This window comes from Ceratotherium simum, chromosome 11 (genome assembly GCF_057802395.1).
Source record: "Ceratotherium simum simum isolate JZ-2026a chromosome 11, ASM5780239v1, whole genome shotgun sequence".
NCBI classification, from domain to species: domain Eukaryota; kingdom Metazoa; phylum Chordata; class Mammalia; order Perissodactyla; family Rhinocerotidae; genus Ceratotherium; species Ceratotherium simum.
Window position 1 is genome coordinate 43067019 of NC_141910.1, and position 72089 is coordinate 43139107.

At 38.4% G+C, this 72089-nt stretch overlaps 1 protein-coding gene and 1 pseudogene across 1 annotated transcript; both read left to right on the forward strand.

The window, feature by feature from the left end:
- Window positions 1-8241: 8241 nt before the first annotated feature.
- CDKL4 (cyclin dependent kinase like 4) lies at window positions 8242-41898 on the forward strand. Its single transcript, XM_004436725.3, has 9 exons — window positions 8242-8452; window positions 11474-11595; window positions 22837-22909; window positions 28615-28705; window positions 29633-29830; window positions 31455-31537; window positions 33007-33063; window positions 38125-38259; window positions 40465-41898. Exons 1-9 carry the CDS (start codon window positions 8285-8287, stop codon window positions 40564-40566), a joined length of 1029 nt encoding a protein of 342 aa, XP_004436782.2. The 5' UTR covers window positions 8242-8284; the 3' UTR covers window positions 40567-41898.
- A 14790-nt stretch (window positions 41899-56688) lies between these two features.
- On the forward strand, window positions 56689-59314 carry LOC101389544 (large ribosomal subunit protein eL31 pseudogene; annotated as a pseudogene).
- The last annotated feature ends 12775 nt before the right edge of the window (window positions 59315-72089 follow it).

A 72089-nucleotide genomic window follows, 5' to 3' on the forward strand; every position in this document is an offset into this window, starting at 1 on the left:
TAAAGGACCAGTTTTTTGTTTCATTGATTTTTTGCTGTTGTTTTTCTGATAAAGAGTCAGTCATTAAGCATATTGTTATTCGTTGGTATGTGAATGGTTCTTTTCCATTGTTTTCAAGATATTCTCCTTGTCTTTGGTTTTTAGCAGTTTGGCTATGATGTGTCTAGGTATGGATCTCTTTGTCTTTGTCCTACTTGGGATTTATTAAGTGTCTTGAATCTGTAGATTAATGTTTTCCATTAAATTTGGAAAGTTTTTGGCCATTATTTCCATTATTTTGGCATATATATATATATATATATATTTTTTTTTTTTTCCCTTTCTCTCACTCCTCTCTTTCTGGGAATCTCGTTGCATATATCTTGGTACTATTGATTTTGTCCACAGGTCTCTGAGGCTCTGTTCATCTTCAGTCTTTTTTCTCTCTTTCATATTGGTCATTTTCTATTAGTCTATCTTCAGATTCACTGATTCTTTCTTCTGCCATCTCAAATCTACTATTGAGTCCATCTAGTGAATTTTTCGTTTCAATTGTATTTTTTGACTCTAAAATTTCCATTTTGTTCTTCTTTATACTTTTCATTTTTCTGTTGAGATTTTCTATTTGTTGTCATTGTTGTCATATTTTCCTTTAATTCTTTAAATTATAATTTGCTTTAATTATTTTAACATATTTATAATAGCTGCTTCAAGGTCTTTGTCAGCTTAACCCAACACCTGGATCCACTCAGAATTCATTTTATTGACTTTATTGTTCTTCCTGAGTATCAATCACACTTTCCTTTTTCTTATCATGCCTCATAATTTTTTTATTAAAAACTGGACATTTTAGATAATATAGCAATTCCAGATTCTGATTTTCTCCCATGAGCAGTTTTTTTAATGGGTTGGTTTTTGTTTTTGCAACCTGCCTGTATTCCAGAATCTATCTCCTCCCAAGTGTGTGGCTGATGATATCTGTGTTCAATTTTTAATTTTTTTTAGCCTGGCTTTCTAGAAGTCACCACTTTCTGCATAGCTTAGTGGTCACCGATAATTTGGGCAGTAGTGGTACTCAAACACCTCTAGCTATAAGTCTTTCACCTTCTCCCAGTGAGTCAGTATGTGGGTTGGGGAGTGTGGTCAAAACTTAGTCAGTCCTCAAATCTGCTTCAGCTTTAACTTTCCTCTAGGCCTTCTCAGGCCTTCCTCATGCATGTGCATAGTTTTCCAGTTAGCCAGAGATGCATGGAAAGCTAATCTAGTGCTTTTATGGTTTTTTCATTTCCAAGATCTTCCCATAAATATCTTGCTAGTCTACAGCTCACTCCAACTGGAACCACATCCTCAAAGTAGTAAAGCTGTGGATTTTTTCCCATTTGTTTCCTACTGAATTTGTAAGAATTTTGCTGTGAGTATTGTCACAGGTTTTCACCTCTGAGCCGTATCAGGCACATCCTTCCTGGGAGAAGGCTGCTGGTTCATGGCCAGTCCACATTGGTAATACTACTATACCCAGTGAGCTGGGGTACAGAGGTAGAGGAGGGATGGCAGCAGCCACAGATTCCCACTGTTCTTGAGTGGAGTTCTAGCAGCTTATCATAAATAAATACTTAGTTTGTTTTTTGCCTTTCATTGATTTCCAGAGCCCTAAATTTTTTTTTATTTGTTTTTGTTTTTTTGACAATTTTGCTTAGTCTTATACTTGTGTTTTAGGAAGAGGATTTACCAACCTCTTTACCCTACCGTGGTCGAAGTCTGACCCCTGGTGCTTTTACGTGGGATTTTAAAAAAAATAATAACTATTGCTTATACAGAAATAGTCTAAATTCTCAGTCTCTGATTGGGTGTATTTTGATAAACTCTATTTTTCTGGGAGATTATCCATTTTATCTAAGTTTTCAAATTCATTTTCATAGATGCCTGCAAAGTAGTCTCATGATTTAAAAAGAAATTCTCTGTTTTGATGGTTATTCCCTCTTGTCATTTCTTATTTTGCATGTTTGTTCTTTCTCCTTTTTTCCTTGATTATATGAGTTAATGATTTGTCTATTGTAAATTTTTCAAGGAACCAGAATTTGGGTTTATTAATTAGATCTACTATTTTTTGTATTCTCTACTTTATTAATTTCTGCTTTAATTTTGTTATCTCTCTTGTGCTTTCTTTTGATTTACTTTGTAGTTCTTTTTCTAGATTTTTGAATTTTGAATTTAGTTTGTTAATTTTTACTCTTTTATCTTTTATTCTATATATTTGTTTCAATCTCTGGCTTTTCTTCTCCTTCTGCTTTATGTCAGGATATCTCAACCATGGCATTATTGACATTTTGGATCTTGATAATTCTTTATTGTGGAGATCTGTCCTGTGCCTTGGGGTGTGTTTGGTGGCATCCCTGGCCTCTAGATACTCATAACAATCAAAAATGTCTCCAGACATTGAAAAATTCTCCTGGGGGCCAAAGCAGTTGAGAACCACTGCTTTCACTGTATCTCATAGATTTTTGATATGTAGCGTTTTCATTATCGTTATTTTTTTTTAATTCCATTAGTTTAGTTTGTATCTCCCTCTTTACCCAAGAGGTGTTTAATAGAAGGCTTTTTTAGTTTCTAGGTAGAAGATCTTTTTTATTTTGTTTTTAAATTTTGTTCCAATTTCTAGTTTGATAGTTTGATGTTATTTGTAATATTTCTATTTTTTGAAACTTCCTGATGCTTTCTTTGTGACTTAATATGTAATCAGTTTTTGTGATTTTGAGATTCAGATTTTGAGAATTCCATGTGTGCTTGAGAAGAAGGTAAATTCTAGATTATCAGAGTGTAAAATTCAATATTTATGTCTCCTAAGCATTTACCTACTGGTTACATTATTTAGGTCTTCTACAAAGTTACATATTTTTTGGTCACTTGCCTTGTCTTTTACTGCGAGTGGTGTGTCATTATGAATGTGTTGCGATACATGTCTCCTTGAATGTCCTAAAGTTTCTGCTTTATAACAATAATTGCTGTGTTATTTAGGGTTATTATAGCTTAATTATGAGTTGTGGTGTTAGCATTAAAAACTGCCCCCATTTGTCGTATTTAATACTTTTTGTAGCTTTAATTCTACTTTGTCTGACTCTAGGATCACAAACTCCTTTCTTACTGTTTTCATTTGTTCTGTGTACCTTTGCCTGTCTTTTTTATTTTTAACCTTTCTGAATCACTTTACTTTAGATGTGTCTCTTGCACGTAGCTTATAGTTGGATCTTGCTTTGTGAGTCAAATTGAACATCTTTTTCATTTAATAAATGAATTAAGCCCATTCGTATTTATTGATATAACTGATATTGGTCTCTACTCTGTCATATTGTTTTTTTTGTGTGTGTGTGTGAGGAAGATCAGCCCTGAGCTAACATCCATGCCAATCTTCCTCTTTTTGCTGAGGAAGACCGGCTCTGAGCTAACATCTATTGCCAATCTTCCTCCTTTTTTTCCCTAAAGCCCCAGTAAATAGTTGTATGTCATAGTTGCACATCCTTCTAGTTGCTGTATGTGGGACACCGCCTCAGCATGGCCAGACAAGCAGTGCATCGGTGAGAACCCGGGATCCGAACCCGGGCCGCCAGCAGTGGAGTGCGAGCACTTAGCCGCTAAGCCATGGGGCTGGCCCCTGTCATATTGTTTTATGGTATAATTATTATGTGTATAATGTTAAATTTCCTGTCTCTTCCTCTATGTATCGTGTTTGATTTTTATTTTTTAAATTTCTGTTGGTATTTAGGAAAGTTTGTATTTTTGTTCAACTAGTTACCTTTAGACTTATACTTTTTTAAATGCTCTTAGGCCCTGTTTTCTTATTTAACGTTTTATTCTCTGATTTGTCAGCTTTCCTAATGGTATTTTTTACTCCCACCTATTCAGTTATCAGTGAGCTTGTTCTGCTTTCCTCTTTCTCCATTCTTTTAGCATATTATTAGTTGCATTACTTTCTACATTATCAAAACTTATAGTTTTATGCATTATTTTCTTTATGTATTATTCTTCCAATCCTGTCTCCACCTTTGTTTTAGTCTTTAATTAAATATATTAAATGCTTACCGTAAATCCTTTTGCTGAAGTTTTCCCAGTCAACTCTTGGTTGGCTGAAAGTTATCCTCTTGCAGATTCTTTGAGAAGGGCTCATGAGTGCAATATTCCTGGAGTTCTTGCATGTTTTGAACTGTTTGGCTATAACCTTGATACTTGAAGGACAGCTTGGCTGAGTGTAAAATCCTTGGTTTTCACTTTTTTCCCTTGAATTTTTTCACAGTGCTGCTATGTTTTCCCTTTGCATTGTATGTTGCTGTCAATAAGTTTGATGTCACTCTAATTCTCTTCCGCTTAAGTTAGTGTTTATGCCTAGGGGCTATGAGAGTATTTTCTTTATCTTTGATAGTTTTATTCAAATATATCTCTGAGTTGATTGTTCTGGTCAGTTTTCCCAACTACCTGGTGGGCCCTTTCAATATATATATTCAGATCTTATTTTATTTCCAGAAATTTTTCTTGGATTATAGTTTCTATTGGTTCTGTTCCATTGTTTTGTTGTTTTTTATAAGTTTATTTATTTATTTATTTTTTCCCCAAAGCCCCAGTAGATAGTTGTATGTCATAGTTGCACATGTTCCATTATTTTGTTTTCTTTTTCAGGGACTCTAGTTATACATATGTTGAGTCTTCTTTGCCTGTCTTCCATTTCAACCACTTTCTCTCTAAACTCTGTTCTTTTTTTTCATCTCATTTTTGTTCTCTTAATTGCTCTTCTGCCTTTCTTTAATTCCTCTTACTAAATTTTCATTTGAGTCTATTCTCCCATTTGCATCTTGTTATTTAGTCTTTATTTCTGAGATGATTTTATTTTTCCCTTCTATTTCTTTGCCTGAGTTCAATCAACTGTCATTTTTTCCTACTTTTTCCATCAACTTCTGGTCTTATTATTTGAATTTCTGATTCAAAGTGGCTCTTCCTATCTCCAAATAATTGTTAGAGGATATTTAAATTGGTTTGGAGTATTGTGTTACCTTTCTTCTGCTTCATGGTTAAGTTTTTTTGAAATGATTTTTGTCAGCTGAAATGTTTTAATTCTCATGTCTGTTTTCTTCCAATAATAGCTTTGTATGGAGACTGCTTTCCTCTGTTTTGTTTCTTGGGCAGGTTTTGGCCTGTGGTAATTGACAATCGTCCTAGTTCAAGAGAGCCTTCTCTGTAACTGTACCAAAGTGCAGTTTCTTTAATGAATAGCCCTTTTTTTCCTTAGTGGTGAGGGAAGTGTTTGCATGACCTTCAGTTTGCGGATTTTCTTTTGTCTTGCAGGGTTGCAAATTTATCCCCCTTGCTTCTTTTTCCCTTCACTATTCAGTCTCCAGTAGAGTAGTGCCATACTGACCAATGCCTCCTCAATACCTAGGTACTTTTAAGTCCCTTCCCTGTAATGAATGCTCAGATCTACCAGGACGCTCTTTCAGTATTTTTGCACTTATAATGTATTTTCTCTTCTGAGGGGCAATTTTAAGTCTGTCTTAGGCCCTTCTTTTTCTCTGCTCTCTTCTTTACAGTTTTTCCAGATCCCACCCCACTCCTATCTTTGCTTTCTGCAAAGGCTTATAGTGGGAGCTCAAGAGATATCTCTTCCAGAATTTGGGGTTTAGTTTTCTATTTAAGTTTATAGATTCCTCTGGCTTCTTGTGATGTTGAAGGCATTGGATTTATGTGGTTTTGTTGTTCTGATTTCTATAGCTTTGTGAAGGATATATGAAGAGAGATTAGATTTAGGCATTGTCCTTGGCTACCTCAAAGTTCTCCACCATACGTATCTTGAAAGCCATTTAGGTGTCATGTGGAGCAGGTTTGTGAACTTTGTGTAAGGGTAGAGGATAGAAAGAAGGCATTTGGTTTAGAACATACTGATTTTGAGATGATCCTGTCCATTTGTGCAGAGATGTTCATCAAGCAGTTAAATAGCTGGTCTAGACCTCAGGTAAGAGATTAGGAATTACAGCTTCTACAAACTCTGATAGAGTCCTAGTAAGCTGGAATTAGAGCCGTAAATTCCTTTGTGGAATTCCTGCCATGTCCTAACTCCTGCATACCCAGATTCATCTTCCATGAACATTTAAGGGCTTTAGAAAACAGATAATATTGAGAGGTTACCAGGTAAAGTACTATTTTCTGGTGCTTTGTTTTATTGTATCCAGCAGTTTGGTTGATGTGACTGAGAGATAAGTATTAGTCTGAGGAATCCATCATGATTGAACTTGTTGAAAAAAAGGAAAATTATAGATCAATATATCAAATCACCTACCTAGAGGGAAATAAGAAAATAACAAATATGCCAAAAAATTAAGCTTTTTGGCATATTCATAATTTCCCTCAGTTACCATAGTGCTTATCAAGTAGGTTAAATTCATAAATCTACAAAGTTCTATACCAGTAACTTTCTAAAGAAAATTCCTAGTTTCTTCTCTCCTCTTCCCAGTCACCTGTTACTAGGCTAAAGAACAAACATATGCATGCTTATATCTAAATACCTTTAAGATAGTAATGCTTATGTAAAAATACAGCATAATTAATAGAGTTTTCAGAATATAATCTATGATGAATTTTCCATGTTACTTGAGTGTGTATGCTTAAGTTTTCTCCCTTTAATAAGAAAGAGAATAGAATCTTAAAAAAAAAAAAATAGCATTGTAAAATAGTATGGTAGTAGGCATTTACCAGGTAAACTTTTCCTAGTTGTGTATTTTTATGGTGGGTAGGGAGAATAGATGATTGCTTTCTCCATTGAGAGAATCTGTAGATGAAAAAGACTGAATATTAGTGAAGTAAAAAAAATGTATACTCATTTAAAACATGAGAAATTTTAAGAGTAGTCAATCTTGCACTTGACATTTTGTTAATACTAAGACCTAGATAAAGTGGTTCTTCAAATTGTGCATTCTTTTGAATTAACTGAAAGGCAGTATAGGGTAGTGATTCAAATGGTGGTCTCTGGAACCCAACTGCCTGGATTCTAATTCCATCCTAACGTCACTGTGCGTCAGTTTTCTTATCTGTGTAACTGCATAAAAATAACACCTACTTATTAGGCTATTTATGCAGATTTTATGTAATTTGCATAGAACAGTGTTAGTAAGTGTTAGCTATTATTCTTTTTTTTTCTGGTGAGGAAGATCAGCCCTGAGCCAACATCCATGCCATTCCTCCTCTTTTTGCTGAGGAAGACTGGCCCTGAGCTAATATCCGTGCCCATCTTCCTCCACTTTATGTGGGACACCGCCTCAGTGTGGCCTGACAAGCGGTGCGTCAGTGCAAGCCCGGGATCCCAACCCCGGGCCACCAGCAGCAGAGCGCGCACACTCAACGCTATGCCATGAGGCCAGCCCATTCGCTATTAATCTTACTATTAGAGTATAGTAATAAGATTCTGCTGGATAAAGTGGGGTGGAATTTTTTAAACTAATTAGAATTTTTACATTTTTAATTCCTAGATTGATTTACGTTGGCATTATTTGTTGTTTAACATGTAATCCAGTCACCACGAAAATTCACAAGTGGGTGACACAAGACAGAAAGATTAAACCCAGTATTTCCATAGAAATCACACTATAGATAGGAAAGCATTTGTGAAGAATTAGAGAAATCTGCCTTCTTTTTTGTGCTTTATCATTTTCTTCTGGAGCTAAGAATTTAAGGATCCGTTCCTTCATATGTGTAAAAGCTAGGAGCAATAAATGAGGCTCTAGTTCAACGGCCCACATTTCCTCTTTCTTCTCTCCACCAGGTGGAAGTATAGCACTTTGAGCTCTGTCTTGTTCTCAGCTCTTCCAAGTCTCTGCAGTACTCAAATGGGTTAGGAGGGAAAAGATAAACACCATATTCAAGAGTATGCAGTGTTCCTTCAGCTGGATTTTACAGCATCATATTTTAATCATTTACTTGAGGATAATGAAAACAATAGATTGGATAAGGTTCCTTTCCACAAATTCTTTTAATTCAACTGAAGTAAACACAGGCCCATTATAAGAAATAATATATGGAATCTTTGTAGTCGCCGGAAGAACTGCATAGGACTGAACTAAACTAACAAAATAACATCCAAATATTTTAAGGTGTTTTTAAAATTAATCGATGGAAATCAACCTGTGTCATCCCAGGCAAATTGGTTTTGTATAATAAACTATGAAAACGTTGTCCTTGATAACTTGATTAAGCTGAGTCATCTTATTTTCCAGGTGCAACATTGTACTGCAAGTCAATCAATACAGTAATTTAAGTCACTTCAACTGTAATGGAAAAGTATGAAAAATTAGCTAAGATTGGAGAAGGGTCTTATGGGGTTGTGTTCAAATGCAGAAACAAAACCTCTGGACAAGTGGTAGCTATTAAAAAATTTGTGGAATCTGAAGATGATCCTGTTGTTAAGAAAATAGCACTAAGAGAAATACGTATGTTGAAGGTAGGTTAACTTTCTCTATAGATCTGTAATTTATGGTATTGGGTGAAATATGTGTGCCAAAATTACAAAGAATTTTCCAGTGACATATTTCTTTTCATTGGACTTAAATTCCTTTGTTATCAGCAACTTTGGAAATAAATTGATCATCACTTTGGACTTTGGCCAGTCTGATGTTTAGCTATTATGAGTACAGCTATAGATTATTAAAATATTGAAGTACTTCCAGTCTGGTTGGTAAAGATCCACTGTCCTAAGTCCCCTCATTCCCCTCCCCAGCCCTGGCCTTCCCTCCCCTGCAACCCCACCCCCACCCCCCCAGCAACCAGCAACTAAAAGAGCATTTCCTGGCAGAGGGGCCCCCAGGACTGCGCAGGTGCCCCTGTAGGCATCAATATGGATTGATCCTGCCTGCACTCCACAGGTTCTTAGACCCATTTGAATATCCCCCCCAGGTATGTATACACATTTTGCACAAAGCTTTGGTTATAGTTGTTTTTGCTCTGATAGGATTTGACACGTAAGAATCATAAGTTCTCAATGTAAATTTTTTTCTATCCTAAAAATCTTACAGTTTTAGAGCCATGAGAGACCTTAGAGATGCTTCTCATCCAGCACCCTTATTTTATCAGAGAGGAAACTGAGGTGTGGGGCAGTGCTTCTCAAACATTAATGTGCATTGGAATCCCCTGGGGACCTTGTTGAAATGCAGATTCTGAGTCGGAGGAGTAGAGTGAGGCGAAATTCTGCATTTCTAACGAACTCCCAGATGGCACAGAAGCTGCTGGTTCGTGGACCACATTTTGAGTAGCAAAATTCTGTGATTTCCTCAAGAACTCACAGCTGACCTTTGCTTTTGACATGTGTCATCTGTTTTTAGGACCCCAGCAATCCAGTTTATAAGGGAACATAATAATTATCATATTGTCTGTCCTTTTCAAGTATTGTTTGTAGCAGGTTTCCTCAACTAATAAGTTCTAGTGTTTTGTTTAAACTGTAATATGATATACATGGAGTTTTCAAGAGCACATCCATCATGATAAAAAAGTTTACTGTTACCTCTTAGCCAGCAGAGAGCGCTAGTGAGACAGCCAACCTGTCACAGAGCTGAGCTCCAGGGTGTGTCTGAACCAGGCAATGGTTTGTTTTCTAATAAAAAATGCTTTTTATTCCCCGCTCCCCCCAAGTCTTCAAGTAAAGTTAATACTCAGGTAGTACCTCCTGGGTTACATACAAGTGCCCCAATTTGAGAATGAAGTTGAAGGTAAAAAGTAGCCAGATTCCAGCTCAGCTTGGTCTCTGGTGATGGCTCTCAGAATGTACATCTTTCCTGCTTTTGGTATATTACACCCATGCGTGCCCTGAACAGATTCCTTCCCGGATAAATCTACCTTACTTTCCTCACATCTTCCTATTATTTAAATTTGATATGATTCTCCACCCCGCCAAGCCCTTACTGCCTGTATTACTTTAGACAGTCTCTGTTTTTCTGGCTAAGTTAATTTCATTTGCAAAGGAGATATAAGTTGCTGATCCACCCAGAGACAGATTTGACCAGGTTAAACCTTGACATTGCATCCAGCTATAGCATCTGTGGATCCCTTACTCTCCTGGTAGAGACGCCGTTTTGCTTCCATTCTGCAGTGTTTGCTGCAGCACAGAGCGGCTGGCTCACCTCTGGAACCTGTTTCCTCTGCTGTTTGCCCTCCTGCCATGTTTAGGCAATGGAGCACATGGAAAGCACTTTGATTTGGTGCTCTGGGCACATTTTCAATGTATAATGGATTCCCTTTCCCCAAACTGTTGAGCAGCAGGCACACAGTCATAGGGTGATGTTTCTTGTTCTACTTTTTTGATCAAGCCGTGCTTACAGATACTGAGGTACAGGATGCTATATAAGCCCCTGTTCTTAAGACTCTCACTGGGCCTGCAAAATATTTCTTGAGCTTCCACTATATGCAGACTACTGTGTTCTCTCTCTTTATGTATCTTCCTGAGTAAATGGAATAGGATTTGGAAAGCCGGTTTGTCTACTGTACTGGGAGAACAACGGGGAAGATGAGTTATAAGTGGGAGTGATCAGCTGTCCTCATTTATAGCTCTTGTCCCAGTGTCCCGTCTGGTTAGCATCCTCTTTCAAAAGGGTCCTGGTATGTGTGCAAAATTATGCGGTCTCCTTACCTGTAGTAAGGGTGACCATATGGGCCAGTTTGTTTGGGACAGTCCTGGCTTATACTCACTGCCCTGGTTTGGATGATAAATTATATATTTACTCCAGTGATGGATCATCTTACTTAATCAGGCTTTTTCCTTTGGTTTACAACATTAAACAGAGGCTGTCTTGTGAAGTGCTTCAGTTTGGGAATAGAATTTAACACATAAAACATCCAAGCATAAGAGAGAACAACGGAATCAAAGAACAGAACTGAAAATGTGATAAAAAAATTAAAAACACAGACTCACTGTGGGGACTCCTAGAATAGGCAGTTTTGTCAGAATTGAGGACTGGGATCTAGTGTTTCTGAGCCAACGTGAAAATCCAGGCTGGGTTTAACTCCAGCTGACATTTACATTAAATCCACGGCAATATGTAAGCTAAACGGGTATTGATGATGTTTTATATTAAAAGCCTTTTACTCAATAATTCCATTTCCTCAGTTTTGTGTTCAGGTTATTTTATGACTTGAATATGCAGAATTTCCACGAAATGCATAAAGTATTTTTGGCTGTACTGCTTGTATTTTAAATTGTGTACTTTATTTGCTATCTCCAGAGAGATTCAAGCAGCTCAGTTGCCATCTATTATGGGTACATTAGATGAATTCTTAAATTTTTCTTTCAACTTTAAGATTCTATGATTCTTACTAAGAGTAGTTTCTCTTGTGAGTAACTGTAATAAAATTCTCCACAAAAGGTACATAGAGAATGATAAGCAAGGCCTTCTGTTCTTAAAATTGTAAGGGATCTGGGGAGAAGTTATTATGAGAAACAAATCACCAAACTTTTATTTCAATTCCTTTGCAGCAATTAAAACACCCAAACCTTGTGAATCTCATTGAGGTGTTCAGGAGAAAAAGGAAAATGCACTTAGTTTTTGAATACTGTGATCACACACTTTTAAATGAGCTGGAAAGAAACCCAAATGGGTAAGTAATCTAGAAACTAAAGCCCTGTGTGGCCAGTTCCCAGTTTCATTATATGTGGGATTAACTATGGCAACTTTCTAATCTGAGCCACGGTTCCCCTTTCTACCCAGATGCATCGATTGGCTACCCCTCTCCAATCTCTGTTCTCATATGCTCAAAGGGCAAATGAATATTATCCTAGAGTAATAATAATTAGGAAGACAAATCTACTGCAAATATAATTCACAATTCATTTTGAGGCTAAATTATATATTGGATTGTCTGAATTCAAGGAATGAACCATGGTTCAGTATTAGGAAATCTATTCATATAATTCACTAATAGGTTAAAGGAGAAAAAAATACATATAGTTGATAAAATTTGAAAAGGTGGTTGATAAATTCAACATCCTTTTCTTATATATATATATATATTTGTGTGTGTGTGTGTGAGGAAGATCAGCCCTGAGCTAACATCCATGCCAATCCTCCTCGTTTTGCTGAGGAAGACGGGCCCTGAGCTAACATCCGTGCCCATCTTCCTCTACTTTATACGAGACGCTGCCACAGCATGGCCTGACAAGCGGTGTGTCGGTGCACGCCCGGGATCCGAACCGTCGGTGCACGCCCGGGATCCGAACCGGGGCCACCAGCAGCGGAGTGCGAGCGCTTAACTGCTACGCCACGGGGCCGGCCCCTCAACATCCTTTTCTGATTATTAAAAAGACCTTAGCAGACTAGGATTAAAATACTTTCTTAGCACAGAGACACGAAAAAATCTAAAGGAACCCCCATTAAAGTGAGAAGACAAGGATGTCAGTTGTCACCACCATAATGTAACATTGTTCTGAGAGCTCTAGCCAATGTAATGTAATAAGAAAAACAAGTAGAATATATAACTTTTGGAAACAAGATTAAATTGTCATTATTTGCATTATATTATTCTATAAAATCTAAAAGAATTGCCTAAAGTTATTAAAACTAATGGAATTCATATAATGACTATAGCACTCTGAATTCCACAAACAAAAATTAACAGCTTCTGTATCAGTCAGCACTTTAGAAAATCTAGTGGAGAAGGATCCCAATCAAATATCAACAACAACAAAAAAGTTGAGGAATAAAGATAAAAAGAATTGTTCAGACTCTACATAAAGACAACTACAAAACTTAACTGAGGTACATAAAAGATTTTATTTAAAAAAAGTATATTTCTAGATGGAAATATTCATAATTACAAAGATACTGCCTCCCTGATTTATTTATTTATTACATAAAAATCTAATCAAAATGCCAATGGGATTTTTTTATTAACTTGAAAAAATTAGACTAAATCAATAAATTTTTTAAAAAGAAGAAAGGGAACTTGAACTGCCAAATATTAAATCATTACTAGTTTGAGAGATTCCCTTTGACAAAAAGTACCAAAAACAAAATTTAAAAAGTAGTGGCAAATTGGGTAAATTATTTGCCAGATGAAGAATTAATATAATTTCATATCTACATTTGAAGATTTTGCAAGTCAAATTTTAAAAAAGATTAATACCCAGTTAGAGAATATATTCATTCAAAAAAAATTTAGTGAACTCTTTCTGCTGTGCCAAGCTAGGTGCTGAGGATACAGCAGTGAACAAAACACAAAAAAAGTTGCCTAACCTTCTGGAACTTACATCTAGTGGATGTGAAAAACAAATCATAAAAAAAGGGGGGGGAAAATGACCAATACACCTATGAAAAAATGTTTATCCTCTCTATTAATCAAAGACAATCAAATTTTCAAAATAAGGTAACATTTCCCACCTATCAAATTGGCAAAGATTTTTCAAAAATCAATATATGCAGTATTGTTAAAGTCAGGGAATCAGCTGGAGAGTGTATAATTAGGAGGGCAGTTTGACAGTATGTACAAAAACCTTTTAAACTGTTTTCATCCTTTTGACCAAGAAATTCCATTTAGAGAAATTTGTGTTAAGAAAATAATCAGATAGGTGCAAAAAGTTATGCATAAGAATGTTCAACACATCATTAACAACAAAAAAAAATTGGAACTAATCTAATTTTTCAGTAGTAAAGATTTGGTTAAATGCACTTTGATATATCCATACAGTGGAACACTATGCATCCAGCCCATTAAAAAGCAAGCTGTAGAAGAGAGGTTAATGTCCTGGGGAAATGTTCATGGAATGGTATGTGCAAAAATGAGGTTACAAAGTAGAATGTTCAGTGTAACTGAAAATTTATTTTGAATTTTCCCAATATTCTAGTGAATTCACATATTTTACTTTTAAAATAAAAATTAATTTTTAAAAGTTAAAATAATGAATTAATTCATAGTTCAACTTTATTATGAGCTAAATAGAGTTTTGTGTGTTGGCTTAGAGGATAGATGTGTTCAGCCATCCTATAAATTAGTTTATAAATTAACATACATTTTCATAAAATTAGAAATTTATACTTCATGTATCCTCCAAGACCCTCAAAATAAAAATACATTTTAGGGCCGGCCTGGTGGCGTAGTGGTTAAGTTCATGCACTTTGCTTCAGAGGCCCAGGGTATGCAAGTTCAGATCCTGGATGCGGACCTACACACTGCTTGTCAAGCCATGCTGTGGCAGCGTCCCACATATAAAGTAGAGGAAGATGGGCACAGATGTTAGCCCAGGGCCAATCTTCCTCAGCAGAAAGAGGAGGATTGGCAACAGATGTTGGCTCAGGGCTAATCTTCCTCACCAAAAATTAAAAAATAAAAAATAAATAAAAATACAATACATACACTGCACGTACCAGTTTAATTGAACTGAACATCTTTCTCTTCCTTCTGTGCACCCTAAGCTTTCCTGCCTGTAGGACTTAGCTCATGGTCTTCCTTTGACCTAGAATATTCTAACCTTTTCCACTTTCCCTGTCTCTATCATAATCTTTAAAATATGAAATCCTAGAGATTCATCTCTGAGATTCCTCCATTTGAGGAAATAGAATACCCATAGAATTTTATTTTTATCCCTGTTATGGTACTTGGCACTTACTACCTTATATGTTTTTTTGTGCATAATCTCTCTCTCTTACTGGGCTGTAAGTTTTTTGAATGTAGAATTCATACCTAATTCATACCTAATTCATCTTAATAGCTTCCTCAGTCTGCAGCATTCTTTCACTCATTTACTTCAGAAATATTTTGTTGAGCACTTTCGCTGGTGACAAAGATATAAGAGCACAATCCTGCCCTCAAGAAGCTTAAAATCTAATGAAGAGACAGATAAATCAAAATAGAAATTACAAATGACCGTGTTGATTGGGTTAATGTTGGTGCAGAGGATACACAAGAGAAGCAGCTCCAACATCTATGGTCCTGAGGAATCAGGGAAGTTTCTGCAGAAGAGGAAGGATTTGGGCTGAGACTTTGAAAAGGAGAAGAGTTAGCCAGGTGGACAATCTTGGAGTAATGCACAGATGCAAGAAAGAGCAAGGCATAGTCAGGCAACTGCGCATGTATTTAGCAACCACGAGGATACCCTACTTTTCACTCTTTAAGTTTTACAAATGTATTTAGCAATGCCAGGGTATACAAGTGCTTTTGGTCAGCCCTGAAGCTTGGATCTACATAGGGGAATGCAAATAGGAACAATGCACCGTATGTAGTTCTTTTATGAAATACTGGGTACTTCCAGATAACAACGACGAATTAAAAACATTCATCTACTTCCACTCCCTTCCTAAAACCTACTTAAATATCAGCCAAGGGAGTATAAACCCAGTGAAGAGCAAATAGAGGTAAACAACCAGACAGCATACATACCAAGCTATCTGACCATTGTTTATTAGGGTAACTTCATGGAGTTGGGAAAAATAACTGGTGTGCAGATATGAGATGATCAATATAGTAGATGTGTAGGGTGAGCTGTGGGATGGTGAGATGATTAAGAGACCCAAGGACTAAATTATATCATAAAGAAGAGTTGATGTAACACTGAAGTGAGATGGTGACAGTGTACTACTTCCCCTGCCAGATGAAAGCTTCTCGTGTCCTCTACATTTTGGGTAGAGAAAAAAGCATTTGTTAGATCAATAGCTGCATACTAAGCACTGAGACTGTGTCAGATTTACTGCATGTATGTAAAGAAACTGCAACTGGCATCATCTGATTAAACGTAAAATAATCTATTCCCATTCTCTAAGATCCTTCTCTGTTCTACAAACGCTCTGTTCTACAGTAGATACAATAGGTAAATTAATTGGTAATGTGACAGGAATTACCACCCTGCCAACAGGAAAGATTTCCCTTCACTGTCATTGCACTATATATAATGGAATAATTTTGCCTTCAAGAAGCTTAAAATCTAATGAGGAATCAGATACTAAGGAACAATTATAAATGATTATCGTGTTATAAAACTACTACATGAGTTTATAAAATGATAGCTCTCCACTTCTGGCTGGCAACAGCACATCATGTACATCTTTAAATCAGGCTTCAATTTCTTTCTTTCTATTTTTCTTTCTTTCTTTTTTTTTTTTTTTTTGGTGAGAAAGATTGGCCCTGGGCTAACATCCATGCCCATCTTCCTCTGCTTTATGTGTGGGATGCCTGTCACAGCACAGCTTGATAAGCGGTGCATAGCTCCACGCCCAGGACCCAAACCTGCGAACCCTGGGCCACCAAAGCAGAGCGCATGAACTTAACCACTGTGCCACTGGGCCAGGCCCATTCAATTTCTTTTTTTTTAATTTCAGCTTTATTGGTATATAATTGAGAGATAAAAAGCTTGAATTTCTTTCTCAGTTAACCGATCATAGAAAATTTTCCATAAGGCTATGGGTGTGGGTTGGTGGAGGGATGGCAGTGAATTATGAGTATTAAGAAATTCAATAGTGAGGAGATCACCAGTGTTCTAAACAGCGATAGAGTAGCTATGTCCGAGATGATGAAGTAGGGAGGTCCTTCCTTTGAATGGCTTCCTGATTTCAGTGGGGATGTTGCTATTCCTGGATGACAGAGGCTAAGTAGTAGTACTTCGCTTCCAGAAGTTACTCTAATAGGCAACAGGGCCACAGTGATGATCAGAATTGTTTAATCTGACCGTAGGTGCTCTCAAACCGAAACAGAGGGGCAGATCACTAAGTTTCTATTTGTTCTAGAAACTAGTGACTTGAGTCACCTGGCTTGAGTCACCACAATAGCCAGTTCACAGACCCAGGGCCTCACGAATGAAGGGGAGACAGCTATCCTTGAGGAATAGCCCTGTGATAACATCACATATATGTACTCAATTATTCCTCTTAGCCTACCCCAAAATAGCCAGTGGCCATTTACCAGCATTGTGCACTGGGAACAGAGAATTACCCAATCTTTCAGGAATTACTGGACAATGCTCTGAAGTAAAGCCAATCACCAGTGACTTGAAAACCACTGTGGTTCACCGGTTTTGGAGAAGATGGAAAGTATAATGAGAGTCAGGTGGCAAATGAAATTTTGACTTGAATTCATCTTATGGTAGTCCTAGTAGGTCCACGAATCCATCCTTGGGGTTATTTCCCCATTTCCTAACTGGATAGTTGAAGTAGATATACTAGCAAAAGGAAGAAGAGCCAGTTGGCTCTGTTCCAAGGAATAAAGGCTATTATGGTAGGAGGAGCCTAGTAGAAGTGTCTGGCACACTGCTTCTTTACCAAAATAGAAAACTGAAAGCGATACTGCATATTTGGGGAAGAGCATAGATTAGTGCTGCCATTAAATAGTTGGGAAGTATATGAGCATGTTGCAATCCTCTCCAACACTCTTGTCTTCTCAAATCTTTGGATTTCTTCCTCCTCATTTTACTAATGAATTTCTGGCATTTCAGCTTCATTTGGCATAGGCAACCATTTAGTCCAGATTTCAATCAATCAATTCAGCAATCAACTAGAATCACTCGTAGCTGCTGCAGGTAGTCTGTTGAAACCAGAGTCGCTAATGTGTGCGCCCATATTATTATAATCAGCCCAATCTAAAATTGTGTTTCTTCCTCTCTGGTCCTACGCCTATGCAATCCATTTCCACATGCATTCCCCACTTATAAATTAGCAAAATTTTATAGTTATTTGTGCTGTGTAAATCTTTTCCTCTGTTTGACTTGGTAATGGGCTCCCTGGGACATGCTGGGATCTGACTTTAGTTAAGGTTTGGAGACCTTGAGAGGTAGTAGGGAGAAGAGCCTGGAGAAGAACTGGCATTCCCATGCAGTGCAGCTGCCTCAAGTGAGATCATTAGAGGGTCCTCAACAAGGCAAAACCAGCCTCATCAAACAAGTTTGGGGGCTACTTCACATGAGAAGGTACATTTGATGGGAAGTTGGGGTGCTCCTAGTTATACGAGTACTCCCAAATGTCACATTTCAGTTGAAGTATATCTCTTTCTCAGTTAATTAACTGGGAAATTAGTTAACCTCATATAAATTCAATCCACGTTGTCATTTAGCACTGTGCAGGATTAGTCTCAGTGTCTGATTTTTCAGTCACCTCATGGTGGTCCCACTGGGTCCATAGAGTGAGTCCTACAGATATAAGAAATAAAAGGTTCTTTTAGAGCAACCATTGAAACTCCTGGTTTCCTAACTGTGCCACGATATTAAAGCCCTAAACTTGACCTTTTTTTCCTTTAATTTTTACGGTGAAGTGAGAAACAGCCAGCCCACTCCACTTTTCTTTTATTACTTTCCCATATATTCTCATATTGTTCTATCACATTCAGTCCAGCAAAGCTTTGCCTTGAATAGGCATTTTATTCCAGATGACCGCAAGTGGTTATTTAAATACTTGTTTCATCAGTGGGTCCATCACTGGAATGTTTACCAGTGTTCCAGCCTCTAAGGGTAACTAGATCCTCCTGACTTCAGACCCACCTAAACCAGATAGCCAACCCTAGATTCCCAAGGCCTTGAGTTGGTTTCCCACATGCACTTCTGGTATCATATTTTGAGCTGGTCAGGATTCAACAACAGAATTCACTCTAGCTAGTTTAAGCAAAAAGGTATTTATTACAGGGTATTAGTTTATAAAATTTCTGAGAGTGCCCGAGAAACAAGCTTAGTTGAGCACCTATTAGGTACTAAGTACTGCTCTAGGCCCTGGAACTTCAGTAATGGACAAGATAAAGTCCTTGCAGAATTACAAGTCTTTGAAGAAAAGTAAAGCACACTGAGGAATTAGAGAATGCCTAGGGAGGGGAGTAGGAGGAACAATAAACACAAAGATTTGGAGGTGTAAACAAGCCCGGCATATTCAGGAAATAGCAGAAACTAGTGGGCTGGATTGGAGTGGCTGTGGGGATGTGGTAGGAGATAAAGGTGGAGAAGTTCCTAGAAGTGAAATCATTAAAAGGCTGGTAGGCCGTAGTGACAAGTTTGGATTTTCTTCTAGGAAAGCAAGGATTAACTGAGAAGGACTCAGTTCATCTTGGGTAATGATAATGAAATCGTTTTCCATATTAAGTTATATAACAAACTAAAACAAAGACAGTGAGTTCTCATGTCAGCATCGAGAGTCCCTGGAGTGGTTGAGAGGGCTGTCTCCGAGCAATCCAGAGTCCCTGATCATGTTACCCTTACAAACCCATTCAATCTTGAACTAAGATGTCTAGTTTCTGCTTTTAGGCCTTCATTATTACTTTAAGTATTTGTTTTTGCGCTCACTCAAAGTATAGTATTTAAATGTTGAGTATCAGTAGATTTCTACAGAAGGTTTTATTTCACTCCAAAATGCTTTGAAGAGTGTTGCCTGTGGCTGAATAATGTTGCAATGCTCTATCTTTCTGGAATGGGCACTGTGTGAGTCTGTATTCTCTTTGATAACTATCTTCTGTTTGTAAGATCAGTGGTATTTGTTTGTTGTTGTTACTTTGTATATAAACTTTGTTTTGCCTAAGATGGAATCTGCCTTCTTGGAATCTGAGCTAACTAAGGATTCTGTTTTGCACAGGGCTGTGACACTTCCTGTGAGATGCCATTAAACACTCCTCTTCCATAGCAATAGCTCGGGACTTTCCTATGACATTATTTCATGCCTGATTCTGTGTTATTAACACTAGTAATCAGGGTTCCGCCAGTTTCTGAACCCTCATGCCTGCCTGGTTTCCCAGTTCCAGAACCTGGTCCCCTGCACCTGTAGTACTTAGGGCCAGCCAGCATTGTTTCCACATGAATAGGGCCATGTGTTACTCTACCCATTACCTCCCAAGGACTGAAGTCCATTTCCCTTCCCTCCACCACTACTGCCCTAATCTGAATCACCAAATCTCACCTGGATTATTAAATTAGCCTCCTAATTAATCTCTCTGTATCCACTTTGCCCCCAGATCCATTCTTCATATTATGTCTTGTCCTCTTGAGTCCTTTCAATGACTTCTCTTTGTACTTAGAATAAAATCCAAGTTTCTTGCCAAGATTTGTAAGGCCCTCCGTGGTTTGGCCCCTGCCGGCCTCGCCATCTTCTTCACTCATGCTTTGGCCACGCTGGCCTCCCTATTGTGTCTCCCGCACTCCCATTCTTTCTCACCTCAGGGCCTCTTGCTGTTCTTTGGGGGCTCTTTTTGCTTTGTACAGTCTCAGTCCCGTCTACTGGCCTTATCTGATCTCAGACCTTCACCTCCTGAACCTATGTAGATGTTAAAACCTGGACTCTTAAGGGATAATAAGACTTCTCAACAAATTTATGGGGTGTTCCGTTTTTACACATGAGGAAAACTGAAGGCACAAATAACTTGCCCAACGTTATAAAACTGGGAAGCAGCACAGCTGGGATTTGAACTCGATCTCATAGTGCTCAAAATGGCCATACTATTCTTTCTGACTTTTATAAAAAATATTTAAACAATGTTGTCTCAGGTTTGGCTCTAGGTAAAGGGGGGAGAAGGATAAAGTTATATTAGAATTCAGTGTAGGAAATAGAAACCACTCTAGACATTTCAAGTGGAAAGGGATTTAATACTGAGAATTAGGTACTTTCACATTAGTAACAATTGGAAGAGCTGGAGTTAAAGGACTGCTGACAGATCACTGATGTCAAGAGCATGCCACCATGATTGTGATCTGAGATCGAGAATCTGCTCTGAAAAAAATACCTGCATATACTTGTTGCTATTTCTTGGCATAGTCCCCAACCTCACATGGTGATGTCTTGTCATAGCGCCATACCTGAGTCATACAGAGGTCATCCCCCTGCTCTGTAAGACCAGTACATCTGCATGATGAGTTCAGTTTTTAAAAAGTGAACTAAATGTATGATTTAAATATCCAAACTTGGATATTTAAATATTGAATATTAAAACAGAGTGATGAGAGTGTTTGGAATTTTAGATAATTTTAAATTTTTTAATTAAAAAATCCTTACAATAAACACTTAGTAAAGGAAATCTTGTGTTTCACATTTTGAAAATATGCAAACGACAACCCCATCTCTATGAAAAATGTTGAAAGATAAACAATACACTGAGAAAATATTTGTAGCATATGTGCAGACTCTGATATATATTGAGTCTTCATAAATAAATTTTAAAAAGATTAAACAGACCGATCAAAAAAATGATAAGGGGCATGAGCAGGAAATACACAAAAGGAGAAATGTAATGTCCAATAGTCATGTGAAAATTAGTCACTAATCATTAATGCAATGCAAATGAAAACCAAAATGAGATATCTTTTTATTTTAACCAAGATTGGCAAACATAACATTGGCAAAACCGAAGGTTGGTAAGACACTAAGGAGATAGGGATTTTAATGCACAGGTGTTTGGTGGGAGTGTAAGTGGATATAACCTTCCTTAGAGAGGGTAGTTTGTCAGTATGTAACTGTGAAGGCGTCATCATGAGACAGTGATGTGAGCAATGGAAAGACATCAACAGAAAGTTAAAGGGGGGGTTTGGCCCCGTGGCTTAGCGGTTAAGTGTGTGCACTCCGCTGCTGGCAGCCGGGGTTCGGATCCCGGGCGCGCACCGACACACCACTTCTCCAGCCATGCTGAGGCCACGTCCCACATACAGCAACTAGAAGGAAGTGCGACTATGACATACAACTATCTACTGGGGCTTCGGGGGAAAAAATAAAAAAAATAAAAAAAATAAAAAATTAAAAAAAAAAAAAAGTTAAAGGGACTGTAACTGCTATAATTTATAGTGATGGTTCCACAAAGTATACAATCCCAGACAGAATATGTTACCCAGATCCCCAATTTCCCAATGGAAAATACTTTCAATATTTCCCACACGGAATGAGACTTCTGCAAAGACAAGAAGCTCCCAGCCTCCCATTCTCATGGGACCCTTATTCTCCCTGGCCCCCACAGCTATGTACCTATCTGCTTACCAGGTGTAAGTAACTGTTACAAAACAACTCTAGCACTTGAGTGTTTACCACCAACATGAGGTGTATGAATTGAAGGTGAGTCTTCAAGCATGCCTTTTTTCCCTACTAAACTAGGTCTCAGATCTACCTGAAGTTCATACCTGCAGGATCAAAATGTAACTTGTGCCTACCATTGGTCTCAGAAATCCCACTTCTAGAACTTACCTTAAAAAGATAATTGCACAACTGCAATAAGATGGATGATTACAGATATTCATTGAAGCATTATTTCTAGAAATAAAAATTGGGTCAACCTAATTGCTCATCAGTGAGCACTAACTAAGTAAATTATGATACATCCATATAATAAGATCTACAGCCACTAAAATATATGTGTAAACATATTAGTATTTGTACCTCCATGCATGAAATGTTTCTGAAAGAGTCGGGGAAAGTTGCAGAGGAAGAAATGGGTAACTAGGCAGGTGTGAGAGAGAATTCTTCATGGATATACTTTTATACTTTAAAAATTTTGAACTATATGAATGCATTTATTTAATAAAGTTAAAAAGTAAATGCAGAGAAAAATGGAGAAACAGAGACGACTGAAGGGACAGCCATTGCAAGTTACCGCAATTATTTTGGGATAGCAAGGTTTGAGTCAACACTTTTTATTCCTTTACTTTTCTATATTGTTTGAACTTTTGTCATAAGTATGTATCATTTTTACAGTTGTAAAATTTTCAAATTACAAAAGAAAATTAAATGACTAAAATGAAAAAATAGTAAAGCAATTTTCATTAAAACATTAAAAAAAAACATTTCCAAGATGCCCTTTGCACTGTGCACATTGGCTATGACAAGCCCCACCCATGCCAATTCTATTCCCAGCCCCTGCTCTTGAAACTGTATTCTAGGAGTTTTCATTTTCTTTTTTTTTTCCCTCCAGAGTTGCTGATGGAGTGATCAAAAGCATATTATGGCAAACACTTCAAGCTCTTAATTTCTGTCATAAACATAATGTAAGTAACATTTTCTAATGTATTTGTTCATTTCTTCATGATGACTCTCTTTTTCTAAATAGTTCAAGGGTCTATGAAGAGGGAAAGTGAGAACGGGAGGAGCAAAACAAAAGGAAGTTACAGAATATGAGGAAAGCAATTCATGTCCCTTTTCCAATTTCTGTAAGAATCAAATTACTAATTCCTCATGAATTAAAAGTTTGTATAAACTTAATATTTCCTTTTGCTGCAGTGCTAATGATTCCTATGATTTTTTCTGTGTGTGTGTGTGAGGAAGATTCGCCCTTACCTAACATCTGTTGCCAGTCTTCTTCCTTTTTTTTTTTTTTGCTTGAGGAAGACCAACCCTGAGCTAACATCTGTGCCAATCTTCCTTTATTTTGTATGTGGGATGCCTCCACAGCGTGGCTGACAAGTGGAGTAGGTCCTCGCCCAGGATCCGAACCTGCGAACCTGGGCCGCCGAAGCAGAGCGAGCCAAACTTGAACCACTTGGCTGTGGGGCCGGCCCCCTATGATTAGTTTTAAATTGGGTTAAAATAAGTTTTCAGGATACCTGTAGTGTAATGCACTATGGCATTTGGTTTTATTTTGGTTTTATGTCTCTTAAGTCTTTTACTCTCTAACCGTCTTCCTCCCCCTACCTGTTTAAACAATTTTTCCATTGTTAATTTTTTTAGAGCCTTAGTTCTCAAACTTAAGCATGCATCAAAATCCCCTTGAGGTCTTGTTAAGACACAGCCTGCCAGGCCCCACCCCCAGTTTCTGATTCCATAGGTCTGGGGTAGGGCCTGAGAATTTGCATTTCTAACATTTTCCCAGCTGATACTGAAGCTGCTGGTCCAAGAACCACACTTTCAATACTGCTGTGTTATAGAAATCATTTTGGCTCATTGCTTCCTGTGTGGATTTAACTTGTTCTTTCACCCGTATTTCCTGTAAATTGGAATTAATATCCAGAGGCTTGGTCATATTCAGGTTCAGTTCTTTAGACAAGAATACTTCATTTATTGTGCTATACACTTATGGCATCACCATCCTGAGGCATATAATGTCTGGTTGTCCCACTTTGGATAATCTTGAAATAGATTAGCGGGTTCAGGAGGTATTAGTTTGATCCCCTCCATTATCAATTTCTGTGTCAACCTTTTCGCTTGATGGTTTTAGCATCCATAGGTGATTACTGCCTATATCTAATATTTCATTAGGATTAAAAGATGGTGATTTTCTAATTCTGTTATTCCTTCTGCATTTATTAATGGGAATTCTATGGAGAAGAACTTATCCTCATGGACTCTGCCGACTGTAAAATACAGTAAGATAAATATGTGATTATTTCCTTTATTTGTCAGTACTGAGAGTGATAAGTTGGCGTCATAGTGACCTCCAAGAGTGAACAATGAAGGGCTTTTGGGGGGTGTAGGACATCATTGTAAACTTACGGATCTTATATATCTGATGAGTTTCAATCCTTTGCAATCATTGTTCTCTCTGATGAGCAAATTGTCCCATCTTACACCAGTGGGAGCTTCTTTAAATTGGCTTCTGGGTGCTTGTGCTATAACGATAGTTTTTAAAAAATAGCTCTAGACCTTTTGAATTGGGGCCTACACAGAGGCAGTGCTGAGGCGAGGATACAGACCACCATATGGCCAATTTTGATGCCAGCAGAATGTCTATCATAGTGGTCTAGGATTGCTGAAAAAGAGTAAAGATCATGGAACTAAATTTCAATTACTTAGGAGAAGCTTCCTTTAGTTTTAAGAAAGGCAGTGAAGTTTTTGTTAGTATAAATCACAAGCTTTTATTTTCTGTTAATAAAGTATAGAGTATTGTTCACGAGATACATAAACCTGTTTTTCATGATGCAGATTGTGCTTTCAGTGCTTACTAAAGATGATGCTGAATTTAATTCACATCTCCGTTGCTTTGCCCCATGCTATGGGAGGTATTAGAGTTCACCTAAGGTCGCTGCAGGAGTTTTATGAGTAGTTAAAATGATTTTTTAAAAATTCTGTTTACCATAAGCATTTGTACTTTATCCCTATATAAGCAGACACTTTCCTGTGTGCAGTGTCCACAACTTGAATGCAATGTCTGTGGCTTACTTATCTTTGTATCTCTTCAATGCCTAGCATGGATCTTTTTATATAAAGGGTGCTCAATAAATATTTACTGAATAACTGGATGAATGAGTGAAGCAATCACTCAATCAGGTAGGTACTTACCTACCTGATTGTGACTTACTATTTCCAGCAGACCCAAACATTATTGTAGCTCAGTGCAGCTGCCACCATTTCTCTGCTTGGAACAACACGTTCTGTACTTTCAGCTTTAAAATATTGAAAACCTCCAGTAGATAATCTATGACCTCTACTAAAAAATGGATAATTTTTCATACAAACTTCCCTCCTCCAACATGGAAATTACTTCTAACTTTGGTTATCTCATTTTCTTATGCTGTGGTAAGCCTTTGTGTATCTGTCCTTTTATTTTATCTATTAGCTAAAATGCATGCAAAGGAAAAAAATCTAAGTCATATATAAGCTGTTACAATACTGCTTCTAAAACGTTTATACTCTCCTTATTGTTAAAGGAACCTTCATGATACTGTCGAAGAATAGAAAAGGCGATCTGACCCAATGGTCTTGCTGCAGATTCACAGCTTTCAACCTATGCAGATCATGACTATCTTATCTCCTGAGTGGTGATCCTAACCAAGACAGGGAAGGTTAAAGTAGAAAGGGATTAAGGCCTTGCTGCTCAAAGTGTGGTTCATAGAGATCACCTGGGAGCTCATTAGAAATGCAGACTCTCAGGCCAGTTCTACATCTACTGATTCAGAGTCTGCATTTTAACAAGATCTTCAGGTGATTCATGTGCACATTAAATTTTGAGAAGCACTGGACTTAAGAAAATACCTACTCATTCTGTTCTTTTTTATCCTATAATATTGCTAAAGTGACCCATTTAGCATCATTATCAACTCATGGATTTTTATATATATTTGATGTATTGACTAGAGAAAAAGAGCTTCATCTCAAAATGACAAAACTACAGTGACCTCCAAGATATGAGTGTGTCAGGCTGCAAGTCTATCTTCACCTTGTGGATATTAATGTTCTGGTTGTCAAGAAGGAGGTCTCGTCCCTCTCTCCTAAGTATCCATTTATAAAGCTCAAAGAGTATCCATTTCTCAGATAATGGAAAACTGTTGTTCAGTAAGGCTATATAAGAAGCAATTTCTGGTGTGGAAGTTTCCAGAGATGATTCTTAAAGTTAAGGGTCAGATTTAAAATTCCATGAATACCTCTTCTTGCTGGCTTGTGAGCCAGTAAAAATGAGATTGTACATCAGCCTCAATAACCCAACTTGAGCAATATTGGCTAAAAGCTGTGTTTGAAACTAAAGTTTATTAAAATTCTTCTGTTACACTGACTTGCAAGTTTCTTGTTCTTTGGTGGAAAACAAGCTGATTGCAAGAGGCTCTGCTGAGTTTGCACTGGGTGTGGCTTTGCAGTGGAAAGTGAATGCTGTGTGTCTAAGCGTCTTCTGCCCTCCATACTCTGTTTCTCACTGTTCCACTGATTGTTTTACTTTTTCTTTCTTCAATATCCTATCCTTCTTTATTAGTAGCTTCTCTTACCTACACCTACACCAATAAATTTTTCTGTTTCTTTGGGACGAATCAGTACTTCACTTGCCTTTGTATTTTTTGGTTGGAAAATAAGTTGCTGTAAATTTCACGTGAATTTGTATTAGATCCAAAAAACATTTTTTTTTTTTTGGTGAGGAAGATCGGCCCTGAGCTAACATCCATTGCCAATCTTCCTCTTTTTGCTGAGGAAGATTAGCCCTGAGCTAACATCTGTGCCCATCTTCCTCTATATTGTATATGGGATGCCACCACAGCACGGCTTGATGACCAGTGCATATGTTCGCGCACGGGATCCAAACCGGCGAACCCAGGCCGCCGAAGTGGAGCGCGCAAACTTAACCACTATGCCACCGGGCCAGCCCCACAAAAAACATATTTAAATAGACCAATAGATGGGTATCAGTGTAAGTCCATTTACTTGGTAATGCCCACATAGTCCAGAAATTTTAGAATTTGATGCACGCTCATTCAAGGGACATAACCTGCTTTTATTAAATCACCTACTATTGTAAGTGAGTAGACTCAGAGTGTTAATCCAAGTTTCATAAATGTGTTGCCTAAAAGGTAGGACAAAACTGTGCTGGTTTATATTACAACAACGTATTTTTAAAAGTTAATACCTAGGGACTTTGGACTTTTAAGAGGTTCTTCTAACTACTGTTCATACAAATTATGAAACAGTTGACAGTAATTGAGACTAAATAGAAACAAGCTTCTGTTACCAGTGCCAGTTTTGTGAGCTAAAATGAATTTAGGGTTCAACATTTTCTCTTCCTAGAGAGCTGTTATAGAAGCAAAGAAAAACTATTTCAGAATCATCAGTTGGACGGAAATACTTAAAGGGACTGACAGCACAGCAGAGAAGTGAGGCAGGAGCTGATTACTGTGGTACCTAATCCGGGGACTGTCAGTGGCCCCCTGTGATCACAGGATTGCTGCGAGGATGAGCTAATTCATGTGCAAGAGCTTTGAAAAGTACAGAGCTCCATGAGGGCTGAGTTGTTGAAGAAGAGCAACATGGTTTTTATCTATTTGCTTGTTTGGAGGGAGGATAAACTGGAAAGCTAAAGTTCTGAAGAAGAGGGCCTGCATTGTTTTCTCCTGGGGCCTCAGCAACATGGAATAGCCATTTCTGGGATAATGAGGAGTGACACTCAGCCCGCCTTCATCCATGCGCCCAGCTTAGCCCTGTCATGTCTGACAGGGAGCATCTGCTTCATTCAGGGTCATTATGATGATACAGCAAACTGTAAGGTGTCTACATGTAAAAGACTACCGGGAGCTTCTCTGAAGTGGGAATGCCTCACGGTGGTGTCCTGCTGTCCCAGGAGGGCCTCCGACAGCATTGTGTGGTCCTCTCTCAGGAAGGCTGCTAATCACTCCAGGTTAGCTCACTGTTGAGGAAATGGAAGCGGTACTCATCCCGTGAGGCTGAATGCTTTGGTATCTCTGAATAAGTAGGTGACCATACATCCCAGCTTACCCAGGGCGGTTGTGGTTTGTGCCTGTTGTCCTCGCATGGTTGTTCATAGAGCTCCCTTTCACACATTCTGATTTGGATGATAAATAATATGGTCACTCTAATTATACGTGAGTTTTGTTTTCTGTCATTCGAATGTTTTTCTAATTTCTCAATTCTACAATACTTATTCAACCTGAATTGTGATTCTTGGGTGGCAGGAGTTCTTATTAGAGGTACACTGTGTGTAGGTCTAATCTCATTCAGGGTTTTACCTCTTACAGTTTAAATAGGGCCCAGTAAAAAGTGGAAGAAATAATTGTATGATACTTTCTTCTCTAAAAAAACAGTTTTCATATCCCATAATTATAATTTCTTCACTAATATAGCAACATTTTGATTTTTTTTCTCTTGGTATGATAAGATTTAAAAGTGAAAAATTGCCAATTTAAGTTCTTTTAGAAAAATGAAGGAAAACCATATTTTTTTTTATCCCACAGGCTATATTTATCATTTAAACTAGTAGTTAATGTTTATTATGCTTTGTCATTTTGATGGCTAAGAGAAATAATCAAACATTATCTTACAGTGTATTCACAGAGATGTAAAACCTGAAAATATTCTAATAACTAAGCAAGGAATAATCAAGATCTGTGACTTTGGGTTTGCACGAATTCTGAGTAAGTAGCAATTTTTCACTAACTTATCCAATTCAGATGATTATGAAATGATATAGTTTAAATTCTTACTTTAGGTATTGAACACATGCTAAACATTATATTGTTATTATTCAAAAAGGAAAATCTCACTTTAACCTTTTAGTCAGTACATTAGTTTGCACTTCAACTCCACACCATCCAACTAGAATTTATTGGATGTCACGTTTATGTGCTTTGCCTTGTCGGAGAGGGAAAAGAATTGTAAAATGCACTTCTGCTCTTCATGCACTTATAATCTGAAGTAAAAGAAACAAAGTCTAATGCAAGATGATTGGCAATAAAGTACTAAAGAGAAGGTGCACGTGGTTCCCTGGAGGGAGATGTTAATGTAGGCTAGAGTGGTTGGAAAAAATTTCACGGAGCTGGTGAGATTAAAAGAGTACACTGAAAATTAAAGAGAGGATTCAGAGACAGTGCTGAGAAAAAGGAAATCATCCCAGACAGGGATGAACCAAAGGGAAAGGGGGATAAGTAATTATTTCTCCCTGAATCTAGAACTGTGCAGCAGGCAAAAACATGTATTAGCAACATACACGTTGCAAGGTGGGTGAATACATAATCAGTATCCTGACAGGACCCAGGCACAGGTGACTTGACAATGCATTTGGAAGTTGGTTTAGACTTCAAGTTACGCTATAGAAATTCTCATTACCCCTTCCTCTGTTTGGATTATATAGATGTTAACTAGCTAAGGGACCTTTGGAAGTTGAATTTACTATCTGAGTGCACAGTGTAACTGTTTACTCAATTAGTGCCTCACTGCATTAACTGTGAGGAGTACTGTGCCCTATGAATTGTTAAAGCTTGCCTGAATGCCTGACCTGCTCCTGAAGGTAGTTCGTACATTGGGAGAATGTGACGCACCTGATCTGATTGACCCATTTGCAGTTCCAGGAGATGCTTACACTGATTATGTCGCTACAAGATGGTACCGAGCTCCTGAACTTCTTGTGGGAGATACTCAGTATGATTCTTCGGTAGACGTATGGGCTACTGGTTGCGTTTTTGCAGAGCTCCTGACAGGCCAGCCACTCTGGCCTGGAAAATCAGATGTGGACCAACTTTATCTGATAATCAGAACACTGGGTATGAATCGCATTTTATGGCTTACAGAGTTGCTCAGTTGTAGTAATAGCATGTCGTTGTAATGAACAAGAGCTTTCTTGCTTCTCCAAAGTGCTGCTTGGGATGGTGGTTCTGGGTTGTAGCCAAAGCCCAACCCTTTTCTTAATCTGTAGAGCCATAACTCCTCTCAGTGAGGAGTTTTCAGATGCCTTCCAAGTCAAGTCAGTTAGCCGTGGAATAAACTGTACATGTACTTTCCGTATTGGGCTAAGATAGGGATAAGGTATAAGTCAGCTGCATGGAGCTTACTGTAAGAGACATCTGATCAAATGCAATTTCTGACCACGTAAAAGAGGGGTTTTCCCCCTTTATTCTAGACCAGGGATCAGCACACTTTTTCTATAAAGGACCAGTCAGTAAATATTTTAGGTTTTGCAGACTATACATTCTCTATTGCAACTCCTCTACTCTGCTCCTTTGTATAGGACTTAAGAATTTACAAATTACTTTCACACACCTCTCTTTCAGTCCTAAGAAAAGCCCATTAAGGACATTATAACATTCTAGACCAGGGATCAGCACACTTTTTCTATAAAGGACCAGTCAGTAAATATTTTAGGTTTTGCAGACTATACATTCTCTATTGCAACTCCTCTACTCTGCTCCTTTGTATAGGACTTAAGAATTTACAAATTATTTTCACACACCTCTCTTTCAGTCCTAAGAAAAGCCCATTAAGGACATTATAACATTTTCATTGTGCCTCTTTTACGCATGAGGAAACTGAGGCTCAAGGACCTTCCATGATTGGCATAAAGCCATACAACCAGTTATGTGCAGAATAAGAATGGGATTCAAGGGGTCTCTTTCATGAACTTTCATCGTGTGTCAGCCTCCTCAGCAGTTGTCTACTTCCACCTGGTTGGAAGGGAATGTAACCAAAAGGTTGGCTGCAGCTTTACACCAGCAGTATGGATGCAAAGAAAATGATACATCTACACAAAGATGAGTATTTTATTAATTCCTTCCCATAGACTCACCATGGCTGTGGGCAAGGGAACTACTGCTGTCTGGTCTTTCCCTGTTTGGTTCCAACACATTCTTCTGGAGAATTCTGCAGCATGAAAAACGTGGGGTAGGATATCACTACAGGCTACACTTTAAGTGTGTGTTGTTTGATTGATTTCCTAAAAGGATTGTGGAAATTTACATTAGGCAAATATTAGACAGACGTGAGTTCGAATCCTGGGTCCATCACTTAATAACCATGTGACCTTAGACAGATTGTTAAAGCTTTGAGTCTCATTCTCCTCACTGGTACAGTGGAGATGAAAAATAACAATTCTTGTGGCATGGTAATGAGCTTAAATGAGATCATGTGTGTAAAGCCCTCAGCACTGTTTTCTTGCCTCCTCTTTTGGTGGAGGCTGAATGGCTGACCAAGCCACATGTGGCAAAGAGAGTTGCATGGGAGAATTGACCTTACCTGAAAAGGCATGTGTTCCCAGTGACCCATTCCTCCCAAGTCTGGAGGGAATGATCAGGCTCAGGATTTCTTTCACATCTGGACCTCAGAAGTTAACCATTTAAACACTGTATTATTTTTACTAAATTTATCATGAGTTACGTGGTTTGTATTTTATAGGAAAACTAATCCCAAGACATCAATCTATCTTTAAAAGTAACCAGTTTTTCCATGGCATCAGTATTCCTGAACCAGAAGACATGGTAAACTGCTCGATTTTAAATGTTTTATTATTTGTATTGCTACTTTCTTTAAAGGGGTAGTTGTTTCTTTTTTAATATTTATGCTTTTGGCTCCTGGTTTCCTTATGACACACTGACACAGATTGAAGAAACTATATAAAAACTACATAAAATGAACCAGGAAAATACTTTAAAAGTTTATTTGTTCTGTCTATTCAAAGATTAATTTAATGTTAAATTTGAGATGAAAGTGTGTTTAGTTCCATACATAATTACCTTGATCTTTTTAGTCAAAACACTCAGATACCTTTCCCTGAAATAATTATTTTCTCATAAACAGTACTTACTGTAGTCTTCTTTATTTTGAAAAAATGCATGCTCTATTTTTTTCAGCTTGTGAAGCAAAGTCAAATCAATAAAAACCGTTTCTTCACAATGTATCTTTTCACGTGGAAGGTCATTCTACAAAGTGATCCTCATTGTATTCAAATCAAAACTCCAAACCATAGTGGTCACCTCCGGGCTCTTGCTGAGGTCTTCGCCTTTCTTTGGGAATGTGTCAATGACCGCTTGAGCCTCTTACTCTCTGTAGATGTCGATTTCCTGTCTGTGTTCCCTAAGTTTGGGCTGTGATCTTTAAAGCTCCATATGATCTAGATTCTGCCTATAGAGTGAAAAGAAGTCAGGAGAGGCATGTGTCCACACTCAGGCTGTGTTTGAGCCAGAGTGGTGCAGGGGTGGGGAAAGTCTGTAAAGCCAGATCATGATTTAGGGCACGTGTGAACAATCGGAGGTTCAAATGGCCCCAACTATCTGTAGACACTCTGTGCATTTTAAATTCATTATTTCATATAATACCTTGATTTATGTACTGGATTTCTTTTTTATTATATTTGTTAAAGCTTTTAAAGGTTAAAAGTTGAATTACAAGGCTAGAGGTTAAATTACAAAAGAATGTTTATATAACATGTTTAATTTAAAGAATAAAATACAACAGATTTTCATGTACCTGCTGCCGAGTTAAAGAAGAATATTACCATAGTCTTTGAAGCTTCCCCCTCCCCATGTACTCCCCTCGATCCTATTCGCTTCCTTCCTTAGTATCCTGAATTTTGTGTTAACCATTCTGTTGCTTTCTGTGGTGCTCTGACACATGTAGTTCAATATATTTCCATTAATGCTCAAAGCATCCCTGTAAGTGGATCAGGCGCATATTACGGTACTGTTGTAGAATTTCAAAAGGGAACATTTGGAACCCACATTTTCAAGCATCAATTGCAAGATATTGTGAAATTAAGAAAATAACTCCAGTTTTTGTCTTTCAAACCTTTACACTATAGTGTAAAATTATGTAAAAATATGATTTAAAAATCTTGAAAAGGAATTATCTATCCTACTAGGAGATCTTTCTCCAAAGTGTCTTATTACTAATATATTCAAAATATACATCACTTTGTTATTATGTGACATTGAAATTATTTGTTTTCTAGGAAACTCTTGAAGAAAAGTTCTCAGATGCTCATCCCGTGGCTTTGAATTTTATGAAGGTACTTAATCAATTATAACCATTATTGACTGCAAATTGTAATGATTGAAGCTGGTAACTTTGGGAGGGGTGGACAGTAGGGCAAATAATGGCAAGGTAGGATGTAGCCATTGAAAATGATAAGGAACTGTAAAATAATTGCAGTTAAAGGAACATCAGTGATGTAAGCAGTAATCATTCTAACATATCCATTAAAATTAGTAGAAGATGAAAGAGAATAATTAGGGCTTGCTGTGATGAACACCATTACTTCTTTTGCATTCAGCAGGAAATTTGACTGTTAAGTCAGTATATTCAGACTATGGAAATTTATGGGGTGAATATATTCCTTAAGTCTGAAGCTCTAGAACTCTACTATCCAATATGGTAGCCACTAGCTGCATGTTACCATTGAGCACTTGAAATATGGCTAATTAGAATTGAGATGTACTAGATTTCTATGAAAATTACTATAATATATAAAATATTTCATTATAATTTAAAAAATATTAATTACATGTTGAACTGATAACGTTTTAGATATATTGGGTTAAATAAATTTTTTAATTATTTTTAAAAAAATTAACAGGGGGGCTGGCCCTGTGGGGTAGTGGTTAAGTTTTGTGCACTCCTCTTCAGCAGCCTGGGTTTGTGGGTTCGGATCCCAGGTGTGGACCTACACCACTCATCAGCCATGCTGTGGCGTGATTCACATACAAAATAAAGGAAGATTGGCACAGATATTAGCTCAGGGCTAATTTTCCTCAAGCAAAAAAAGAGGGAGATTGGCAACAGATGTTAACTCAGGGGGAATCTTCCTCAGGAAAAAAAATTAGTAGGCCCAGCCCCAGTTGCCTAGTGATTATGTTCAGCATGCACCACTTCGGCAGCCCAGGTTCGGTTCCCAGGTGCAGACCTACACCATTCATCTGTCAGTGGCCGTGCTGTGGTGGCGGCTCACGTACAAAAAAAAAAAAGGAAGATTGGCAACTAATGTTAGCTCAGGGCGAATCTTCCTCAGCAAAAAAAAAAAATTAGTAGAAGACCAGGCAAAGTCAGAACCGTGCAGACAGTAGATGTAGTCCCTGCACCAGGCCCAAAAGAGATAGTCAAACAAAGGACAAATTCTAATAAAAAACAGAAGAAACTCACCTATGACCAGTCTTCCATTCATGCTTGACCAACTGAGGCCATGCTAGAAGGTGTGACTCTTCCATTCAGCGTGGATACTGAAAGCCCTTGGGATAGGGATGGAGATACCAGTAAGGGTAACTATCTTTAATAATCAGTTAAGTTCTGTCTACAGCATATGTTTCCAAACTACTCATCAGAATGACCTGGGAGCTTTTTGTATATATATACATCCCAGTATCTAACCTCAGATGTATAGAAGCAGAATCTCTGTGACTAGGATCTTGGAATTTGTATCTTTAAACATCCTCCTAGGTGATTATAATAAGCATTCTAGTTTGAAATTCATCTGATCTAGAAGGTGGAGCCATCTGGATGACCTAGAGTCAACTTTGTACACGAGCCTTTGTGCTAGTGCTGGTCGTTGCCAAGGTGCTCTCCAGGGTGCTGGATCCCTTCAGTCTGGGTCTTCCTGAGACTGGGAGCCTGACACCTCTGAGCTCTCAGACTGCCCTTACCACTGCTCCACTGGACTTCAGCTGCCTTCTCTCTGTCTCACTGCTCTGATCTGCCTTAACCCAGCACTCAGAAGCCCTGCCTGGAAGTCCAGTTCCCTGGCCTTGTTGTGGACAGGTTGTTCTGAACCACATGCAATTTAGCAAAACCTTGGGGAATGGGGGCGTGGGGGGTGGGTAGGTCAAGCACTGCAAGCCCAACCCATTCTCAGGTAGAGGCCAAACCTTCCTATGGTTATTCCTCCAAGTAACCAGAGAAAAAAATTCCTGGAAGGCAACTCCAGGGCGTGAAAACTCCAAGGTATAGGGACAAACTCCCTGTCCTCATCTCCAAAGGTGAAGTGTCCTGTTGGCCTGCTCCAGATTCTGGATGAAGCTAATTTTGTCACTCAACTATTTGATTTAGACCCATAATGTGTGACCTGAGACCAAAGGATTCTCTCAGTGCCTCAAGAATTGTGCTCTTCTGTGGACCACAGCCTATCTCCTAGACTCCCGCCCCATGTTAGACGAAGGAAGGCTTTCCTTCACTAATTGCAATAGAGACATCTCTAACAACAAATAAATAGCAGCTACCATAACAGGTGGTTATCCCATGGGACTTGCCGTAATCTATGCTGGGAACTGCTCAAGTGGGCTCAAGCCAAGGACGGGGGTGGCATGCAGTGTCCCATCTATGGCAGATCTTTTGTGTTCTCTTCATTAGGTTTCAAATGAGACAATGGGCACAGTATTTATTTTTTATTACTCATTTGTTTTCGTAGTCATACCATCCTGTCACTGTATCTGTTTAATCTGGTCATTAAGAAGAAGACTGTAGACTCTTGAAAATTTTATTAAAGGACTTTCTGTGAAATTTGAAGTTTCAAGAAAAGGATCCTGACTTGGACTTTGCAGTTCCAATTTCTCATATGCCATCTTAAAAACCTTTCCCAGGTTAGGAAGATACTTATCAGGGAGCAGCTCTGAGAATTCATCAGCCTCTCAGTGTACAGAAAGTTATTAATCCAGGCAGTCGAGGACTCGGAAGGCTCAATTCCATCCAGTTCATCTCAATGCTCCTAAAACTAATCAAGCAGGACATCATTCCAGCCCAGGCCGCATGGCTCAGTATTAGCAGCCTCTTCTTAGAATCTAAAAATGCTCTTCAAAATAACCCTTAGGTAGTTAGTGATAGACTAGATTTCAATACATCGGAAGCCCATACAAGGAGTTGAATGAATTCAGGATATATTCAGAAGTAAAACTGATAGGACTTAGTCATGATTTAGATCTGGGGAGTGAAGTAGAGGAGGGTGGCAAAGATGAGGTGTCTGTATCAGTTTCCTAGGGCTGTCATAACAAAGTACCTGGGTGGCTGAAAACAACAGAAATTTATTCTCACAATTCTGGAGATTAGAAGTCTGAAATTAAAGTGTTGGCAGGGCCACGTTCTCTCTGAAGCTTTTAGGGGAGGATCCTTCCTGGCCTCTTCTGGCTTCTGGTAGCCCCAGGCATTCTCGGGCTTGTGGCAGCAGAACTCTAGTCTCTGCCTCTGTCTTCACATGGTGTTCTCTCTGTGTGTCTGTCTTTGCATTGTCTTCTCTGTTCTTATAAGGACACCAGTCATGTTGTAGTAGAATCCACCAGTATGACCTTTCTTTATTAATTACATCTGCAAAGAGGCTGTTTCCAAATGTGGTCACGTTACGAGATACCAAGGTTTAAGACTTCAACATGTATTTTGGGGGGACACAGTTCAACCCACAGCAGTTCCCTTGAGAAAAGATAGAGATGTTAAGTAGGCCATTGAATAGGGAGGTCTGGAGTTCAAAGGAGAGGTCTGGACCAGAAATATACATGAGGAAGTCTCTGGTAAACCTGGATAATTGAAGCCATTGAGCATCAGTGAGATTAGCTAGAAACCTAGAACAGATGAGAAGAAAGGGAAACCTGGGATTGAGCCTTGAGGAATTCTATCCAACCATTGTAGAGAAGGCAAACCTGCAAAGGTTGGTTTGAAAAGGAGCAGCCAGGAGGTAGGAGGAAGGAAAATGAGGCAGGAGAGAAGCCAAGTGGAGAGTTTCAAGGAGGACGTGGTCAGTAGTGTCTGACACTATTGAGATGAGATATCAAAATACCTATTGATATTTAAGGATATGGAAGTAGAGGTCATAGGTGTGAATAGCAAGAGCCACTTAAGTGGAATGATGGAGGCAAAAGCCAGAATGAAGTGGTGAAGAAATAGAAATTACCACAGTTTATATTCAAAATAGTCTTTCTGTCCTGGTTATAGTCCTGACAATGTTAGGGTTTGAGAAGATGGATTCCCAGTGGCAGCTGGACTTAATTATGGCATGGATCATTAATTGGGGGGGGGTGATCTGCTTGGAGCAGGTGGTAGCTGTGGAGGGACAGGTGAGTCTATACTGAGCAGCGTTGTTTCTTGAAGAACAGAGCTAATCAGACACCTCTCTGAAAGGCAGGTGAGACTGCTTAGGGGCAGTCAGCATGTGTTCCCAGGGATGGGAGATATCTGAGGTCAGCTGGGGTTAGGGAGGAACAGACACTACAGGGCAAATCTCTGGACACCTGAATGCCTCAAAACAAAGTCTGTGTTGATGAGCTTTACTTCTTTCTTACAGTCATAAGGCAAGAAATTTCAGATCTCCTGTGTCTGGTGTACTAAGGCTGCTCCAATTCTTTATCGTAATCTGTCTTTCTTCGTGGGAAAAGCCCCGTTCTCTGGCCAAAGAGTGTCAGGGCTTCTTGGAGAAAATCTTTGTGTCAAGACTGCACAACTCTGCTGCTCCCCACTCTCACAGGCAGAGCTAGAGGCTTCTAGTAGCCTCTCATATAAAGGGTCATAATGCTACTTTTTCCTTTTTGCCTCTAATTATTCTAATATGAATATATATTCCAATTATCCCCATTTTAAATTCTTTTCACTGCTAAGACTAACACTTCCTCAGCCCTCTTCTTAAGCCAGGGGTTCTCCAACCTGAGCAGCTATCAGAACCACCCAGAGAGCTTGTTGAACAGATTGCTGGGCTCCACCCCCATTGCTTTTGATTCAGCAGGTCTGGGGTTGGACCCAAGAATTTGCATTTCTAACAGGTTCCCAGGTAATGCTGATGTCGCTGGTCCCGAGATCACTTTGAAGAGTCTGACAAACTATTTGCTTTGACAAGTAATGAAGAGATGTCATTGGTGGAAACATCTGATCTACTTGTAGCCTCTTCCAGAGACATTGAATGTTTATTTCTACCCTCAAAAGAGTGAAGTGACAAAAGTAAAGCAATTCTAGTTATTAACCAGTTCCAAGTACTTGATAATATACAAACTTGAAGATTTTCTAAACTCGTATTTGCTCTAACAAGTTAGTATTCAGTTTTTGGGCACAGTAACAAAAGAGGCCACTCTTTAAATATCTTCTTTGCTTTTCTCTTCTTCTGAAGGAGTGTCTGAAGATGAATCCAGATGACAGATTAACCTGTGCCCAACTCCTGGAGAGCCCCTATTTTGATTCTGTTAGAGAGGACCAAATTAAAAGAAAAGCACGTAATGAAGGAAGAAACAGAAGACGTCAGCAGGTACCTCTGTTGAAAAGTTAAAGCACTATAAAAATGATTCTTTTTTTCCTTTCTCTACCTTTCAAAGTGAGACTAGGTGGACACCAAGCCCTCTTCTTTGCACTGGTTTAGCTGTATTTGTTTACCTTAATAAATATTGGTGATTGATATAATAAAACCATTAAACTATGAAAATATCCAGATTGTTGCAGCATCTTATTCTAAATACACTTGAATGAAATTATTGCACGATTTTTTTGCTACACTGATTGGATATCCCACCTGCCAGATCATGTACCCAAAATACAAAAACTTCGTGTAACAAAATCCTGATTACAACAGGGCTGAATTTGACCAGCGTCACAGAGGAATCCCAGTACCCTTCTGTAGCCTCCAGATGCACACAGAAAGGAAATTTGACTCTTCTGTCTTTCACTCATGGCAGCACCTAAGTCTGCCTTTCCTGGGCTTTTCCTCAAGACCAAGGACAAGCTCTGGCCAGATACTAAGAGATGAAACTCAGACAACTGGGAACCATATCCTGTCCTAAAATGTGCCGATATTGCAGAATAATATGATGACTATGACAAACACTGATTCTGCAGTTTATTAGCTGACCACCCTTTACTTGATTTGAGAAAACTTCGAAGTTAAAACATAAATTCCATGGAAGTAGGTTTGTTTTGGTTTGGGGTTTTTTTCTCATTTTGTATCCCCTGCACCTAAAACAGTGTCTGATGCATAGAAGATACTTAATAAATATTATCCAAATAAATAAATAGATGAGTATTGCTTATTAATAAACCAAGGTGGTAATTTTCCATTTATCAGACTGACAATCGTCCCATTGTGTGTTTGCTTAGTCTTCCACCTTTGATCCACTTTTTGGTCATTTATCTTCTCCTTAGCATGTCCACCATAAAGGAAAAAAGCAGTCTTTTTTTTCAACCTTTTGATAGTTAAAATAGATGTTTGTTGAGAGAGAAACATCAAACTAATCAATAAGATGAAATGTTAAGATGATTTCTGTGTATCCAAAATCTGTGGGTATTTAAGTTTTTATTACATAGGCCATTTTACCTTGACCTGTTAAAGTTATGTGTTTGCAAGTCAAACCCAATACAGTTTACTTAAATAACCAAAAGATTAGGGTTTGTTCAAATAAGTCTGAGGCTGCAGTTTGAAATACAGTGTGAATTACGAGTAAAAACCCTGTCCCCTCAAAAACATCTCCCCAGCTTCCCCACCTTTGACTGGGAGGGTGAACAGCGGCCCTGCTCCATCCTGCCTCTTGGTCCCCGATTTACTTTCTACCACACCCACCTCAAGGTGGGTGGGGATGCTGCTCTCCCATTAAGTCTCCAGTTCACAGCTGTCTTCTCTTTCCTTAATACTTTGTAGCCCAAATGATACAGATCAGGGATTTTACAGAAGGCCTTTTTTCACAAAGAGCAGCATGCACCTAGATAATCTCACTTACAAAGATTATGTCATGTTCTCTGTCCTTAGTCAACTGCATCCTGTTTACCTCTGTGTGGTAGCCCCACCGGGGCATCCACCATGAGACCACGGCTAAACACCTCCCTCCACCAAGTGAAGTCCCCAGAGAGCAAGGCCAAGAGAAAGGCGGGGATGTCTTTCAAGTTCTGGTTTTCTTTCTGAGCACACACTTCTTTTCTAGACATTTTACCATATCAGAGAATAAACTAAAAATTCAGAAAGATCTTTTCATTCAGAGTGGTTTTACTTTGTGAGTTCAAATTTCTACCTAGATCCCAGCTTCTAGATCTCTGAGTGGATGACTAACAATTTCCTTAAGACTAAATACTGTTTAAAGTTGATATTAAAGAGGTTTTAAATCTTTGCTGTTCTGCCAATATCCTAAAGTTAATATGTGAGCATTTGAGATGGGTAGAATGTAGACTCTTGGAATTATTGTTTAATAGCTGGTGGGCATCTTTTAAACACTATCTATTCAGAAATGAGTGTATTGAAATAATTCATAGTACATCTATGAGAATTCTAGAATAAGTAATAGAAGCTAATTTTTAAGTATCAGAGGATCACAATTTTTTGGAAAGGTAACCCTACTTAATTTTAAAATTGATGCCTTTTGACATCTTTTTACCATGTGTATTTTTTTTGTTTTACCATCTTTATATCAAACTGTACAAATAGGAATTGTTTTCAATTTACTTTCTTATTTTTGTCTTGTTCTACTATTAGAATCAACTGTTGCCTCTCATACCAGGAAGCCACATCTCCCCCACACCTGATGGAAGAAAACAAGTCCTCCAGTTAAAATTTGATCACCTTCCAAACATTTAGGAAAATGTTCTTTCAAGTGGAAAGTAATTTAATGTGTACACGTTTTTGTACAAGAGAGATAGGAATTCGCAGTGTTTCAAATGCAAATGAACCATATGAAAATTAAGATGCTTTCTAGAATTGTTTTGCTCTGATCATTACTGATTCCTCTGCCCGTGCTTTTTACATGAGCCAACTTTATCTTTTAGAACATTTTCTTTAAATGTTATAAAGTCTGAAGCTGCACATATGGAGGAGACATTTTCAATTTCATCAGAGCAGCCGCTCTTGAGAATTTATATTGAGAATTTGTGGGCTTATACTTTGACTTATGAAAAAAATTTACAGGTATCGTCTTGCTGCAGCTGACCGCATAATGTCGTAGAGCAATATCAAATAGCTTGCCTAGCTGTTGTTTGTGTAAGGAATGACATTATGTTTCTGCGTTTCAGTTCACTCTCACTGTAACCAGGTCTGTTGAGTAATGCTGGTATTTTATTCTGTGTTTTTATATTGGTGTGGGAAGGAAATCTTGAAATGTCATCTAGGTTTATCCCTTGATTCCAGGGCAGACTCTACTTTCTCTGCCTCATGAGACATTGATGATTCTATTTTTAAAGCTAGCTAGAAAAAATTCCATACATTTACATGGCAAATAGTGGGTGAACTACAAGAAATTACCATCCTCATGACACAATGCCCCGGGATAATTGACTGCGGACTCCAGCACTGACTCCTTTGCTACGTCATGGTTCCTTGTCCTCCTTTTTCCCTCCTGGCTAAATCCCCTCAGTACCTAACCCTGTCCTCCTCGGTGTATTTTCTAAATCACTCATTGTCAACACTCTCTTCCAAATATTTGCATCCATAGCCTCTGCAAACTTGTGCAGCCCTAAACTTGTGCATCATGATCAGGCCAGGTTTGTAAACACTTCTGAGAGCAGGAGGATTATCTTTCAGTTACCTTCATTTTGTGTCTTTTACTGAAACAAGAAGCAAACAAACAAAACACTTCAGTAGGTGAGCCGAATTTACATGGGATATTTTCCCAAGTAAACCTGACATACATACATATAGAAATATATAGAAATATGTGTTTATAATTATAAGCTTTGAAGCATCATAGTAGATGCCTTTTATCCTCGACATCTAAGAATGATGCATAATGTTTGAAAGTTTTCAAACATTTCACATGTTTTACTTTGCTAACAAGGAATTCGTGTAAAATAATAGCATGGGGCTGTCTGTCCGTGTCTGGCATAAAGGCACAAAATAGTGATGTTCCCATCAATATATATTAAAATTATTTCATTAACTCTTTTCTGCTCGTGGATCTGGCATGCTCACCTGAATGTTGTCAAATTTTGCAAATATGTATAATTCCAGAAATTCCTTCTATCTGGCACCAAGACACCAAGCATAAATTGTTATTACGAAAACACTAACACCTTATGCTCATCTCTAAATGTCTGTTGGACTTATAAACATGGTTATGTAAACTTCCAGAGAATTGCACTCAGTAATTTTGGAGCATCTCTTTACTAAGGAATTATGGCATCTAAACAATAGTTCCTTACTCACTGGAAAGACATTTTAAGTGGGCTTATTTGGCCATTTAACATTCTTAGTGTGAATATAAGCTGCTAGGCTCTTCTTATTTTCATCGTATTATCAAGAATGTGCCTCTTGAGATTTGTATGTTTCTTGCATTTTTAATAAGATGATGCTACAGGTGCAAGGAAAATGAGAAAGAAAAGATAAAAGGCAACTTTGCTGAAAGATTTCTTTTTAGCTTTCATAGTGTTTTTATTATTTAAGCCTTCTTATTGCCAGACCGCTCGTGCTGCTGTAGCTCTCCAGGATTGTGTGTTATCTGTAGAATACACACACACGTGCAGAAATTAAGAGGACAGCGCCAGACTCCAGTACCCACTTTGTAATTGTGCTGCAAACAACAGTGGAGTTTTTGGCCGGGTGACTGTCTTCCCTTATTTTTGCTTACATTTAAGAACCAATTCACACTAGCATTTCTCTCCCAATTTTTTTCCTTAAATCCATCATTTAGGTGTCACTGGGGAGGGGAGAGGAGAAAACGTCTAAATGCTTAGAAAAATGGTCTAATGCCATCATACCACAGTTGTATTACCGCAAAGAAAAAGAATCTTCTGATGACATGTGCATACTTAACTTTCCTGGGTGACCCAGGCCACGGAGCACTGCCCCCTGCATCACTTAGGCACAAATCTAAACCGCAACACTTTTCTCTTTCGAGTGTGTAGTTCTCACCTCTGTACTACACAGATTCCCTTGCATTTCTCAGCCACATGGAAGACAGTTGCACTTCAGCATCTAGGACTCAAATTAAGTAATGACTTTTGTAAAACTTATCCTCAGCAAATAGTCTTGACCCAGGCTCTTGACAGAAGCCCACGCGATTCTGTCACCACGCGTTTCCTACAATTTCTGGCTTACCTTGGCTGGTCTCACCCTTGCCAGCTTTCGAGCTTTTAAATTCATTTATATAGCTCTCTCCTGATGCTCTCCAAATACTGCGCCATCACGGTGAGTGACACTGCCTGAATACTCCCTTTTCTCCACCTTGAGTGACCTCTTCACGCCCTGGTTTTCTCTGACTTTCCACACACATGTACCTGAGAATCTCCAAGCAGTTCTTTTATTTTGCAGAGAATTTTACAGAGAATTAAAAATGCAGACTTTGCTTCTTCTTGGTGCTCCTGCTGCTTCTTCAGGGCAGAAGGAAATACCCCATAGAAAAGGACATTTAATTAGACCTGTGTCGGCCCTGTGAGCCTATTTGCTTTGACTCTGATTTTGGCCTCTGTTTCAGTCCTGAGGATATTTAAATGTCGTTGTTCCAGCTTGCCTCAACCACAAAGCCCTTTATGGGCTCACTTTGAAGATGATTTTAACTAGACTGAATCATTAAAAAGTTGTGTTCAAGAAGCTTTTGAATGCTCTGGATTAGGGAGATGATTAAGTAAAGGGTAAAAACAAAGCTCTCAGGCAGGGAATGAGAGGTGAGCAGAGAGTAGATCTTCCCTCTTCTAGGTTGGCTGTTTCACAGCTCTTCATTGCTCATGCAGATTTCCCAAACTACAAGACATAAGAAAATTAATATGTTATTTTGACAAATTTTTCAATTCTGAAAATGTTTTATGGTTCTTTAGCTTACTTGCCATAGAATTACAATTTTTCAAAAAGATGGCACTTTCTTAGTCATTTATTACCACCAATGGTTTCCAATCCTGGTTTTAGAATAGCTTGAATTATTTAAAAAAAATTTTTTTTAATTAAAACATACTACTGGAAGAGGAATGATCCTAAAATTCCAAAAATAGTTAAATCTTGGAAACATTGGGGAGTCAGTGTAAGGTATTAGCTGAATCACAAATATACAGATTTTTAATGCATATAGTTAAGACATAAAGATAAAATGCCACTCACAAGTTAATGTTCTGGGTGTGTGCATGTTATGTTTGTTTTCTATTAAAATCATTAACTCAACCACTTCATTCTTGTTTTAGTAGAAGACTAACAGTCTTAAAGAGTGGTACTTTAGAGAATAATAGAAATATCATTTGATCTGGGGTTAGGACACCTGGTTCTAGGCCTGGCTTGCAACTCTCTGTGTAGCCTTGTCACAACGTATAGCTTCTGTGCCTTCACTTTCTCATTTGTAAAATAAGAGAGTGGATAAGCTAGATGATTTCTAAGGGTCCCCTTCAGCTCTAAACTTCCGTGATTCTCTAAGCACATGGTGTTTGTGTCCTGGACATATCTCCCACTAGAAGACGCTTTCTGGGGATTGCTTAACGATACCAAGATAAACTGTGGTGTTTGTGATCTAGCCAGGAGCCTGGAGATCTCTCTCTTTCTCATCTCTCTCTTGCTTGCTTGCTTTCACACGCATACAAACACACATGACTACCCACTGCTAGTTCTATCCAGTCAGTAGTAGTTTACAGACAGCCACCTAACAGAGGTTAAATTTTATAAATGAAAGTGGATTTTAAAGCTAATTATCACTAGATTTTAATTAATGTAAATAAAACAGGTGTGCTTTCAAAATGTAGAGTAATATGTAATCATTCTTTGATGTTTTAATCTAATGCTAATTAGCTTGGAAATGACACATATGCTATGAAATAACAATTTAAGATATCTATTAAAGCAAAGAACATTCAGTACATTTCTAACTTCAGGAAAACTTTTAGTACTTTCAGAAAATGATAACAGAATTCTACAAATATATCTGAATTACATCCATTTCATATTTCAGCAGAAGGGAGTCAGACTCAATCAGCCTTATATTTAACTTATAATTTACTCAAGCTGAGAATTGGTTATGCTACTTATCAGGCATATAAATGAAGTGTTTAAAAGTTACAATTTTTCTGTTGTGAACACTGGTCACCGACCATCTCTCTAAATATTGTCACATTGAAGATGCTGTGTGTCTACTTATGATTTCAGAACATATTTGTATAGAAGCAGGTCTAGGGCCGGCTCCGTGGCTTAGCGGTTAAGTGCGCGCGCTCTGATACTGGCGGCCGGGGTTCGGATCCCGGGGGCGCCCCGAGGCACCACTTCTCCGTCCAACGCGAGGCCGAGTCCCACGTACAGCAACTAGAAGGATGTGAACCTATGACATACAACTATCTACTGGGGCTTTGGGGGGAAAAAACTGAATAAATAAAATCTTAAAAAAAAAAAAAAGAAGCAGGTCTATTTAAAATCACATGAAATTATAGCTACATTTAAATTAGCATTTGTTAATTAGCATAATGGCAGTTTATACCGCTAGAAACAATTCACTACAAAGCAGTTTTATTTAGTTGTATTATGTTAAATGTACATGATATTTTTTTAATTTAGCTTAAGATATTTAGCAAACCTAAATATGGAATTAAATACTTTGGTGACTTTGTATATATAACTTAATATTATTCAGTTTATTTTAATAAAAATTAGAAATATTTCTGTCTCCTAATTTCTTTTCAACTCAGCTATTAGTCCATTGTCTATTACTTTCTATTTAAGTGAGAAAAACTGTCATCTTTATATATGAATTCCAGAACTTATTTAATTTCCTATCAGTTGTAATATCTGAACAGCTGACATGGCAAACTATTCCTTTTTGCGCCTTGGGTTGGGAATTTTTACAAGTGGAAAAACTAACAAAATCTTTTTCAGTCTGACTGGCTAGATGTTTATCCTGAGAACATCTTTACGACTTTACTTTGAGGCTGTATGATTCTTTTTCTTTCATTCATTGGAATATTTCTCTGACCTTTACAATACTTAAGCTACAAGATGTGAATTTTTTTTTTTTTTTGGTGGAAAGATGCTCTCTGAGCTAACATCTGTTGCTAGTCTTCCTCCCTTTTTTTTTTTTTTTTTTTTTTTTGCTTAAGGAAGATTAGCCATGAGCTAACACCCATGCCAGTCCTCCTCTATTTTGTATGTGGGTCACCGCCACAGCATGGCTTGACAAGTGGTGTAGGTCCACACCTGGAATCCGAACCTGCGAACCCAGGCCACTGAAGGGGGGTGCACCGGACTTACCCACTACTCCATGAGGCGGCCCCCAATGTGAAATTTTTTTGTATCTTCAGTTCCAGGCTATCACAATAGTGTCTGTTCTAGGTTTAAAAAGGTAAAAAGGCTCAAGACCAAACTTAGACTAATGATCAAAAGAGAGAAAAACAATTAGTAAAATAATGAATGAGGTCACTATTTAAATATGCTTCATTTCTTTTCTTTTCTTTTGAACTACCTTTCTGCTTTCTTAATTTTTAATGGTGCTTATGAAAGAGTATAGTCGATTATTTCCATGGTGACTGTAACAATTTCTTCATCCTGCATTGCTTTTACAATGACGCTTTGCCACTCCTCTTATCAAGAGGTGAAATCTCCCTCCTCGCCTTGTGACCTGTGACTTCCTTAGATGCAGCAGAGGTGTCACTGTGCCATTTCTGGGCATAGCCCTTGAAAGCCCTGGCAGCTTCTGCTTTCTCCCTCTGGGGGAGCCAGCCAGCATGCTGTAAAGAAGCCTGGGCTAGACTACTAGATGATAAGATACCACCTGGAGAGAGAGAGGCTGCTGGAGGAGCACCAAGGGGCCAGTCATGTGAGTGAAGCCTTCTTGGACCTTCCAACTCAGTGTAGCCTCCAGCTGAATGTCGCCAAATGAGTGTCCCCAGCTAACATCAAGTGGAACAGGATAACTGCCCAGCTGGTACCAGTCAACCCACAAAATTATGGGAAATAATAAATCATTGTTGTTTTCAGCCACTACATTTTGGGATGATTTGTTCTGAAGCAAGAGATAACTAAAACAGAGTATGTTTTTAAATTGCATACCATTACAGTTGAGAAGCATGTTCTGAAATTATATGCATACTTAAAGTAAGGCATAGGGTCTGATGTTATGTAACCTAGAACTAAAAATACACTCTAGGGAATCTGAAAATCATTCTTCCCTTCTCCCCATTGCCTCTATCTTTGGATCTCATTTATCTTAGTCAAGGCTACTATATTCCAGGGGGGACATCATCTTCTCATAAGACACATGTAACCCCCTATGCAGGAAATCTAAAGCACCACAATGAAGAAATGGTCCAGACATTGTATTTTACCAACTATACGAGTACATTCTTGCTAGAAATTTGCTTGATTTCTTCATAGTAACCTAAGAAGAAATTTCCTTCTTTTTGCAAGAAAAATATTCAAATCTGTATTAGATAACTGAATAGATGCCAGACTATTAGTTTTCTACCTTTTGCCCCCAAAAACAGTCAGTTTGGGTTCTGACGGGTGTTTTTTAACCAGTGCTCCTCACTCATCCTCCCGTTCACCAGACATCAGCTAGTGATCATCTCCTGTGGTCTTAGGGAAAAGACTAATTTAATTACACTCAAAGAGCTTCTCCTCATAACCAAATGGTCTCTAGCACCTTTGAGAATTCAGGGTGACTGGTGCCATTGTCTGTCCACACTTTCCCTCTTTCTCAACTGGAAAGACATCCAACCAGAAGTCAGATTTTGGCTTTGCCACTTACAGGTCATGGCCTTTGATCATCAGTGTCTTCAACTCTAAAATGGGAATAATAACACCTAAAATAAGAATTTTAAAAAGTATTAAATTGTTAATAGTTGAAAATGAACTATTTTGAGGTTGGTAAAAGTATTAAATGAAACAATTATGTTAATATGCTTTGTAATATAAAGAGGTATATAAATATTGATTATTACCCTCTAGAACTTTTTGAATGTATTAACTTTTGCAGTTAATATGTGATCCCTTGAAAGAAATCCATAGAAATTTTTTAATATAGTAGTTACCGTGTTTCCTCCCAAAGAAGTGTGAGACCTCATCCTACTCCTGCTCATATCTTCCGTTTGGTGGCTTTTGCATTTCCAACATGAAAAGACTCTTATCTTCCAGCAAACAAAAATCTCCAGGTTTTCTTTTTATACAATTTAGTTTAATGGCACTATTTAAAGCATTTGCTTATTGTCTAGCAAACACTATCAAGTACTAGGCAAAAACAGAAGAAAATGAGTCCTCAGTGGAATATGTAGCCACCAAGAAGAAACAGCCTAATGGAGTTAACCAGAAAGAAACAAATTTAGACCTCACCAGAAAACTTAAAGAAGACACCAACACCAGGATAGTGAAATAATCTGACCATGACTCAGAGATTTCTTGAAGGATTGAAATCATCACAGATAGAAGAGTTGGCTGGAGAGATACAACTAAATTTTGAAGAAAAAGTATTTTAGATATGGGAATACACACACAAAAATTTAATATTATGTTCATGAAACAGTCCAGGGTGATTAGCTATAGAAAATTCAACTAGAGAAAAAGCAAGAGATCTAGGCTAGAGGTGCAAGTCTTAATTATTTTTTATTGAGGCAAATTGATATATAACATTGTTTCAGGTATACAACATTATAATTCAGTATCTGTATACACTACAAAGTGATTACCATCAAAAGTCTAGATACCATCCATCACCATACAATTGATCCCCTTCACCCATTTTGCCCAACCCCCAACCCCCTTCTCCTCTAGTAACCACCAATCTGTTCTCTGTATCTGTGAGTTTGTTTTTGTTTTGTTTATTTGTTTAGATTCCACATATGAGTGAAATAATATGATATTTGTCTTTCTTTGTCTGACTTATTTCACTTAGCATAACACCCTCAAGTTCCATCCACGTTGTCGCAAATGACAAGATTTCATTCTTTTTAATGGCTGAGTAGTATTCCATTGTATATATATACCACATCTTCTTTATCCATTCATCCATTGATGCACACTTTGGTTGTTTCTATATCTTGGCTATTGTAAATAATGCTGCGATGAACATAGAGGTGCATCATCTTTTCAAATCAGTGTTTTTGTATTCTTTGAAAAAATACCCAGAAGTGGAAAACTGGATCATATGGCAGTTCTAGTCTTAATTTTTTGAGGAATCTCCATACTGTTTTCCATAGTAATTACACAAATTTACATTCTCACCAACAGTGTACGAGGGTTCCCTTTTCTCCACGTCATCTCTAACACTTGTTATTTCTTGTCTTTTTTATAACAGCCATTCTAACAGGTGTGAGATGGTATCTCATTGTGGTTTTGATTTGCATTTATCTAAGAATTAGTGATGTTGGATCTTTTCATGTGCCTGTTGGCCATCTGTCTGTCTTCTTTGGAAAAATGTCTATTCACACAAGTCTTAATCTGTGTATTCTGGCAACTGAAATCATATGAACAATTTTTATTCCTGAGGCAGTGAGGAAGTGCTGCGGGTGAGAAGAAAAGTCAGTCCTCATCTTTGAGAAACACTTGCAGTGAGAGAAAAAGGGAAAGGAGAGGCACTGTCAGGAGTGCTAGCTAGAGGAAGAATCAGTATTTGTCACTTGCCCTGCAACAGTCCCCATCTCAAGATCTCCTTTCCACTGTTCCTCCTTTCTTCTTCCCTAATTATCCTCCTCTCTAGCGGCACATCTACTTTTCTTGGATTTGAATCCCTAGCCTATGTCATAGTGTCTTCCTTCACCAAATACCCATCACTCCACTCCCTGCTCTGACAGAGACCTGCTTCATCATCCAATTTTCTTCCTCCTGTATTTGCTAATCTCCTCCTTCTACTATCTGCAATTTTCAGGTCAGAGAAAATCATCCTATATTTAATCTTGTCTAATATAAGAACCGCCTGTAAAACACCAGCACATCTTATATAAACTAAATTTGAAAATAATCTTAGATTGAATTTAAATAAATCCCTAAAATATATTTGTCTTAGAGATTGACATCTCTTTGGATGCCATACGCTCTGTTATTCCTTAAATGTAATCCCATTTAGAAAAAAAAAATCCCTCACCAAAATTGACTCCGTCAAATGTTCCCTCTAAATCATGGGTTCTTAGCCACGAGTCGCCTTCAAGGGATCCATTGGAAGTCGCCTCTTCCGTTTTCAAATCCAGATTCCAAATGCAACCCGGGACTACTATTGCCCCAACTCCAGAGAGCTCTGCTGGGTTAACACCTGGACAGCTCGCAGTACTTCTGACCTAGGACAAAGGACCTCTTTCCCGTGCTCTCTTCCCCCCTACTCACCAGCTTGCCTTTGCCTGCATCCTGAGCCCTTTATGACTTGAGATAGAGCACGACCATGACTAATTCTGCCCCACAGGCTGACTGGCCTAGAAGAGATAAAAATCCCTGCCTCATTCTGCCTTAAATATTTAACATTTAGAAATTCATCTGGGTTCCAGAGTAATCCCACTGAGAAGCCATGAGGGAGATAAAGTACCAGTTAGAATTTTTATGTGAGTTTGTTTAAAGGAATAGCTTTCCTAAGAGCTGTTTGTCATCAGTATGCTGAGAAAATGAAGGTGTGGGCTGGGGCGGGGTTACTGTTGGGTGGCTAGAGGGCAACATGAGGGCATGTTTAGGGACTGGGAGTGGAGGGCACCACAGACGGTGAGAAATGGAGGTGGAAATATGCCTACAGCAAACCGTGTCTACTTTGAAAATGTACCAGTGTCATCCTTGGCTATCATTTCTTACCAAGAACATGCATGGAAGCAGGGTGGGGAAATGGAACTACCTTGGCTGGGTCCTAGAGCCAACTCTGCTACTGACTGACTATCTTGAGGACGTTCCCTTCCCTCTCTGGCCCCTCAGTCTGTAATAAGGAGTAGTCAAATTCAATGTTTTTAAGATCCTTCCAGCTAAGATATTGTGTGAATGACGTAAACAACTGTCATCTACCTCTTCTGTTCCTGTGAACGCTTCCCCCCTCTGTTTTCTCGGGTATGTCACAGATGGAATGGAGTGGTGAGGACAGAGACAGAGCCTAGCTGGGGATCATGCTTTACCTTCTTCACAAGGCAGGAACAAGTCCTGTGTCCTTCCACCTTTTTGATCCACTCTGAGATCGCCTTTTTCCATCCTGTCTGCTGCAGAGAGCTCGCTCCATGGTGGCAAATGCAAAATCCGGGGGGGTGGGGGGTGGGGGGAGTTGTAGTTGCTTTGCAAGAGCCCAGCTTTCATTTTGTAAGCAAGCCAAAGACGTATCTGAAGTATTAGATGGTTTATGTTATTCAGCACTGGGCTTGGTTTTTGTTTTCTTCTTGCTGTTGTTTTGTTTTGTTTTCCTTAGTAAGCACTTTAAACTCCCTGTTGCCACAGATGATGGCCTACCATAAATAGATGAGCCGGACGCCGCCCTGAAGAGGAAGAATACCATTCTTGCCCAATAAGTGCACAACATGCCCTTTAATCAATAACATCGACAAAGAAGACTACACATGACTGAGAGGATAGCTATTACGTACAATTGAAATTGAAACTTCAATTTTCAAATTGCACAATTCCTAAGGATTAAAGTAAATCGTTGGCCAGGATCCCAAGACGACAACATCTAGCAACGTTGCCAGGAGATTTTCCCGCACTCTCAGTCTGTAAAATCCCAGAACGTTATTTACAGTATTTTTTTTTAATCTCAACTTGCTAACCACCAGTTACCTTATCTTGCACATAATACAAAGTGGTTTTTTTTGGGTTTTTGTTTTTTTTTTTTTTAATTTTCAGAATTTCTAAACCCGTAAGGGAGCAATAATGACCAATGCAGTTGAATATTTTAGGAAATTTGACAGGATCAAAGCTAGAGAGAAGCATCAAATAATGATAAATATCTCAAGCCTTATGTAGTAAAAAAGAAATAAATATTTTAAATTGATTTTCTAAATATAAAGCAGCTATCGTGTTGAAATACAAATCATTGATACATTATGGAGGCAAATTATGGCTTTTTCAATTCGTTCTTAATTTCACCAATTTATGCATGTATTATGTATTTACATATGTGTATTATTACCTCTTTTCTGATGGCCTCTATGTTCTTGGTAGATTAAGTGGCCCAAGGGAGCTACATTAAGCCCTTATCAGAAGTCAGGCATGGTACTGGATGCTTTATATATACTCTCTCATAAAGTCTCCCAAATACCGTAGGAAGAAGGTATTGTTAGTCACGGTTTACAAGTAAGAAATCTCAGGTTCAGAGAGGTAGCCAGAAGTGGCAGAGCTGGCTTTAAAAATTTCAGAAAACTTCCACCAAACTTTTCACTTATTTTTGCATTTAAACGTGGTAAGCACTAATTGTCTGAATCCAAGTCCCTTGCTTTGGGGCATTTTCAGTTTTCGCTAAATTCTTACATCCTGACATTTGTAATTTCTCTAAGGCCAACCTTAATGAAAATAACGATATAAAAGCACCATGTCCTTAGCTAAATGGCTAGCCCCACACTATAACAAGGTGTTTGGTCTCTCTGCGCATACATCTCATCACATTTGTAAATGAAGGCATCTGCATATTCCTCTTCTGTACATATATACAAGGCCTGGCTCTAACCGAAGTGATGGTGCTGAAATTACCATGAAATGGAACAGTCATCTGAATGCTACATAAAAAGATAGAATTTAAATCAGGGAGTCCTTTGTGAGATCATACCCAACCTCTGATTTTACAGATAAGGAAACCAAGGCCTTGAAGAAGTTAAAGGACCCAAAGAAATGTTAAACGTAGATTAAGTATCAAAACCATGTTTGTTTATTTAACTATTTGTGTCTCTTCATTGCCTTATTTGATAATGGATTTGAGGCAGCTTCTGTGTATAATGAATAAAATAAAATGAGAAATTAATTTCCAAAACAAGGATGATGAAAATGTTCTAAAATTAGTGGTGAAGGTTGCACAATCTGTGAATATACTAAAAACCATCAAATTGTATACTTTAAAAGGGTGAATTTTATGGTATATAAATTATATCCCCATAAATTTTATTTATTTATTTATTTTTGCTGAGGAGATTCGCCCTGAGCTAACATCTGTGGCCAGTCTTTTGTCTATTTTGTACGTGAGCCGCTGCCACGGCATGGCCACTGACAAGTGGTATAGGTCCACGCCCTGAAACCGAACCCAGGCTGCTGAAGTGGAGCACGGCAAACTCAACCACTAGGCCACTGGGGCTGGCCTAAAATTTTTTTTTTAAAACTAGCAAGGCTATATTTATTTTTTTGAAATAGGATAGAGGATAAAACCAGGATTGATGACTTTTTACATTTTTATTTTTCTTATTTATGGTCTCTCTTCTCAATTCTATATTAGAATATCACCAATGAATTGGCCCCCATCATATTATCTTAATGAATCAAGAACACTGATCTCTTGCCTGTATTTCTCTATTGTAGAGTATTAGGCCAGGTTTCAAAGTTCCTATTGGGGTTGAGAAATTGTTTTCAAATAAGACTCTGGGATATATTTCCAAAGAGAACACATTTTTCCCATGAGAAATTCTCTTGAGTAAATTAGAAGCCATAAACTAAGGGGTCTTGTTGATTGATATTAAGCAATAGAAAGGTAAATCTGTTGGTCTTTATATACAAGCATACATTTGTATACAAGCATACATTTCAAGCAAAATGCATTAAGATTAGCACACACAAATTGATCTAGGAATCTCCCTTCTTCAAATTTATCAGAGAATACAATGAGCTCAGAAAAAGGTTTGACGACAAAGATATTCATCCTAGCATTATCATTATTTATAGTAACGAAAAGGTGGAAACAAACCTAAATGTCTGACAATCGGAGAATTTTAGAGTGTAGTGGAATATTATACAGTGCTTAAAAATGGGCTTTTTATTTATTTTAAAATCTATATTATTTTTCTGATTGCATAGATAATAACAATATACACATTATTTAAAAAATTTAAACCTCTAGATATTTCCCCACAATTCCTTCTCTTAAGAGATAACCAAAATTAAGTGCTTAGTGAATATTTTATATGATCATCCTATAATACTGTTTTGCAACTTGCTTTGTTCACTCTGTAATGAATCTTTATACATCAGTTCTTGCACATCTGCCCCATTTTTTTAATGTTGTTTTTAAAAGTATTCAAGACTTAAGGAGATATTCATGATACAATGTTAAATAAAAAAAAGCAGAATACGGAACAGATTCTAAATTGGGTAGAAGGGGAGAGTTGCAAAGATTATACACAAAATCATGTAAAAGACTGAAAGAAAATACAGCAAATCGTTAATACTGGTTAATCCTAAGTGGTAGAATTGTGAGTGACTTTATTTTCTTCTATATAATTTTTTGTATTTTCCAAATTCTCTATGATAAGCATGTTAAAAAATAGCATTGGCTTTTTCTACTTCCAAAAATAATATAGGTTTCTTTTAGGCAATCTGGAAAAAACAGATAAACCCAAATAAGAAAATAGGAAGTCACTCATGATCCAACAACCCAGAGATAACTGTTGCCTTTTAGATATATTTTTTCAACAGCCGTTTTCTGTGTGTGAGTGTATGTACCTTTTACAAAAATAAAATTATACTGGCTATAATTTTTGTAACTGCCCCTTGTCACTTAAATGTATTGTGAACATTTAAAAATTTTCATTAAACACTCTTCTACGAAATTATATTTTGTCTACGTGGGACCATAATTCATTTATAGGATTCAATTATTACCAGTTTTTGCTTTTATAATTGATGCACTGAACATTTGTATGGATAAATCTTATCCTGTACAGGATTTTCATCTGGACAAATAGCTAGAAATGGAATTTGCTGAGTCAGATGGCCTGCAAAATGTTAATGCTTCTGATACTTATTGCCAAGACATTCTTCAGAAAAGATTTAGCAAGTTTTCTTCCCAGCAGTGGTGGGAAATAGTGGTCATTTTCCACACTTCCAGCAGTGCCAGGTGTTATTAATCTGGAAACTAACTTTTATTATTTTTTCTACTAGAAAAATGATAAATGTTTATTATAGAAAACTTAGAATGTACAAATTTAAGCAAAGAGAAGAAAATAAAAATCACTAATGATATCATCAAACATTGATTCTCTCTGTATGTGTGTGTGTATATATATAGACTCATATGCATATGTACATATATACTTTTTAATTTACTAAAATTAAATCATATAAGTAATAAATAACAGCTAATACTTATTAAGCATTAACTATTTGTTAGACCCTATGCTATGTGTTTAAAGTAAATTATCTCATTGAACCCTTATGCCTCTACAAAATAGTATTATTAGTTTTTAATATCTCCATTTTTAAAAAAGGAAAACTGAGTAGAGAGATTAAGAAACTTGCCCTAGGTAATATAGATAATATGTGGCAGAGCTGAGATTAAACTGTCTATTTTTAGAGTCCCCATTCTTATACCTATGAGGAACCTCTAGAGGGGTCTCTAGTCCCTGTCACAGAGGACAGTCAGCTTTGCTAAAAGCATAAGTAATGACCCAACCCCTTTTACTTAATCAAGAGTATTTATTGCTTTTAATTTAAAAGATACTTGCATATAAATAAGTTATTAAATAAATAAATAAATGAGGGAGGGAGGAACAAATCCTCCTTACAGAAGAATTCCAAATAATATATGTAGGTACTATTCCCTCCAGAAGGTGGAGCTCAGCTCCCCTTCCCTGGAGTGTGGGTTGGACCTAGTGACACTCTTCCAAGGAATAGAGCACAGCAAGGGAAAAAAGTGACTTCAGAGTGGAGAAAGTTGAGACCCCACCTACCCATGTGACCCAAGTTAACATCACCAGTCATCAGTCACGTTGATGTCATGTACCCCCTGATCTGGTGTGAAGAGAAGGGTACTTCACCTCTGGTATTCTTCCCACAACCCATAATCCCAGTATAACCATGAGAAAAAACATGAGACAAACCCAAATTGAGGGACAGCTTACAAAATACCTGACCAGTACTCCTCAAAAATGTCAAGGTCATGAAAGACAGGGAAAGACTAAGAAACTGTCAGAGAGCAGAGGAGACTAAGGAGACATGACGACTAAATGCAGTGTGGGATCCCAGATTGGATACTGGAACAGGAAAAGGATATTTGTGGAAAACTGGTGAAACCCAAATAAAATCTGGAATTTAGTTAATAGTAATATACCAATGTTGGTTTCTGAGTTTTAACAAATGTACCGTGGTAACGTAAGATGTTAACATTAGGAGAAAGTGGGTTAGGGTATACAGGAACTATCAGTAGTATCTTTGCAACTTTTCTGTAAATCTAGAATTATTCCAAAATAAAAAGTTTACTTTAAAAAAAAAAGGATGCTGTTTCAATATACACAGCACTTGTGGATAGCAGAGATAATGTTCCAGCTATGGCAGGCTTTTCAAACTATCAGGGCTTGTCATTGCTTCCCCGTGAGGGTCTAGCATCCAGCCAGAGGGAGGCCAAAAGGCAAAAGTCAGATGGGGCAGGGCAGACTGAGTGCTAGAGCCTGATCCCAGGGACTTCAACTAGTTTTCCTATTAGGGTTGGTTTTATACTTTCTGCAGGACTGAAAGGCCTCTAGTCCCTCTTATTGATTGGTCCATGCCTCTGATATACTTCTAACTCGATTGTTGGCAAGCAAAGGAGGTGGTGGAGAAGTCCACTCCTGGGTTGACTTGAAGCAGCAGGGAAGCCTGGGGTTGGCTGCTCCTACTATGGTGCTGGCTGACATCACAAGTGGGCACAGAAAAGTGTGTGAGATCACCAAGCCTTTCCAACCTGGGCCCAGGAGAATGGCTCCCACGAGGAAGGCTGGCAAGAAGAAGGAGGGTGTTCTGCTGTCAATGAGACAGTGACCAGAGAACACACCATCAATATCCACAAGTGCATCATGGAGTGGGCTTCAAGAAGGGTGCCCCTCAGGGACTCAAAGAGATCCAGCAATTTGCCATGAAGGAGGTGGGAATCCCAAGTATACCCATTGACAGCAGGATCAGCAAAGCTGTCTGGGCCAAAGGAATAAGGAATGTCCCATTCAGTTTCCACATATGGTTGTCCAGAAAACGTAATGAGGATGAAGATTCACCAAACAAGCTCTATATGTTGGTTACCTACGTACCTGTCATCACTTTCAAAAACCTACACACTGTGGATGATGAGAACCAACCACTGATTGTCAAAGTCATAAAACCGCATGCATACACACAAAAAAGATCGCTAAGTACCCAGAGAACAATATAACCCTGTTTGTTATCTTTAGCTGGACTATTGCCCCGATATTTCTTTAGATCATGAACCAGGCTGTTCCCTGGTTACAAAAGCTAACTCACTAGGACAAAGGGCACAGTGGATATATCATTCCAGGAATTTGTAATGGCAAATGCCGAGCTTTTATGTGAATGTGTGTCTAAGTGTCCTAAGCATATGAAATGGACTATTTGTAGACTTGTAGACTACCATAGCTCTCAATCACTTGTAATCTGCTGCTTTGTTTTTCACTTAATAAATCATGAATATCTCTCCATGTTATTAAATGTTCTTCTACAAATCTTCCACAAATGTCATCTTCCCAAAATGGCTAGATACATTAAGGGACACACATCAAAGGAATACTCTGGGGCCGGCCCCGTGGCTTAGCGGTTAAGTGCGCACGCTCCGCTGCTGGCGGCCCTGGGTTCGGATCCCGGGCGCGCACGGATGCACCGCTTCTCCTGCCATGCTGAGGCCGCGTCCCACATATAGCAACTAAAAGGATGTGCAGCTATGACATACAACTATCTACTGGGGCTTTGTGGGAAAAAATAAATAAATAAAATTATATATAAAAAAAAAAGGAATACTCTGTAGTTGTTTAAAAGAATAAGGCAGCTCTCCATGTGCTCATACTGAACAATCTTTAAGAAAAAGTGAGTGTAAAAAGCCAAGGTTAGAGCAATGTGGATAGTATGCTACCATAAAAGAAAGAAAGAAAAGGGGCCGGCCCAGCCCGGTGGAGCAAGCGGTTAAGTGTGCATGCTCCGCTTTGGTGGCCTGGGGTTCGAAGGTTCGGATCCCGGGCATGCACCGACGCACCGCTTGTTAAGCCATGCTGTGGCAGCATCCCCTATAAAGCAGAGGAAGATGGGCACGGATGTTAGCTCAGGGCCAGTCTTCCTCAAGAAAAAAGGGGAGGATTGGCATCAGATGTTAGCTCAGGGCTAGTCTTCCTCACAAAAAAAAAAAAAAGAAAGAAAAAATATATATATATACATCTGTATATGTACGTATATAGGGAGAGAATGTCTGGAAGGATTGAAAGGGAAACTGGCATTAGATGCCTTCAAGGAGGAAACTCAGTGGCTGGAGGATGGGAATAGAAAAATGTGTATTTTTTACTGAATAACCTTTTGTATCTTTTTTTTCTTTTAATTTTGTAAGACATTCATGAATTATTTATTTTAAAGGGATAAAAATTTCGACATCATGGTTAATGCCTGCCTAATACGTACATTGGACTGTTTCCAATTATCATCACTATTATATGTAGCGCTTCATGCTAGATCTTAGTAGCTAAATCTTTGCCTACATTGATGCTAATTTTCTTCAAATAAATTACTGCAAATGAAATTGCTGGGTCAAAAGGTGGGAACATTTTTAGGATTTTTGATATGTTTTGCTCAATTCTCCAGAAACGAATGAACTTACATATCTCCCTATACCATCACTTATTTCACCCCCACTAACAGGAAAGAATATTATTTTTGTTTTCATTTTTGGTAGGATAAAGTATGGAATATATATATATAAAATGCAATATACATATACACACACGTTGTTTTGTTTCATGAGGAGCACACGGATGGCGAGCTTTTCAAGTCCTTGTATATATGAGTATATCTTCATAGTTTTCTCAGTTACAGATTTTAGAGTCAGAATAATTTTCTTTCACATCTTTGAAGTCAGGGCTCCATTACCTTCTAAAACCTGGCATTGCTGATCTTAAGTATGACAGTGTCTGACTTGGGTCCCTTTGTAAGTCACCAGATTTCTTTCCTCCCCTCTGGAAGGTTTTAGAGTTTGGACTCCGTATTAGTTGACTTTCACTAGATTATGCTGCGTTAACAACCTCAAAATCTTAGTAGCTTACAACAACCAATATTTATTTCCTCCTCATGTTACAGGTTGGTTATTTCCTCCTCTTTCTACCTGTTCCAGGCTGTGGTTCGAGAATGGGATCACGGGTCTTCTCGTTCAGGGACTCAGACTAACGGAACAGCTCCTATTGGGGATATGCCCTTCTCATGGCAGAGAGCAGAGGAACAAAAGGCCTGGTGGAAACTTGCCATGCCTCTGGAATCTTCTGTTCAGGAGGGATGCAGGTCATCTGCTCACAGTCTGATGCCCAAGGCAAATCACTGGGCCAAGCCCAAGTAAAGTCCATCTACAGGGAAGGTGGGGAGTAAGCCTTCTCTTTGGAGTTCTGAATTTTTCCCTAGAAAGTGTCCAGCCATGAATTCAGCTCCTTAATTTTTACAAAAATTCTACTCATATAAAGCAATTTGTGGGTGGTAGTCTTTACTAAAGATTGGAAAAGAAAAAGAAGATAGAGGTGGGTGTTTATAGTAGTGGCACAAAAAACACACACAAATTTTGACATTCATGAGTATAAAAGTCCTTTGACTCCCCTATCACGGGGGTCTCACCCCATGTGGTAACCGTACATCTTGCTGTCTTCTCTCTCCTCTCCGTCCTCCTATCTCTCCTCCTCACCCCCTCAGTCTCTTTGGTTCTTGGAATTTTGGGATTGATATTCTGCAACTTGAGCAGGAAGTGGGTGACCTGGCAGAAAAAGATTAAACATGCCTGTTTCAGTTATCTTTTGCTGCCTAACAAACCACCCCAAAACGTAGTGGCTGAAAACAACAGCCATTTTATTATCTCTGACAGTTCTGTGGGTAAGCTGGAGCTCGGCGGCATGATTGTTTCTGCTGGTCTCATTGGGATATCTCACGCCACTGCAGTCAGATCGTGGTGGGATGAAACATCAAGATGGCTTCGTTCACACATCTGGCCAGAAGGCTGGGCTGAGGTGGGACACCAGGGGGCAGCTGGGCCTCTCTCTCTCCCCCTGTAATCTCAGGGCCTTTCTGTCCCCATGAGGTCTCTCCACAAAATGCCTCCAGCGGGGTAGCAGGACTTCTTACATGTTTGCTCAGGGCTCCAAAATACACAGAAGCAGAAGCTGCCAGGCCTTCTTAAAACCTGAGCCCAGAACAGGCAGGGTGTCACTTCTGCCACTTTCTACTGGTTAAAGTGAGTCCCAGGGCCAGCCTGGATTCAGTGTGGCACTGCGACTACACAGAAGCGTGAACAACAGGAGGTCTGCTGCGTTGGGGGCCGTCTTTGGAGAACGATACCACAACGCTTTAACGACAACAGTTCACAGGATTCAGGCCTTTGTTAAGTGTACATACAAAGTAGTAATAAAAGTTGATACCATCTGGCTTTATTAAATATTAAAGTGTTGATATTTAAACTAAATATTTATTATTTCTTTGTTTTGTTTGTTGATTGAAGATTTTGATCACTTTTATCCTTCCTTCCCACCTTCCTTCCCCTCCAAATAGATACAGCATTATTTAGTTCCTCTGTTGGATGCCTTTATACCTGCAATATACTTACACTTTTTAAAATCAATCAACTAAGTTCATAAGGTGGGAGACATTATCACGCCATCACCTCTCCTCTTTCTACCTGCTAACTTCTGTCTGCTGTAATTGCATCGTCAAGCTAGATAACAATTATAGTGTTCTGTAACTAGACTCGTTTTCCGTGCTTCTCTATAGACTGATTCTAAAAGTTCAAAAACAACAGCCAGGCATGACAGGCCTTTGTGGACCACTGTGGAACTTGGATTTTGACTTTGAATGAGATGAGGAGCCCTCCAAATCGTCTTCAGCTGCATCCTCAGCCCTGACTGCTGGCCACCTGCAATAAATATTTTTTTAAAAAGGAGGGGAAGGAAAAGAGGGGGAGGGAAGGGAAAGTTTGTGGTAATTTTAATCCACCACACCTGCTGCAGAGAAGGTGGATGCTAAAGGTGGGGGGTTCTTACCAGGAGTAAGATGACTGTGGATGACTACATAGCACTGTTCACTGCCGCATCTAAGTGATATGATTACATTTCCTTTTGTCCTGAGTTTTGCATGTCTGAAAAAAAAAGTCTTTTTCTCTCATTTGATTGATAGCTTAGGTTTGCACAGAATTCTGAATTGGAAATACTTTTCCCTCATAATCGTAAAGGCTTTGCTCCGTAGTATTCTAGCATCCAATCATGCTGACAAGGAATCTGAGGTCAATTGGATTCTCATTTCTTTATAGATTACCTGTTTTTTCTTTAGTTTGTTCATTTTCTCAAAGTTTTTAGCACTCTTTATCTTCAGCTTTCAGAGTTTTTACAATGCTGAATTGAGGTGTGGGCTTGTTTCCTCCCTCCCTTCTTTCCTTCCTTCTTTCCATGTCTTTCAGTGCTGGAAATGCTTCTATTGTTTCTTTTATACTTTTCTTTCCTCTGTTCTCTCTTTATGTAACACTTAAGAGTTGGGTGTTGGGCTGCTTGGGTTGATCCTCTGGGTCTCTTAACCTTTCTGTCATTTTTTCCATCTCTTTTACTTTCCTCTAAGGTCATTTGTTTCTATCATGGTCTCTTTTCTGTTTCGAGTTTTCCTCATAAATCTGCACATGTGAGCAAAGCTTGTTGACTGACTGCTTCCCTTGAGGGTCAGCAGAAGAGGAACGGGCTGGAGTTGCTAAATGCCAACCATGTGTGGCTTTGTTCTATTATTATAAAATCATTTTGTTAGAGAGAACCCTCTATTTTGTGTCAGAGATTGGGTGGGGGAAATAAAACTTGCTGCCAGGTGTTGTGTGTGTGGTGTGGGGGAGGCAGGTGGACGTGGCTGATTGTTCCACGGGCAGAAGAGAATTAATATCACTATTTTCAGCTCCCTCTCTTACTTCCTCTTTGTACCTAGCATTTCCAAGCCATCTCCCCTAGGTTCTTTAACGCATATCAGCTTTCTGCAGAGCCGTATCCCTTTTTCCATGCTCCAAGCTGTAGCTCTTTCTGCATTTCATCATCATTTACCTTCTCCTCATCCATTTACCATCTTTCTTAGACCTGTTGAAATCTCTCATGTGCTGTGGCTTTCCCTCTAGATCTGTCATTTCAGGTTTCTTTGAAGCTACTCAAGGAGAAAGCCTGGAGTCTAGAAATATCTCTGCTTAGAAAGCACAATCTCATATAAAAGAGAAAAGGGGGAAATATCCAATATTCGAGAGACCATTTTCTTCTTCTCCCTGTGTTCCTTTCTTGACCCATACGATAGCATCTACAATCTTTTGAGAGTGTTGGGAATGAGCGTCCACCCTTTCTTCCACCTTGCTCACCCACTCTTTTTCTGAAGAGGAGTAAATCATCTGATGAGTGAAGTCAGGAAAAGGGTCTGACGTGTGGCTGGGCCCCTTCTTCTCTTTCTAGGATCAGCCTATCCTCAGCAGAGCTGAATTCTCTCTCCTTGACAGGTTATGTAAATGAGTCCACTGTTAGCAGAAAGCCCTGAAACAGTCCTGGGGGCTGTCTCTGTGGTGATTTCTCTGTCTAGAAAGGAAAGTGATATCATTACCCATTTCTGATGGTACTACCCTTCAATCTTGTTAAACATGTATTAAAATATTATCAAATTTGTTTATCCATTCAGAACTTAAGTGCAGAGTACTTACAAGGGGTGTATTAGAGTGATGGATGGATTTCTTGGTTTGGGGTAGGGCTTGAGCCGAAAGAAGTGTGATAACTCCCAAAAACCAGAAGATAAGGGTTATGCATAGTTATCTCTAAGTCATTCCGGGTATATTTCATTATCCACAAAATGGAAATAAATAGTTTCAGAATTTGGAAAAAGGAAAACGTCAAAACAAAGTGTAACGAGGTAACTTGATGTGACATTGGACCTCAGGGTGTTTTGAACTCTTAGTGGAGAGAGGAGCCTGAAAAAGAACTAGACTGAACGTGGTCTAGGCTAACCTGGGCTCTTGCTGCCTCATATGTGGTGTTATTTATGACCAAATAACTCAGACGTTGAGAAATATACTGACATCACACTATCTGCTGTGAGTTTTTTTCCCTCTATGGGTGAGAATAGGTTTTCAAGCGAAATTGATATTCCCACTATTGACCACCCTTACATCAGATAAAGAAAGGCCCAAGAGCTTTCATAGCAGGCTGGAGCCATAGTCAGGGTGAAGTAGGCCGGCAATAAAGCAGGCGAGGTGGGGCTGGTGTGGACACTGAGGACTTACTTGCAAAGCTGCTGCCTCGGAGTGATTTCCTTCCTTTGTCCCCAAGTTTTCTGTAACGTCTCATTTAAAATTGTAGTCTGGTTTTGATATACAGTGAGAAATTAAAGAGCTTTCATATAGATGAGATGGAGCAGCCAAGGAAAGAACAGTCAAGGGGTAATAGCTAACTTGATTATATTGGAGTAAAAAACTAAACATCTATAATAAGAAGACTCCAAAATCCAGTGGTTCAAACTACATAGAACTTGACTTCTCTGTCACATAACAGTCCAGTGTGAGAACTCCAGATTAGTGGGTATCTCTCCTCCACACAGACACTTAGGGACCCGTGTCGATGGGTGTCCCAGCACCATTGACATATACCTTCCAAGCTCAGTCTAGTCATCACCATTTAAGCCAAAAGGAAAGAAGAGGGAAAGTCCAGGGCCAGGAATTTCCTCTTAGGCAAAAGAGATGAAACTTTCCCACATCACCCTTATTCACGTTCCACTGGTTAGAGCTTAGTCAGCACTAGGAGCAAGGAAGGCTGTGTGCCCCCTGGCTAGGAAGGAATATCCCAGCCACATCTCTTTTCTGTGGAGAAGACGGTATTTAGATCTTGATGGACAGCCGGCTTTCTCTGCTGCTGTGGTCACAGCGGAGACCAAGTGATGCCAGTGGGGTGGTGAGTTCAGCAAGGGGTCCGTGGGAGCAAAGGAGCAGAGTGGCTGCTTGAGGGCTTGACTAGAGCAGATTACAAGAGAAACCTGGACTCACCTGAGGCAGCAGCCTGTAGAACCTCGGTGGGAGCTGGGGGAAAGTTTAAAAGGGATTCATTTCAAGCAATAAAGTTGATGGGGATTCATCATCCTAATTGGAATGATGAATGATTTTTTTTCTCTTGGCTTTTATTGAGAGGCAGTGTGGTAGAGTGGAAAGAAAAGGGGCTTGAAATCAGGAGGCCTGGGTTTTAAATCTTAGTTCTACCTACCACTTAGTAACTTTGAGATTAGAAGTCTCTCATTTTTTAGTTTCCTCATCTGCAAACTGATGAAACCCTTCCTCAGCTTGCAACATTGTTGGGAGAGTCAAATGAAACAGGATTTTATAGTCCTCTGTAAATTATAAAATATTATGCAAATATAAAATTGCTAATAATAATAATAAACGTAATTAGTTTATTTTGCTATGAAATAACATAATGCAAGAATCTAAACAAATAAAAACCTACAAAACTCCTGGTTCTTTGGCAATCTCTCCTCTGTAAATGTGAACCCTGGGTTGAACGTAATAGTAGTTCATGCTGCCTCAGACCCACTTTGGAATGAGGCAAGTTTTGTATAAAAACAATAATCAGGGGCAAGCTCCGTGGTGTAAAGTTTGGCGCACTCCACTTCAGTGGCCTAGGTTCACGGGTTTGGATCCTGGGCACAGGCCTACACCACTCATCAGCCATGCTGTGGCGGCGACCCACATACAAAATAGAGGAAGATTGGCACAGATGTTAGCTCAAGGCTAATCCTCCTCAAGCAAAAAAAAGAGGAAGATTGGCAACAGATGTTCTCTCAGGGCGACTCTTCCTCAAAAAAAAAAAAACAAAAACATTAACCAAGGATCATAAATCTGAAGGAATTAAGATATGAGCCTTGGGGCCTGTCTGGTTGTGTAATGGTTAAGTTCACGTGCTCCACTTTGGCGGCCCAGGGTTCACAGGTTTGGAACCCCAGGCGCAGACCTATGTACCACTTATCAAGCCATGCTGTGGCAGGCATCCCACACATAAAGTGGAGGAAGATGGGCATGGATGTTAGCCCAGGGCCAATCTTCCTCAGCAAAAAGAGAAGGATTGGCAACGGATGTTAGCTTAGGGTTAATCTTCCTCACCAAAAAAAAAAAAGATATGAGCCTTATTGCTTTCCCATTTTTGCCATTTGAGCAGACAGAAGGTACCCAATATTTAGCAGCACTGTCTTGAGCCTACAAGAGCCTTCCTATTGCAGGTGTTGTGTAAGGAAGGAACTTTAGAAGCGATGACTTCCACATTCATCTCTAGCTTCAAGTGACCATCTCTAAGAAACAGAACCTCTCCATAAATTCAATAAAAAAGGCAAAAGAAAGAATGTTCACCAGATAAATGCCAAACCAAAATGCCGACTATGAAGAATGAAAGAAAAAAAGATCAAAAATTTTTTTCGGGGCCGGCCGGGTGGCACAAGCGGTTAAGTTTGCGCGCTCCGCTACTGCAGCCCGGGGTTCACCGGTTCAGATCCCGGGCGCGCACTGAGGCACTGCTTGTCCAGCCATGCTGTGGCAGCGTCCCATATAAAGTGGAGGAAGATGGGCATGGATGTTAGCCCAGGGCCAGTCTTCCTCAGCAAAAAAAAGAGGAGGATTGGCAGATGTTAGCACAGGGCTGATCTTCCTCACAAACACACAAAAAATTTTCTGGGAGTCTTTCTTCAAGTGACTCTAACATCCTGAACCTATCACATCCTGGACTCAAGTTATCATCAGAGCCAGTCATCAGTAAACTGGGAGAAAAGCTATTTGCCTCTGTCTCCTGAACTTTTGCACACAAACACTTTCACACTCATAAGAACCTACCACCATTTTGCTTTCTCCCTTTACCCTAATGAAACCCATTCTCAGGAAAGAAGTCAAAGCACTCATTCTTCCTGGGGTATAAATGATTAGCGAAGCATAATATTTTACTTCTTTTTTCATATTTAATGAGACAAAACTTTAAGCCAAAGGAGTAGATCTCTATTTGTGAAATTTCAGGCATCAGTCAGCTGAGTACTTAAGTCTCCGTTTCCCAAAAATCTCACATAAAAAAAACTTTAAAAAAACAAGCTTGTTATAATTTTGTATCTTTGCCAATTTTTAAAGTGAAAATGGTATCTTCTGATTTTAATTTGCCTCCTTTAATTACTATAAGCTTTTTATACACGTTTTTGTCACTTGTATGTTTTCTTTTGAATGTTGCTTGTTTGTGTCCTTCAGTAGCTTAATAGAACGAGCACTGGGCAGGGAGTCAAAAGACCTGGGTATCAGCCCAGCCCGAAACCTCGAGCCTCAGTTTCTTCATCTATAAAATGAGAGAGACTGGTTCAGGTGACCGTGATAGTCTCAAAAAGCTCTAAAATGCACAACTGACCCCACAACAACCAACTTTCTATAATTTTTACTTAAAAATAACCAATCTCACAGACAAAAGTAAAACCAGAAGCCAAAATCTTCTACTGCCCTTCCAGGCTTAATAAACAAATAGCAGTGATTCACCTGTAGCTTGCATTTGCATCAACTAAGCCAATTTGCATCAACATCTATAGGCCTGTACCTCTTTTGGCTAATTTCAAGGCGAGTTCTTACCTAAGGCCTTTATTTGCCTGAGTTGTGTTTATAGAAATTAGTTTAATAGTTGCCTTTCTTAGACATTATCTACTACATTTTCCTGAGTGTGAGAATAAGGCTACATTAGATTGTAACTGCATTGTTTAAATATTATATACAACATTAAGCAGGCACAATGAAGTTCAAGTGATGAATTGTTAAAACAAGTACCTGCCACTCACCTGATAAAATCCAGACACTTCAGTGGAATTGGTGGCTAAAATAGCACAATCGTGGTTAAGAACTTAATTACGTAAAATCCTATTTTGGAGAAAGGTAGACAGGAGTTATTGCACCTACATTAAGATTTCCCCAGCATAGATTCTACCTAGTAGATAAGGAATTCTAGATGCAAAGGTCCAAAAACTCTAGGGGCTGGTCTGGTGGCACAAGCGGTTAAGTGCATGTGCTCCACTGTGGCAGCCCGGGCTTCACAGATTCGGATCCTGGGCATGCACCGAGGCACTGCTTGTGGCGGCGTCCCATATAAAAAGTAGAGGAAGATTGGCATGGATGTTTGCTCAGGGCCAATCTTCCTCAGCAAAAAAAAAAAAAAAAAAAAAGAGGAGGGTTGGTATTGGATGTTAGCTCAGGGCTGATCTTCCTCACACACACACACACACAAAAAGGTCCAAAAACTCTAGACTATTTCCAATAAACCCACACAGAACGAGGCATACACTATTCTTGACAGATTGTTTCTTCCTGATTTTTGTTGTTTGTTTTGAAAGATTGCTGGAAAAATATATTACACTTGCTTGTTTTCAACAGCCTTGTCCAGAATGAAACAGCCAAAGTTGGGAATGACCTTGAAAATAAAGAAGTTAAATTATAATTAAAGCTAGACTCTCTAGAGCTGTGCTGTCCAATACAATAACCACGATGTGAGCCCTGGAGATGTGCTGATTCTAATTGAAATGTGCTTAAGTGTAATATATACACTGGATTTCAAAGACTTAGTATGAAAAAAGAGAATGTAAAACATCTTATTAATAACTTTTATCGATTACATGTTAAAATAATATTTTGAATATACTGAGTTAAAAAAGTTTTGAGCATTTACTCCTAATATATCTATGTTTATTAACTTATAAATAGTACACATATTCCATACAGCTAAAACATATGCATTAGAAAATATTTATTTTAATTATTATTTGTATGCAAATTTTGCTCTTACTAAAAATATCATTATTAACGATAGCAATATAATTAGTGAGAACATTATAATTGAATATGTCACAATTGAAATTTTTGATTTATCGCTTTGCAATGAAACGAAGGTCTGGTTCTATGTTCAGTTTTTTCTAACAGTCTTTTAAAGGATGTCAAAGCTAAAAAAAATACTTCAAAAAGATATGTAGAAATGTATTATTGTCTAAGCGTACTATATCATAAGACTCATTTTTCAATCCTATCAGATAATTATGTAAGTGCTTTGTTGAAATTCGGTTAGGGAAGTTTTGTAATTTCTCTAAGTTCAATCAGTTATTCTTACAAATTAATTAGAAGTTGTTGAATTCTTATTTTTAACAAATGCATTTAAAACTTATTGAAACTCTTCATTTGGAAGATTTTTAAACATGTTAGAAAATTCTGTTTCCAAGTTTTTCATTTGTGCACATATGCAGGGTTTTTTTTTTAAAGATATGATTATATTGTTTGAGATATTTACAAAGTCACATAATGATGCAATCTTTTCCAAGTATACCTTTTCAAAATAAATTCTACAACGTATAAGTTTCTTTCAAAAAGTAGTTACTGTATCCCCTATTGTTAAAACGTCACATGTGTCTTGAAAAGTTGGTTTGTTTTTCCCAAAAAATATCTAGTAGCTGGCTTATAATGACTAAAAGCCTCTTATTATTACTTAAAAGGTCAACCTATTTGGAACACTTGTCTTTTCATAAAAGAAAGATGGGTAACTCTTCACTAAGGTTGACAATTCTTTGAAGGACTTTGCCTCAAGATAACCAGAGGCATTTCTGGTCATTTCCTGAAATTTCTCTGGGCTCTTGGCAACAGAATCTATTCTAGCTAGTTTGAGCAGAAAGGGATATAGGTAACTAAAAAGAATACTCAGAAGGGCTAAAGAAGCAGATCCTTGAGTGAACTTCTAAAGGTCCAACCCAGACCTGGCTCACCAAGGGATCTGCCACCTGTACCTGCTGGCTCCTGGACCATGCTGTTTTCGCCACCATCCATGACGGAAAAATGATGCCTCATACCATGCCTCTTCCCCCATGTAATTCACTTCCAAATCAAAGTCTCACACAGATGAGCCTCGCACATGGAACCTAAATCAAAAGTCTGCACTTTAGCTCAGAGGAGGCTGGGAAATTAGTTTTCCACCTTCTATATTGAGAAGTAGAATTTACATTCTGGGGAACTATCAAAACATGGAGACAGTGTTCTAAAGAGTTTGAGTAGTTCCAAAGAAAAAGATCTTCCCCACACTCCCCACCTGATTACAAAGTATTATAAATATTCCACTAAATCCACTTAAGTGGGCTTACTTAGGCTACAAGATACCACAAATATTCCAATATACTAAAGGCCAAAGAATGAATGGAAGTCCCACTGTCAAACTATCCCTGTCATGGAACCCTCTTCTCTCAGATGTGGCTGAGTGAGGGTACCAGTATTGGCCTATATGTTAAATAGTACAATGCTTCGTTTCTTTCTTATTTTCCAGATAAAAAATGAATAGAAGTTCAGATATTTTCCCTCCATGAGATCATGTGTCCTCCCTGGGTGCACGTTTCTCCCTTTGGAGATGCCTGCTCCAGCCCAATGACTCTCAAAAACCAGCTGGTTTTTCCGGACCACAGCAAAAATGAGAAAAATGTGGACAATAAAATAAGTTTTTCCTAAAGCCAAGTTAATTCAAAAGGCTCTCCTTTATTTTGGGATTATTCTTCCTTCCTTTTTAAAAACTGTCTTTTCATTTATAAAATGATGTGATAGGACATGGTAGCAGTAATTAGGCTCTTTCTTGGCGACAATGACAACAAAAATAATAAATAAATCAATCCCTCTAAAATATTTTCAAATTGAATTCCTCTGAGAAAATAAAAAATCTGTAGTTTACTGTTCTAGATTATATAGTATTTTAAACCACCCTTACAGAGAGTCTGGAGAAATGTGGGGAAAAGTAGAAAGCTGCATAGCAAATACAAGTGCAGGAAGATACTTAACATCACTAGCCATTAGGGAAATGCAAACGTGAAAACCACAACAAGATGCCATTTCACACCAATTATGATGGCTAGTCCAAAAAAAAAAAAAAAAGTAAAATAACAAGTATTGGCTAGAATGTTGAGAAACTGGAACACTTATGCATTGCTGGTGAGAATGTAAAATGATACGACTGCTATGGAAAACAGTTTGATGGTTCCTCAAAAAGTTAAACACGGGGCTGGCCTGGTGGCATAGTGGCTGGGTTCGTACACTCTGCTTCGGCAGCCCGGGATTCGTGGGTTTGGATCCCGGGTGCGGATCTACACACAGCTCATCAAGCCATGCTGTGTCAGGCGTCCCACATATAAAATAGAGGAAGATGGGCACAGACGTCAGTTCAGCGCCAATCTTCCTCAGCAAAAAGAGGAAGGTTGGCAACAGATGTTAACACAAGGCTAATCTTCCTGACCAAAAAAAAAAAGTTAAACATAGAATTACCATATGATCCAGCAATTCCACTCCTAGATATATACCCAAAAGAATTGAAAGCATGAATTCAAACAGATACTTGTATACCAACGTTCATAGCAGCATTATTCACAACAGCCAAAAGGTGGAAACCATCCAAATGTCCATCAACAGATGAATGGATAAACAACATGTGGTATATACATACAGTGGAATGTTATTCAGCCTTAAAAAGGAATGAGATTCTGATACATACTACAACATGGATAAATCTTGAAAACATTATGCTAAGTAAAAGAATCAAGACACAAAATGACAAATACTGTATAATTCACTTAAATGAGATATCTGGAATAGTCAAATTTGTGGAAACAGAAAATAGAATAGTGGTTACCAGGGGCTAGGGGAAGGGGGAATGGGGAGTCATTGTTTAACAAGTACAGAGTTTTAGTTTGGGATGTTGAACAAGTTCTGGAACTGAATAGTGGTGATGATTGCACAACACTGTGAATGTCCTTAATACCATTGAATTTTACACTTAAAAATGGTTAAATGGTAAATTTTATGTATATTTTACCACAATGAAAAAAAAAAGGGAAAAAAAGAATGAACTACTGATACATGCAATAACATGGATGAGAGACTTGCCATCTCGAGGACATTGTTTTGAGCAAGAGAATCAAGACACAAAAAAGAGTATATAGTTCATGATTCCATTTGCATAAGTTCAAAACGAGTATATCTATCTAACCTTTAGTGATAGAAATCAGAACAGTGTTTACTTGGAGTTAGGCTGGGGTGAGTAAGATTGACTGGAAACGGGCACAAGTGAAATTTCTGGAACGATGAAAATGTTCTATAGCTTGACTGGGGTTACACAAGTGTATACAATAGTCAAAACTCATGGAATTGCACACCTAGTATCTATGCTTTGAGTAAAGTATATATCAATTAGGGGCCGGCCCCGTGGCTTAGCGATTAAGTGTGTGCGCTCCGCTGCTGGCAGCCCGGGTTCGGAACCCCGGGCGCACACCGACGCACCGCTTCTCCGGCCACGCTGAGGCCGCATCCCACATACAGCAACTAGAAGGATGTGCAACTATGACATACAACTATCTACTGGGGCTTAGGGGGGAAAAATAAATAAATAAAATCTTAAAAAAAAAAAAAATCAATTAAAAATAGACAAAACAATATGATGAAAAAAATCAAACTAATTTTTTGAAAAATTTAATTAAAAACAAATAAAAATTTAAAAATAGAGTTGCGGGACATTACAAAGTAAAATGGTGCAAAATGCTGCTTCAAGAATTTAGATATTCCTAAGTAGCGAGAGCTCACCTCTTCACTGCTCAGTGGATATCCATATGAAAAATCCACAACTCTCAAGAACTTAAAATATTTTCTTATTGTTTCTTGTTTTCTGTTTGTTTGCTTTAGCTATTAAGATAAGTTAACAATCGTCAGGAAAAAAACTGAACTGGAAAAGAACGTTAATCTCAACTCCAAAGTATTGCTTTCCCAAGTATCTCCCTTATGGTCCATGAATTCTTGAGAATTTCCTGATGTTGGGAAAAGACTCTCCAACATACTAGTTTTACTCTGTGGCATTCTATTCAGTGAGATTTTAATTTCAGGAAACATAAATTTGGTCAGAAAAACATTCTGCTAGGTTTTCTTCTGAAAAAGGCCTAAAGGATGAATTAAATCATCAATGCAAACTAAATGTAAATCCCAAGCAAACCTGGGAACCACACCCAACTTCCTGGGTATATGGGCAGAGCCTGGGGAAATGGGGCAGCCAGGGCTGCAGGGAGGCAGGGAAAGGGGA

Coding starts and splice junctions, on each gene's coding strand:
- CDKL4 (XM_004436725.3), top strand. CDS start 8,285: ATGGAAAAGTATGAAAAATTAGCTAAGATTGGAGAAGGGTCTTATGGG. Junction 22,910..28,614: donor ATTTCTGTCATAAACATAAT/GTAAGTAACATT, acceptor ATTATCTTACAG/TGTATTCACAGAGATGTAAA. Junction 29,831..31,454: donor TCTGATAATCAGAACACTGG/GTATGAATCGCA, acceptor TGTATTTTATAG/GAAAACTAATCCCAAGACAT.